Raw genomic sequence first — 72,089 nt, forward strand, 5'->3', positions numbered from 1 at the left:
GGTTGGTACAGTATCGATTATATATGAAAAAGGCTGTTACTTCTGCTGTAGTACATGCTGTATTGCAGAAAATGTCACTAAAATTTAAAAAATGTGCCAGACTGCTCGTATAAAGTGGCACGCAGAAAGCGGGCATGTTCTCTTTTTTCACTTAGGAATTAATTTATTCACCAAGTTTTTGGCTTTCCATGCCTGGAAAATGTGAATGTAAGCAGCCAGCCATGTTCCCTGAAAGAGGTAGCTGAGTTATCCATTTCATTGACCAGAAAGACTTACATGTTTTCCATGAAGATGGGGATCAGCAATAAATCACATCACTTCTCCTACTTGGGGCATTTCAGATGCAAATATTATGATGCTACTCTATTACTTAGTGTCAGAATTTTAAAATAATTTTGATATCTAGAAATTTAATCCACAGCATGAATTGTTCCAGGTCTGGCCTAATGGGTATTACTGGCAAATCACATCATTATTGCTGTTATTTCTAAGACAGATATGTGAGAAGAGGGAGTACACAGAGAAAGCATTTCCCTCCATTAGGAGTAGAGCAAGGTAACCCAAATTGTATCCTGTCTGCTGAGGGTATAGCATGAGATTTATTAGGAAAGGTTTCTCCATATTTCAAGTTTAAACAACACTATAAAAACACCATAGATTTTGTGGGAACTCACACTGAGGGGGAAAGTATATTAATGCAGTGAACATTGTTTGAAAATATTCATTTTACTGATATTACTAGGAAAGGGAAAACTGCAGTCGGAGAAAAATTGCCCCAGCATATATTAAAAAGGCACCCTGACTTTTTTAGAAATTCTTGGAACAATGTTCAAAAACAGCGTTCAAAACTGTGTTTCCAAAAAGAATCTCACTGTTTCTTGAAGTATCTTACTCTGAATTGTACCAAAAAATGCTAATTCAGCTCTTGATATTCCATTCTTATTCTATTAAGAGAGTAGGAGTTTCCAGATACGACATATGACTAGGTTCCTTTAGCACTTTTTATGGTACAAACATGCCATGGAATAGAAATGTAAAAAAAAAAAACCAAGCCATAAATCAAGATTCCTCTTTTTTGTTTGTAAATATTCCCACTAAGCCTAGGGGACAGGAAATCAATCTCAGACGCTAGGTGTTAATCAGATGAGAGTAGGTTAATGGAGTATCTCACAGCATCTTGTTATGTGTGAACTCAACATTCCTGTTACTGATACTCAGCAGCCGTTGCTCAGCGGAGTTTGAGGACAGCTGGGAAATTGTTTTTGCAGGCTCCAACTCTTCCAAGGAATTTCTGTACCTCTGTCTTGTTCTTCAGTTCCAAAGTAATAAATAGATCTAATTATTCATTTAGTTTTAGTGATTGGAAAACATTACTTAGTACATATAAAATATATTTGGTTTGGAGGTTTGTTTGTTTTTTTCAGTTTTGCCCATGTAATGCTATTGTAGATTGACACCCTGGTCATACGCCATAAATATTTATCTTTGAAGTTAAAACCTTAAGACAAAAAAAGCTTGCAGAGACATTATGCAGACATGTTGCTTACCAAATAACCTTTAAAATCAGCACACTTTCACTCTGTTTACCTGCTAAGCATGGCTAGATTTTGGGGTTTAGGGACTTCTGTTGTTGATCTGTTTTGTTACTTTTGCACTGACAAAATTTTATATTAGAGAAAAGAACTCAGTCAAAGAAATTGAAGATCTGGGGAATCTTCTGTTTGTCTTTTTTAATTTGTATTTTTTTTTTCACTAGTCCCAACCTAACTGGATTTGTCCCCAGGTGCAAAACAATGAAGTGCTGCAGTCGTAACTGAACCTGCATGTATGTGTGGTTTCCAAATTAAATGCTGGACTCTATGACTAGTGGGAGAACTGAAGAAACGGGCATCAGACAATTCCTCAGCCATCAACCACCATCTGTGTGAGCAGCAACGCTGGATCACTGTTACCCTGTGATACTTTGTGACTGTAAAATCAGTGGGTTTGCAAAGAGCTGAAAGTATGAGTAGAATCCATGCCAAAGAAAGGAAGTCGCAGAATAATTGCCAGGATGCCGAAACCATCAAGGTACCTGAGATCTGCTCCTCTTAACTACCACAAGTGACTCTTCCTTGCTATTTCAGTCCCCATAGGACTTCATCTTTGAATGACCACCGTTTCCCGGCTAAAGCCAAAATGCTGTACTGCGCAGAGATTCTTAGTGCCTCAGTGTGGGTGAAAATACCTTTTTTTGTCTCATCTGTGAAAAGAACTGGAGGCACAGCCTCTGCCTTGGCCTCCTGTGCAGACACCAGGGAAGCTGGGCACCTCCTAGGGCACAGGTAGATCATATCCCTAATGGAGGTAGCCAGGGCATAGGGGCCCCAGGCGTTTTTGTTTGATTTTTAGACATGGATGGAGTCATTCTTTCAAAAGACACTGCATTAAACCAGCTCAATGTTATTACAGGGTGTAAACATTTTTTACTCTTACTCTGCAATATATGTTGGAAGTGTGGTTGTAATATTGACCTGAAATAAGGAATCATCTTGAAAAGACTGAGGAAGACTGACCTAGAACACAAAGAGGTTATTAATGCTTCTGAAAAATATACCACCTGAGCTGCAGTCAATAGCCACTGAGGCAATTAATAAAGAGCAAGGCTAACAATATATTTGTATTCTCTTTGTGTACAAAATGTAACTGAATAGACGTAAAATCCATCCTGCCATTGTCTTTCTCTTGCTGTGGTTGTGATGGAAAGGAGATGAATGGATTTAAGAGTGGTTTCCTATACAGTGGTGGTCTTGTACAGTATCCCATTAACATTACAGAATAGGTTTGGTACTGCAATGAATTATGTAGACAAGAAGCTCTATATGTACTTCTCTATCACTCATTTAGGGTATGTGACTAGACTTCCATACAAATTCACCAACTCCCCATAGAAATTAAACAGAACATATGGCTACTTCTGTAAATTCTTTCTCTAGGAAAGCTGAAATCCTGAAGGTTTTAAAAATACCCATTTCCAGGAAAGTAAAATATTTTTTCCCTTAGGCCTTTTAAGCATTTATTTTGAATTGTTTACTTTATAATGTTACACAGCACTAAATCTCTCACTTTACATTAGATTGTCGGGATGCATGCTGACAGCTGATTTTAAATTGCTGCTGGAAAGGCAGGTTTCCCTTCTTCCCACAGCCCTGTCTGTGTGCTTCCTTCCTACCTCCATGCTGGATCATCCTTTTGAGCAGTCAGTTAGGTTCAGTTAGCAACTTATTTATTTTTCTGGCATTCCAGGTGGAAAGCGGTCTGAGCACAATTTATGTCACATAAGTAGATAGCTAGATGCGTGCAAACCAAATCTAGCTTGCTTTATTCATATTCCAAGGGAAGTTATTATCTCAGGCATATGTAGTCTCCCCATTTTGAAGCTTGAGTTGTATTCCAGGGCAAACTTATATCTCTTTATACAAACCTTGAATGGTTCACTCCCAAGCAAGTTTTAAAGTTGTTTTCCAGTAACAAAGATTAAGTCAAGGGGGGTTGCAAAAATAAACACAAAATCAAACAGCAGCAGACCTTTCTGATAGCCAATCTGTACAGTAGTGTTCAAAGAGCTGAGCACCTGTTGCTGTGGGTCCCAGTGCCAAAAGTCCAGGTGGGAAAGCGTAAATGGATTGCAATATGCATCATAAAGTAAAGTATTTCAGTTACAGGTGACAAAAAGACTTGCCACAGTTGTTCTGTGCCTCAGTATTTCAATTTTCTTACAGTTTAATTTTCTCTTTACTAAAGAGACAGCTAAAAGAAGATAAAAGCTATAGAGTGAAAAAATATTGGGATGCATAAACAAAGCTATTCTGAGTTGTTCTGAGCAGCTTTATTGAATTTGACCTGAAGCATTGAACATTCCTTTGTCTACATTGCAAGTTTATTATTTAAAAAATGTCATCAAATGCTACATTCAACAATGCATTTTTTTTGTCTGTGAAGCAACAAAAATCTCTGGGGAAAAAAAAAATAGCATAGAGAGAAATCAGGTCCTTCCCTGAACAAAAAAGATTGCCAAGAAAAAAGTGCTGTAAGTGGCCCAACCACATATTCTGAGGACTTGTTCATTGAGCGCAGTTTTCCCCATACAAATACCTGCTTGATCTTCCATCAAGCTCTTTTCTGTCTTATTTCCAATTTCTATAAACTGCATTTTGCATACTTTAAAGGTGGTGACAAAGAAAATCATATTTTAGAATCTCTAGGAGGCAGGATTAATGAGCAGCTTAACCTCAGTTCCTTTGAATGGGCATTTATCGATCCTCACAATAACATAAAGAAGTGAATGATGAAGAATTCACTTATTCACTTTGTCTAGCTCACTTTCTGGTGTGGTGGACTAAAAAGGGTTGAGGCTAATGGTTGTGAGACTGTGAAAGTAATGTATGAGACCTAAGAAACTTGTGTCGCTTAACATGCCAGGCATTCTTAGTGTCCTCTTACATTCTTACTTTTGCAGTTAGCAAATTTAGGTGCACATACACTATTTTAAAATGCAGAATTTGAATAAATTCCCACAAGAAAATTATGTGCTCACTTCACAAGGTCAAAAGCTTTTTTTTCCTTTTTCACTGACGACTCAGCTTGACTGTGTTGGACATTTAAAATTCAATTTGTGTTCTTTCTGCCAAATCTACTACATAAGCATCAGCAGTAATGATTTGGAAGCCACATATCTGTACAGGCTTAGCTGTTATTCCTAATGTGACCATAACTATAGCATCGAGGTGGAGTACTGATAGCCTTGTTAAAGATTCATGCAGTGCTTAGGACACAGCACTGTTCTACAGCTACATCAGTGCTGCTGGGCTGACAAATATAGCAGTTTTTCTCACTGTGGTGTGACTCAAAAGCACATCTCACAGTAACGAGATTATACTTTTGTAAACTAAGTTTCTGAGCACTGCAGGATGCAACAATAATTTGTGAGAAAAAAAACCCAACAAAACTGTAAATAAAAAATTAACATTTAAATAAACCATCTGCAAGTCTCATTCTTGTTTAGCTTGGCTTACTGCGGAATTAGCAGCAATTACAATATCTAAGATTAAACTGCTTTGAAAACAGGGATCCAAACTTCAGTTTATGCTGTTATGTCTTAGTGTAAATTGTGGTAATTCCAGAATTTTACAATTATTATTCACTACATGATCTTATTTGTCCTAATGTTATACAAGTCAACATCAACATTGGAAAGACTCCATTTACACAGGTATGAGAACAGCAGTGGGCCCTTCTGTGCAAATTCGCAGGTGCAAATTCTGCGCTATATCATGACCCACAGTGCCCTCTTGGCTGTGGTGTGACTACATCATGTGTGAGCTAACATTTCCAAAAGCAACCCCTGTGCCCATCAGAGATGCCTGACCCATATTCTATTTCAGCCAAGCACCCACAATCACAAGGCACCTTCACAAATGTGCCAAATGTTATGCCTCTTTCCTGACATTTCACTTGCAAGCTCCCCAAACATTTTTTCCCACTGGCCAGCTTAAAAGTCACATCTTGACCTGATGGTTTGGTGGAAAAGGTTGCACTGCAGTGCGTGTAATCTGCTATGGGAGCTTAGGAAACTAAAGAAATACATCCTGCCAAATAGATTTTAGCTTCCATGCTGCTGCTTGTTTCTCCACTACCTCTTGAGCAACTGCATGGAAAGAACTGAGCAGTACAAACTATATTTAGTCCAAACTACATGTCCTGTATGTCCAGAACTGGTTTAAATCCAGAGAGGAAGATGCTGCTACATTCACAGAGTTGTGATCTGCTCTGAGATGCCACAAGCTCTCGTTGTTCATAATGCATGAGAAGAACAAAGGAAATACACACAGATCTTTAATGTGAGCTATGCTAGGATATACACTTGAGGACAGAAGGCTGGGCTTTGGTGAGAGGAGCCATAATAATAAAGACATCAAACAGCACACTGAACTTCAGCATCTCCCAGCTGCAACCTGTGGAAGGCAGGGTCTGATGCTGTAGCACTGCTCTCCCATGCCATGCTGCTGCTGGCAGATGTATTTCCCATGACATGGACTCACATTACTCCAGCTGTGGGCTCTAGTCTGAACGACCACAATCACCACCCCACATGGCTGAACTTCACACCTACTACTGATCCTTAAGTAATGTTCCTATCGACTGCTGCTTTCCCAATGGCTGGATGTAGTCGCAAGCAGTGCCATAGGCCGTGTGCGCTGTGTGCTGGCAGGCAGCATCAGTACTGCCAGCAGCTCACTAAACACACTCAGCTGACCAAAGATGTGCTGTAGGAAAGGGTATCATGGGCCACAGAGCTGGGTCGGGCACATACCTTGACTCTGCATTCAGCGCAGCAACCACACATGGGTCTTGACTTGTTCTAACTTCATTTTTTCCTTATTTTATTCTTGCAGAAATAAGACTGTTAAATTAGCTTTATTTTGGGGCTGGTCAGGATGGTTTATGTCACACTTAGTGCCGTCTCATTTTGATTGGCAAAACTGTGGCCTTATAACAGTTAACCTGGCAACAAATTACTAACTTAAAGCATGTGTCCCAAATAAAAGAAAACCTACATTTTTTTATAGAAACAAAAATGTCTTATAACTTTACTTGCTAATTATAGCTTTATTAAAGTGCCAAATTCTTTCAAAAATCATTATGATCCAGCTAAAAGGAGACATGAAAAACAGTTTTATCATAATTATATAATTGGAAAGTTTTATAATAGAGAAGTATTTCAGAATTTCCATTTGTCTAAAGTGCCTTGTAGATTTCTTCGCAGTGTTTTAACTGCACAATCAAAACCGAACACCTGTTTGAAATTAGCATACATCCAAACAAGAAAAAAGACATGCATTTTTGACAGTGCGAATAATTAACCGCTGGAACAGGCTATGAAAGGATATAATGCATTCCCATTCCCCTTCTTTAAATCAAGAGTAGGTCTGTTTTTAAAAGACACCATCTCTCATTCTGGGATCATTTATTTGAAGTTCCACAACCTGTGCTATGCAGGAGATCATAATAATTATGGTCATTTTTTGCCCAATATGTCAAAGAATGTTTTGGCTCCTGGGACACTCAAATACCACATGCCTGAGTGCTGGCTCCTGTCAGCTGCCACCAGCCTGAAATCCCTCTTTCCTCCAGATGAAACAGCTAGCAAATTTTAGAGTTATTTGTCCCCATTTGGTCTTTATTTCTCACATTGCCCCTGGAACACCCGTTCACCTGGCTTTGAAATCTCTTTACTTGTTAGAACAACAATAAAACAGTAATTCCCCTGAAAATGTTCTACAAAAGAAAAAGCTATCCAGCATCTTTTATGAAGATATAAGAGCCAAATTAAGAGGTGTTTTAGCCATTTTTTATTGATTTCACTACCCTAAGACCTTTAAAAATACATCTATTACTTCTTAGACTTAAATATTTGGACCTTGTTGTGCCAAGAGTTGTTCAAACACTGAATTAAAGGCTGTCCTAGGCATGAATAGCTTACATATCTGCTGCAAAGCAGTGAGCCAGATTCCACTCCAACGCAGAATTTTCCCCATTTCTACTCTTAAATATTTCCCATGCCGCTGCTCTGGCTGGGGATGCGGACTAGACCTTCCTCTGACTTAAACAGCCAGAGGATCCAGGAGCCTAGGGGATGTCACTACCTGAACTAAAGGACAGAGCCAGCCACTTCAGGATCTGTCACCCAAATCCAGCCTATCTTAGTCCTATCCTCCAGCTACTTCAAGAGGACACATCCTAAGCAGGGGAGCTATTGCTGGCCTAAGCAGTACCTGCAAGTTGGGTAGGGATTTCTGTTGGGAAATACACCCAAGTACAATGGGATTTCTCTATGATGGTTTCTTTCTGTTTTTTCTCTATCCTTTCTCCTGGTTTCCTCTCATTTCATAGTTAAGTGGAGGTATCTGCAACTCCCAGGCAGCAGGCAGGATCCTCAGAGCCTGTCCTTGTATCTGTAATTTTATGCAGTGTTTTCAATATTCACTGTTTCAAGGGGTGAACATGTAGCTGCTGTCAAGTATCTACTCAGCCCAAAATACACAGTCTTCATAATACAGAGCCCAATAATAGCAAGGAGGTGCTGTTAATATGATGTAAGGAAATAGATTATCACTGTAGCATATAACAAAGACTGTAGCCAAAATTACCCCAAAATACACAATGCATCACTGTCAGGCAATACAGACCTGCTCCACAGGCTGTGCCCTAGGAATGTAGCTTTTAACTATGCATTCTTTCGTCAGTGTTGTCCAATGCTCAGACTTTTACTGGAAATATTTTCCACTAATACTTTGAGAGAATTATTTCTAAATATCACTGAAATTTTCATTCATTTCTTGAAATTGATGTCTTTATAAACTGAAATATTACATAATGAAACTTATGATTTCTACTTTTTTTTAATATGAAGTCAGTAAGATTTCATGAGCATGTGAAGAATTTATCTAAAATTCATGTATTTCAGATTAGGATTTGTGGAAGAAATTGCTTGTCATATAAGTAAATTATCTGCTGTATCTTTACATAAATATGCCTTTGTGCCAAGCAGAATGAAGAAAAGCCAAATGCAGTCCCCCTAATGTCAAACTGAATGAGAGTGCTTACAAAATACGAACACTTAAAAGGACCTAAATATTAAAGAACTGGGCACCTAAAAAGGAATTTCTCTTAATTATAGTTATGATGCCAGACAGGAGGCAAAATATTGTCAAGATAGAAACAAGGTAGGTATTGAAGAGGAACAGTAAGTATTTATTGTCAATTTAATTAAGAGTATAATGAAATTTTTTTCCAAAATACTGTATCTTCTCATGCACTGAAGCCAGATAATATTAGCCTATATTCAATAAAGGTCTCATGTGCTTAAACTTAGAATTAGGTGAAGCTGAGTTATGTAAATCTAGTGACTCTTGATGGCTTTTCGAGGCAGGGCCCACAGCGTTCCCCCAGTTATGGTCTCCTGGTCATCCCTACCTGGAGACCTGACTATACCTGGTGTCCTCTCCTCTCAGTGACCCCAGAAGAAGGAACACAGATGTGCACAAGTGTGGTAGGGCAGTCCAGTCTTCTCCTGGAGTCTGGAGTGGGAAGACCTCTGGGGTTAAGAATCTCCAGACTATTGGCACCTCTTCCCCACTGTGCACACATGCCCATGGCTTCTACCCAAGTCTGGATTTATTTTGACTCACCAGGTGTCTTTCTGTTCAAACTAGAGACGAGTCCATAGCCAGTGGGCTTCTGAGATGTCACTCTGAAATAGCGCATTTTGCACTGCATTGGACACCGAGCACAGAAACCTTACTCAGGGCTGTGGGTTGCACTTAAAGTTGGTGGACACCTGACTGTGAAGAAAGCTTGCCCACAACAGTATGACTGGCTTAAATATCCCACAGAACAGACAAACATAAAGATTGTCATGCCTAGTGCATAGCAAAAAAAAAAAAAAAATGTAGCTTTGCAGCCACAGAATAGAACATGGTTTAGCACTGGTTTATTAAAAATACAATTAATGAAGTTACACTTGTCATGAATCTAATCTATAATCAATGTCTATTGAGTGTGTAAATGCTTGACTTCTGTGGAGTTAAAGGGAGAGTACATGGCAAGTCATGCTGCTGTCTTATGAAGTATCAGACAGCACACTTTTGAAAAATCACGTTGCTTCTCGCTTGATATGTCTGTGCCAAAAGATGATGTACAGCTACAGGTGTAAGCCTGTCCAGATCAGTTAGCCTAAAAGGTCGCAGTGCACTTGCTAGTGTTGAGTTTCTTGCACTGTATATGTTCCAACGTTTGACAATTTTAAGATAATAGCTGCTTATTTAAATATTCTATACCAAATTATATATCATGTAATGAATAAAACTGTGCATTACTGTACATGCAGTTTACCATGCACACTAGCATAAGATTGAAGGCGAGTGTCCATGCTCCAGGACATAGGTGACTTCAGCCATTGATAATGGTCACATAATGGAGTGTACGTGAAATGTGGAAGCAGAGTCCTGGCAAAGTGGGCTGTTAGCACAACCCAGCCGCACCATCCCAACACTCTGTGTTTGCAGCATCCTGCTCATGTCACCTCCAAGGCAAACAGAGGCATTGCTTTTGACCACAGGAACAAAGTCTTCATTAATTGGCTTTCTACTACAGATGATTTTGTTATTGTTAGTGTATGAGGAGGAGCAATGAAGAGGCTTGTCTGAGTTCGTGCCCTTTCCTGAAGTGCGGTAGGTCTTAGAGAACAGTGTTGGTCACAAACTCAACCTGAATGTAGAAGATAATTCTCCTACTTCCGAATCTTTCATCTATTACGGAGCAATGCAGACCCATGCCTGCTTGCTTACTTGCTTTTTTTCTCTCTTTTCCAGCTCTCTCTCTCTTCCTTTCTTCCCTCTGTTTTGTAAATTTTATCAACAATTCTACCATAATTCTACAAAAATACTGCATCATATGAAAGGATTAAACACTAAAATTACACCACAAAATTGTGCAAAGTAGTTCTAGTTAGTACTTAGAAGGTCCTTTTATTAGGCAAATACTTTGCTATGGATAAACCAGTAGTTGATCAGACAGTATTTCTTTTTCACACATAACCTGTTATAAAAGACTGACTTCTGTTGCCCATAACATGAAATAATGAAGGGTTCCAGGCAAGTGCCCCTTTGACTGCTGACTCATTTCCCATATGCTTTCTTAATTCTGAGGATGGTCAAGGCATTACTTAGTGTGTCTAACTGCCCCAAGCCTTCAACAGCCTAGATCATTCAGCAAGGAAAGAAACCTACATAAGATGCCTCCTACCCTTGCTGTCTCTCAGTCATGGATCTTGGGTTTTCCATAACACAGAAGGACAGCCAGCCAGCCATGTAGCTTGTATGAAAAAATAAGGAGTTTCCAAGGAGGTTGATCAAGACTTTCCCCCAAACTGACCACTGTTGTATTTAAAGAGTTCAGGCTCCCCCTAATTGCCCCTAATTGCCCTGGGTGTCAAAAGTGTTCCTCCCTAGTAAAGGAGCCTTTATTAGAGAGCTGGGTCTTTCACTGTCTATCCCTTGGCAGTTCTCGTCCCCTTTTCAGAGATGCTGGGGACATAGAGCAGTACGGAGCAGTCATCTGTCCTCCCCTGGAGGAGGCAGTGCCAGAAGCACAAGCACTTGACACACAGCCCCAGAAAGATCGTGTGGTGGAGAGAAGAAATTCCCACGTGAATACAACCAGTACAGTGTGGCTCGTGTGAGTCTGTATGTCCTGTGCTCTCCATGCCATTACACATGCACAAGGCACAATTATGCCTTGTAGACCATGGGAATCTGAGTGTTCTCCTGCAGCCAGGTACACTAGAAAGAAATTAAAGAAGCTCCTGGGTGTCTCTGAACTGTACTGGACATAGGGATTGTGGTAGATTAACTATTTACAGACAGTTTTATATTCTACACTAATAACAACAGGCTGACAAATACCCTTGTTTTCTCCTGATGCACATAGCATCATGTTATTGGGGATTTCCTTACCTGTGTAAATAGCCACAAGGCAGGTTCGTGGCTCCAGATGGAGGCCATACCTCCTTGGAGGGCTATAGCATCCTGAGGAGAATCCTGTGTTTCTGGTCCTCAGAGCTATGCTTTAATCTTGAATCACTGAATATTTAGGTCAAGGGCAAGACAATATCCTCTATAATTCCATTAATGGGTAATTGATAAGTTACAAAAAGAAGCTAGCATATACTTTAATTTTTGCTACTTTATATATCTAATACCATATTTGTGTTAACTGTCCAACCTACTCAGAACTTATTAAACTTCCACATCTCTAGAGAAGGCTGTTCAGAAACTTTGCAATTAGCCTTTTTGTTTATTATTTCTTCCCCATTCACCCATGAAATCTAGTTCTCACCTTTCCACCCACTTGTCTTAGTGCCACCCACACATATATGCATACACATATCTCATATGTACCACTAAGTCACACATACCTCAGTAGTTAAATGACTCAGCTCACCTAGCTCATGCCTGCTCAGAATGCAGAAATTAAGTTTCCTTCCATATACACATCCTGTTTCACAAATTCAGTTCTCACTCAGGTGTATGTAGTTTTGGTTAAAAAATCTTCCCAGGTACTCAAAGAAGACTTGAGCTCTGGATTACTACCTCAACTCTGAGTGCTGAGAAGCATCAAGACATCTTAGAATAGCAAAGCACCCTGAATCCTGTCATTATCCATATACTTCCATGATCTCCTTTGCAGACAGTGCTCTCATAAGACCTTCAAGTCGTACAAAATTTAGCTGAGATTCAGAAAATGACATGGTTTTCTGAAGTGGGACTGTGCTGGGATTTAAGCACCTTTGCAGGTCTAAAAGAAATCCACGAATTCCAGCTGTCTTTAGATATTTACACAGTTTACTAGTCCAGTTCCTTGTTCCAGACGATGTAACTGAGCAGAGCAAAGTTGACTGTGCTGGAAAAGGAGGGACCTTACCTTACAGTACAGCTACAAGATCAATCTCTTCAAAAAAGCACAGTGCCTCAGCCACTGGAGATGTTACCCCTTTCCCTGTGATTTCTTCATGGCTAGAACAATTGTCCAGTCCCAGTTCTTGAGGCACTGGTGTAGGCCTGGAAGAGTGACTTTATAGACTAAGGAAGAAGTCGACTTCACTTAGGAGACATGAAGGTCTCAGTGTCAAGTTTGTATTTTATCTAACTAGAATTTCACATAAAATGCACAAGTTTTCCTTGGAACAGCAATTATATGCAAGTATGTCCTCTTAGATGAATGTCCCGGTCTATGCTTTAAGGGCTTCAACTTTTCCCTTCTTCAGTCCCAGAACTCTGGGATTGTTTTCTACCAAGTCCTGTTTCTGAAAGCAGCAGCTTAGGTACTTCACTGAACAGGAGGGCTGCAGGATATGAAACCTGATAGGAATAAAAAACATTTCCCTGCGACCCAGCATTAAGTACCTAATCCCTCTGACAAGGGCAAGGGTATAAGACTCAACTCTGCCATCAGGGTTTCCTATCAGATAACTGTGGCAGCTCCCTATTTAACACATTGTCTATTTTGATTCTCATTCATAGGTTCAATGAATAGAGAGCTTAGGCTTTTTATTCTGGGGTGTAAATACCACTAAGCACCTAAAATTTAGTATTGTGGCTCTGAACATTACCTCTTACATTATCATTAACTAATAAAATATTAACTTTCCTTTAGGGATCTAGTTCATACTCTGTCCTCTTTGTTTTTCATTTCCAGTATTAAATAGGCCTTTAAAGGCTGTAGCTTTTTTCTGTATCTTATTTACCGTTGAGCCAAAAGTCACTGACAGATACAAAGCAGCAAGAAGTTAGCAGCAACAAATATTTTGGGCATTAGTGATGTAGCTTGCTTTCACTATCCCCTACCAAGGTATCTGGATACAGAACTTCCTTTGAGTCCTCTCCCTGCTACCCTGAATATAGTTTTAAGTAAATTCAACAGATTTAGACGCCTCAATATGAAAATTAATTTATTTGTTATGCTTACAGTTGAGATAACAGCCATGGAAAAACCTCCTACAGTATAGGATGTCTGTAGCAGTGCAAGCAATCATTTACCCATTATATTATTTTTAATCTATGGTTTCTATCAGAGTTCATGGCCTTTCATGACCAACGGCCAGCCACATAGGATTATGCCTTCTTTCTGTTGCACAGCCTGAAGAAATAATTGGAAGCTACTAGAATTCAAAGTGTTAACTAGAAATATGTTATTGAGGCCTAGTAGGCAAGCTAAATATGAATCATTGCAAAACCACAACATAGCACTTACTCCCTGAAATAACTAAAAGCCGAATATTTTGCCAATGTTATAAAGGTGTTGCTTCCATTCTATAAACAAAAGTAAGAGGACTTTTAAAAGATAACTTATCAAATGACAAATAAAAAAGATAAAATTACTTGCTTTGTTGTTTTAAGTACATAAGTACTTAAAAGTTCAGGCACCTGTGTTCACAGATCAGTCTGGAGTCCTGTTTTGCAATCATAAGATGTGATATGATGACTAAATATCTTAAATATAGAACATAAAATCCCATTCCAAATCTGAGAAATGCTAACAGTATTCCACTTGTATGTAGATGAAATATGCTTATTCTAACATTCAAATATTTACCTTAAATTCCAATTCTAATTCTGAATGACCGTATGTGTTAAAGTGGGAGACCCAGATGTTTAACCTGTTGGACACAGAAATACAGCTGTTTGAAGCTAACTTTCTGTAGAGATTGAAGTGATTTAGCAGAATTTTAGCTGATATTTAGCAACCTGTTCAAGTATATTAAGGCATACACTAAAAGCCCACTAACTTTTAATGAATGTCTGTATTAATAGATCCTCTCTATTTATCGCCTGCATTCTTTTTGCAGGTCATATTGACTCTCCTGGGCTCTCTGTAACATTTTTTGCTACTCTCCAGAGACGGATTCAATCCAAGGATTTATTTCCATCCATAGTGCTGGGCCCATCAATTATGCCTGACCCCTTTTCTTGCTGTCCAGTCAGCTGAGCTGAATCTTTTGCAACAGACCAAATATTTTGGGTTGAAATAAATGAAAGAAACAACTTTCAACTTGCACATTACATACAGAGGACCACCACATAATGGTTCCCATGTCAAGGCTCCCAGGTAAAAGAACAAAGATTCCTCAGAGTGCACACTCCTCGGAGTCCCCATGATTAAATAGAATACAGCCTCTTTCACTTCCATAGTGTCTGAGCTGCTCAGCTCTGCTTGCAATAAGGCCTGTGTCCAAGATGTTTAAGGTTCCTTAGCTATTTCAGATGCGTAAGTATTTGGACTATATCTGATCTATATTTCTGTAACAAACAGGCATTACTTGTCCCTTTCAAGACCAAATCTCTGGGAGAAGGAAACTCCCCTGTGATGTGAGCAGCAAATGAAAGTGTCTACTCTCAAATTGGAGGAAAAGTAGCTATTACTTCATTCAGAGAACCACTTTCAGCTTAACTCAGTTCAGAATGTAGGAACCCACCTACACACAGAGGTATTTCCAAACCCTAGGGACCGGAATCCTCCTGAAAACAATAGTGGTCCAATGGCTGAAAGTATATCCTGCTGGATGGAAGGCCCAGGTTTGGTAAAGCTGAAGATATTCAAATAAGGATTTGAATCCTGTGGTTTAGTGAATACACCATTTACCTAACAAGACAGGAACCTGGGGTTTGGTCCTTACTCCTAATTTTCTGAATTTTGCTTTAGAGCGTTATGGGGTACATAGATTGAAGAATGTTTTGACTTGAGGACCAAATCTAAAGATTCTTATTTCTGTCATGGTGGTTTGAGCTATTAGGCTAAAATGCATCTTACGTGCTTGTTCACTCTTCCCAAGAATCTGGTACTTGACTGCATGCTGGCACTTCAGCAGGACAGAGGCAGGGTGCTTATTCACTTTTTTAACCCTCTAACTGAAAATCTTGATCCTGTCAGAATATATTAGACACTATTTGAGAGCTTCCATTGTACTGGGAAGCAAAGCAATACCTGACATCTCTATCCCAGTGAGGCTGAAATTCAGAAACACTTAGACCAGGGACTTGTCACACTACAGAAAGTGAACCACCAAAGGTAAGGGAATGTCATGCTTTTTAAAATAAAAAGTACCTGTAAACATCATGAAAAGGCTAGGTTCTTTAAACATTTATAAAGAAGTGTTTGCTATCATTATTTTGGACTTAACACAGGTGCAACCTCAATCCTCCTTTAAGTCTAAGCCTAAGCTTTTTATTGGATCTAGTTCCTAATGCCTACTGAATTAGTTTCTTTATCTCAATGAACATTTTGCTCCTATATACTGTTGAACCTCTGGACACAGCCTTCCATGTCACTCTTGAATTCCTTTAGCCCACCACTGTAACTCATGCACGGGCTTCTGTCAAAAGTTGTCAAAGTATCCAGCCATCAGCAATAGGTCACCCACACACATGCTCCAAAGTTTTGTCCCTCTGGAGAACAAGAATGCCAAGGTGCCTCCTGTAGCATCCTTAACATCCTGAAACATCTGAATAAGTTTTAAGTAGACTTTAAAAGATTTATTTGGTTGCTAAACAACTAAATAACTTCAGCTGTATATTGAAACCATGCCTTTTACAGTTGGTGTGGTATTTCACAGTGGCAGGAAGGACAGACAAGAGCAGCTTAAAACCAGGTCTTTTTCCTTCATAGTTTCTAGGGCTCTAGCAACATTATGTAGACTTGGTGCATCTTTTAACATACTACGTATGATGGCACTTGCGACCATAACCTGGGAAATGGCTGAAGCTCAACATAATCTATCTGTCCTTTTCTTTCTGGGCATTACTCTATGTGGGAGACACTCAGTGTTGGAAGAGTGGAGCCACCAGTGTGCCTGCCCTGTAGGCCTCCTACTGCACAGGATCAACCTGGGCTTTCCCTAGGGCAGATAGCAGGCTTCTGCACCTCACCCAAACCACAGGAAGTAACCTCACTGAAAGCCAGGGTTATTCCCTGTGCTTTCACTTGGTGTTTGATAAAATCTAGGTAACAAGCCATAGAAAAAAAGCAGTAAACTGAATTCAGCCATGGTCAACACTGTCATAGCACTCCTTTGTAAAATTTATTTAATGCTTTGTAGATATGCTCAAGCAACACTGATGAAAAATGTTATCCAAAAGGGTTTGTCTGGAATAACAGATCAGTGAAATTCTCCGTCATGTTACACAGTCCTCATTTACAAAACATGAAAACATTCCTGCACATGAGTGAATAGTAAAATGCCTGGGCCTTTAATCTCCTCAGGGTGGAAACAGCACATCTGTTCTGCTATGCAGCTACATCCTGAAAGTTACACGATGTTACTGAAGTGAAAGCCTTACGTTCTTCCAGCAGGGGTACCACTGGAGCTTTAAGTCAAAACGGTGAAATAAAAATTTGGAAAAAAACCATTTAACCTATCAACAGATGTCATATTTCTTAGAGCGCTGACTAATTACGCTAGCAGATTATCAACTGCAGTGTCAGTACCAAAACACTGAGCTAGTTTTTATATCGTTCCTTGTGTTGTTATGTACTACACAAAGTCTTGAAAAAAAAACCTTCCAGAAATACATGAAGCTTTACTGCAAAAGAAATTAATGCAAGAAAACAGTGGTTTTAAGTACTGAAGAGATATGAAGCATTATTTCTCCATAACCTGCTAAGGAGCAACAACTGTACTTCATTTTAACTTGATGTGCTTCAGAACTCATATTCATATAGGTATTTAGTGATCCAAATATAGTGGTCCTATAGAGTATAATTACTTATATGAAGACTCAACTTCATATGTAATCTTTTAAAAAAGATGCTTTGGTGGAAAACTTGTTTTGGTTTTAACAATGAATAAGCTGTGAAAATGCTTTGGAGGCTGTTGACCATAAATCTTGAGTACAGTTGACAGTCAATGCTATTCCTTCTTGACAGACTCTTTGCTTCTTCCTTCTTTGCAGTATAGCCAACACAAGGAGAACAGGTAGAGTGCAAGACAAACCATCAAATCATAGTGATAAAGTGCTGCAGCAAAAAGAAGAAAGAAGAAGAAATAAAAGATTTTGAAAGCAACATGTTTTAAACCTGAAGACTCACTAGGTAACTCAGACACTTCACTCTTCTGGTTAGAAATACCTGCAGAATCAGAAATGTGCAGGTTTTCCTTCTGTGAGTCATCAAGCCAATTTGGTGCTTTCCCCTCTGTTATTAAATGGACAGATTGAAAGCCTGCTCCTTCAGCTTCTTTTGTAGGCTTACTAACTAAAACCTGCGGACTCCATGACTTCTCTTGTTTCAACTCTGCTTGATGGAAATATTGACCCATACTTCTTCCTCTTCCTTCTCTAGAAATTGCTATGTCTGAAGTGGAAGTTACATCTTTTTTCTCAGCTTCAGGATATAGGTTTTTATTAATACATGTCATTTCATTTGCTAGATTTAAATCATGGCCTGACTCAGCAGCAACCTTATCAAAGTGTCTATAGTGATGCTCCATGTCTCCTGCCACAGTGGACATTTCAGAAGATGCCAGTGAAGAGCTTATATAATGGTAGCTGGGCACAGTATTTGCACCAGAAGGTGGCATTTTTGTTTCAGCTTTAACATTTAAATGGGAAAGTACATCAACGTGTCTTTCTTCCCTATAGAGCTCTTCTGCTTTCTCACTGTACAGGTGCTTCTGGGTGTTCAGGGGACACTGAGATACTTCTCCTCCAGGTAGAATATTGCCCATGTCTGGTTGTGCTTTGGCACGCTTTTCCCTGCTGTTACATACAGACATCGTTTCTCCTTGCCGTGTTTCATGTACGCATGCATTATAAATACCTAAAACTGATTCCTTTTCAAATTCAGTGTCATATAATACACCCACTGTGTTGAGTTGACAAAGAGCATAATGTGAACCATCATTTCTCCCTTCATGTGTATCAAACGCTGTTTCCTTTTCCTCTGTGGGCCTGTCACTTAGTGCAGTCTCTTGAGGTAGCTTAGCAATTACTGCTTTTTCACTGGCAGACATTTTTTCTGGAGCACTTTCTGATGTTGTTTTAATTATATAAGCTGTACCTGCCTCTGCTTCTGCTGTAATACCCTGCTCAGAGACAGAAGACTTTTCACAACTCTCTGCCTCCTGGCAGGTAAACAACTCCCTTGTGGAAGCTGTACTCCAAGGCTCTGTGCTCCCCCTTGCTCCCCACCGAACCTCACCACCCGTTTCTTGCCAACTCCACTCTGCGGGGTTTGCTTCACTTTCCTTTCCTACCAGTCTTCCTTTACTTGTGTGTTCTGAGTTCCCTCTGTCTTTTAACCTCCTGAATCCTCTGTGCTCCCGCGTGTCTTCAGCTCTTCTTTCATCCTCCGGAAGAGATGCTGGGGAATCTGCAGACCTGTGTGGCTGTTTGTTGTCTTCAGCTGACAGAGGCGTTGTGTTCAACACTTTGGTAGCATGTTTTCTATGTGACTTGAAAGGCTTGGGTGCTTCCTCCTCACCGATTATTGTTAAGTCCGCTACTTCGATGACTTTCTTCTCATTCCCTGCATCAGTGTTATAGTTCTTTCCTGACATTTCACCATCTCCTTTTTTTTGTGTATATTGGCTTTGTGTGGAATCTATTGAGACATCAGCACGTGCAAAAGTGTCGGCATATAAATCTCCTCTTAAGTGTACCTGAACTTTGCTTTCAATCATCTTGATTTTTCCTTCATTTTTGTCAGAGCCTGACAACAATGAATCCAGAGTTTGGTGAGGCATTTCCAGCGCCTGGTGCTCCGGTGCTGGATTAGCATTGCCATCCAGCGTCCCTGCTACGCATACATTTAATTGCATGGATTCATCATGCTCTGGAGAAATGGTTTCTGGCCTCGTTTCACAGGCCCCTTTGGAGGTATCAGCATCATCCTCACTGATGAATAACCTCTCCATCATCTTACTTCCTGAGGCACTATCTCCTTCATCTTTTGAAATATCTGTGTGGCTCTCTCCTTGTCTGCTTGAGAAAGTAGCTGTAATATCGATAGCCTCATTCTGCTTTGTCCCAGGAAAATATTTTGCTGATAAAAGGCTTTCACTGGTACCAATACATTCCAAAGACCGCTCACCACTGTTTACTGAGCCAGCAGCAGCTTCTTTCCCTGGCGGCTGACTATCATAACCTCTTAGGGAATACTTAACTTTATCTTTTAATTCTCTCATCCCTTCTGAAGTGTTTTCAGATGAGGAACTGGTAGGCACAGGGTCCAAGTGACTGCTTCTTTCTGTCCAGGTTAGCTTTTCCTCCAATCTTTCAGTTTCACTTGGAAAATTAACTGGTTCTATTGTGTGTAAGTTTCTTTCATCTCTGGAAAAGGTACCTTTAGCTCTTGTGAAGTGCTGATTTAGCTGAAACAATAGAACATAAAAGAATGATCAAAAAGTGCTTTTGCAAAAAGATTCCTAATGAAGGAGGCAGGATTTTGTTATGGAAAGTTTTGTTTTCAATAACAAAGCTTTCATGGAAACGTGTTCCAAACCATTTGCAAAATTTGCATTGTATGTATTTTTTAACATAGGTAATGAGCTTTATGGTGGTGTTGAAAGGAGCGGGAAATAAAATAGCATTCAGAACCCTCTCTTTATTCATGAGTTCAGTAAGCTGCTAGTGCATTTTATACAAATTAAATCTGAAGAGAATATTTCCTTAAAGGGAGGCTAATTCAGTCTATAAATTTGGTTCTAGGTTTGGAGGGAGGGAGGTGTGGGGTGAGGGGGGAGGATTGGTGCTTAAATAAGGGCATTGATATAGTACATCAAAGCCTGGTAATGTACAGTATTGTCCAGTAAAACAAAGACACATTTCACACTGACAAATACTGTAAGGATTATCTGTGCTTCATTTCTCTCAGGGACCATTTTACAGGCTTCAAACCCGACTGTTTTTAGACAGTCTGGTAAGACACGAGTTGGAAATGAGATTAGCAAAGTAAAAGGCCAGAAACTAATCACTCTTCCCCCTAGCTCCCAAATATCATATTGTATTATTCAGCTATGCCTGCTTGTCATTGCACTCTCTTTTCACTTTAGCATAGTCACACTGATAGCACCAGCTAATCAATTAGAGGCTAGCTTCTTGGGCACCCCTTTATGCATTTGCACTTGCTGTAGATACCCCCATTACAGTTTCTCTTATTAATATGTTTTCTGCAAAGCCTCTGCAAACTATTAATAGCAAAACGTCACTCAAAGAAAAGTGAGGGAGCTAATGTCTCTGCAAATTCTGTTTTAATGACCCTCTGCCAACCAGTGCTCAAGTGTATTTGAGTTCTTCGGTGATGCCAACTGTCAGGATTTAACAGTGAGATGCCTGTGTTTTTTTCCCCTCCTCATAACTGACATTTGCATGATCTCAATAATTATATGCAAATCTTACGATTTCCCCTTCTTCTCACATAAGGCTCATGTTACTTGTCAACTGCACAGCTGTCTTGTGAGCCAATGCCTGTGCATTTCAAAGATTTGGTTGTATTTCCATCTATTATAAGCCTTCATTGTTTAATTCATTAAAGAGCGTATAGTGCAAATTAACATCTAAATTATAGTTCCCCCTTCATTTATTGTATGGACAATCCTGGCAATCGATAAACAAATGGTTATATTTGATCTTGCTTTTTTGTGACAGGGTGGACTGAGAACAACAAGGGATTTTAGAGGTCCTCCTTTATATGTTTCACCATTAAAAAAAAAAAAAGTTCCAAAATAGGCAACAATTTTCAACTTTTTTAAGGTAAAAGATACGAAAAAATTATATTCAAATAAGAGGAATTTATTCTCTATCAATAAAAAAAAAAAATAGAATGGTTCTCACCTTCCTTCCCTGTCTGATTCAGCATTCATATTTTCACAGGTGATAGCTATTATAATCTATGATTATGAATCTATGCACCCAAATGATATGAGCTGAGAACAGACGCTGAGAATAATAGATTGCTGTATGCGTCTCATTTATTGCCTTTTTTACTTTCATACTGAAAAATGCAAGCCAAACCACACACACACAAATCCAAATAGACTGAATGTTCACTGAGTGTGAAATCTATTTTAAAAAATCTAATGTCGAATACAGATATAGAAAAATCTGCTAATATGAATATATATATATTTATTTTGCTCATATAGCATGTTACATAGTTATCCTTTGAAAAACCCCAAAAGCAAACAGTACCATAAATATAGGAGTTTTACCAAATATAAAGCATTTATTTAAGAATATTCCTATCCTACTTTCTAGGAAGGCAGGTTTTTTAAATATTACTCTTCTAATTCCTTCAAACTGTCATTTAGAGGCTCTGGCAAAGAAGTAAAATGGAGAAGTCATTAATTTAAGACCAGAAAAAGTTGATGCACTATGCTGAAATCAAAGCACCTTCTATTGTTGAATCAGTTAGAGACTCAATGAAAGTACAGACCAGGGCTTTACATTTGTAAATTAGTACATCAGTCAGCTCTGTTAAAAGGGGGCATTTCACCAGCTTTGAAGCGTAAATGGATTCAAATCATTTAATACTGTAGATATAATTGTATAACACTTACCAGCAACTCTAATTCTTTTTCATCTTCTTCATGATTACCCTGGTTGTATTCTGCATTTTTATCTCTTCTGTTTTCTTTATCTGGTTTGGTGTCTTTGTCTTCTGCTTGTGAATAAACAATTGCTGGGATGTTTGTGCCTGAAGGGTTAACAAAACATACTTGAATAATTTCCATGAGGTTGTTTGTTACACTATTTTTTAATTAACGTGCAGTAAGGAAGAACTAATTAAACAGAATGTTGTACCTGAAGTCCTTGAATTATTCCGTGTGTCATTGTCAGATGTTGTCACTATTTCTTCTTTGCTGTTGAAGAAAAAGAAACTTGCTGGGTTATTCTGCAAAAATTATTGTTCCAATGCCTCTTAGAGTCGGATATAAAGACCGTTAGTTGATTACACAGTATTTTGAATGCTGTTTGAAATACTGAAAGTAACAGCTTTATAAAATATAGGGTTTTTTTTTTGAATGACCTGATATTAAGCCTTGGTCAAAGAAAATTGGCCAAGAAAATGAAAATGTGTTGACCTTCAGATTACATGGCAAAGCTGATGGGTTTTCCCAGGCCTTTCTTGAGAAAGCAGCACAAAAGTGATTAGATGGGTCAGTGACAGGAGAGCACAACTTTGGGGTCAAGAAAGGGTCTGGAAGGATATATGTGTTCCAGAGACTGCGCCTCTCTCTTGCTTGTATTTTTCAATACATATTTTAATATTTGTACATATGTGAAGATCACTGGAAAAAGACGTCTTTGTTACCTGAAATAAATTAAAAGCTTCTCCCTATGTGCATACAGTATAAATCCTGTTGCTAAGCTGTGCCTGGCCAGCAGGAATGAATTCTACTTCCCTGCAGCCAGTGCAATTTTTACTGTTGCTTTGCTGGCTGTGAAAACAAAGGCCAGGTCCAACATGACAAACACCTACAGAGAGATGCTGAGCACCTGCAGTCCTCGTCAATATCAATGCAAAGTGATAGCAGTTTGAATTGTGTGCTTATAGGGATTAACCTTTAGTTGAAAAGGGAAAAAATGTAAAAAGAATGTCACTTATGTAAAATGTAAATTATTGGATCACTGCTAATGACTTCTCTATGAGGAGCCATTTTTTTCTGTAGGTCTTAATTTATGCGTTTGTCAACCAGCCGTCCACCTCTGTTACTGAAAATTACTTTCTAATTTTCAAATATTAATCTTTTCCCCTTCTATTTTCTCACAGCATTTTTCATTTGAATTGGTATAGCATTAACTCTGCCACCTAAATGCTTCATTCAGAAGGAGGATGCTAAATTTATACTCTGTTAAAATAATCTAGACATCGACTGTCACCAACTTCTTAAAATCCATCCTTTACAGGGATTGCCAGGCTAAAGCAAACGGAAGATCCTGCAAGCCTAGCATCTGATCTCTGACACTGGCCACCATCAGATACCTCAGGAGAAGATGTAAAGCTCTTATATGAGGATACTTGGAGTAATTTGCACTGCCCTATTAAATTTCCTCTTGGCCTTTTGTTGTTCAAAGCTGTGCTTGGAGCACCAGATTTAAAGCTCTCTCAACAGCTCTTTTTCATCATTAATTGCAGTAATGCTGAATATTCTTTTTATCCATATGAATGTCATGTCACTCCTGAATTCTGGTACATGCATAGCCTCCGCGTATGTCTCACTCTCCTACTCACACCAAGTTGTACTTTCCCCTGCTAGCAGTTGCTATAATCTGCATTTCATCCTGAAAAGTCTGGCAGTCCCAGACCCTTCTTTTCAGTAGATCTGTGGGGAGTTTAAAGTAAATCATTATTGTCTAATATTTATATAATTTATTTATTTATTTATTTATTTATTTATTTATTTATTTATTTATTATTATTATTTTAATGCTTGTCTTACTGTGACATCTTGTTCCTAATTTTCTTTTCTCTTTTGCACCTTTTTCATCCACCTGCTCCCTTCTTCCATAAGCCTAGGCACTGTGTATCTTGGGGCTTAACCATGAGACAGATGCATTGAAGTATTTAGGTGCCAGTAGGGTGTATGCAAAAGCCCTGAATTAGGAGCCAAGACAGGTATAAAGCATAAGTGAGTTAGTCATCCAAAATGATACCAAAACCGCATGAGTGCAGCAGCACCTCCTAATACTATCCAGTGGGGTCAAATAAAAGGAGCATCTCAAAGCTTTTTTTTCAGTGCAATTGGCTACCTGCAGCACTCAGACATGTGCAACAGGGTTGGAACTAGATGATCTTGAGATCCTTTCCATCCCGAACCATTCTATGATTCTGTGTGGATGCAACTCTTGGGGAGCAGGGATTTCATCATTTGCTGCTAGAAGGGGCCCTCATCTATTTCTTAAAGGAATGGATTTTGACATGTTGTTTTCTTTTAAGAACCATTCCCAGGAGGGGAGAGGTTAATGCACATATCTGACATTATAGTCTACTGGCAGCCAGAACTTGCACCCAAGATGCAGAGACACTGTTAGCTTCTATTACAGCCTGATGTGATTAAAAATTCCACTGCACACACATCCAAAGAATGACCAAATTACCAGGATGTAGACAATTTAGGGAGAAACTGGAAGGCAGATTTGCTTACTGCTCTTGAAGTTGGATATACAAGAAGGATCCTTAGTCTTTAGCTGTTTTTTATTCCTTGGAGAAAAAAACAACCCTGGATTCTGTCCCCTGTTCCCTGTATTACCTATGCAGTGATTATTTGAGGGGTTTTATTCACAACTTTTCAGTGTAAAATATAAACACAGTGTTTGAATTAGGATGCTAAGAAGGAATACCTATTTTCTAAACCTTTAAATGAACAGGTATAAAGCTGCTTAGAGCTGGATGCTGGCATGTGCTGGCATGGGGTTAACCTTATCTAGCTGTGCTCAGGCAGCAGCGTACATCACCCCTACCACCACTAGAGAGATTAAAACTTCCAGAGGGAGAACACAACTTCTTGCACGTTGCACTGAATTTTAGAAAGATTGCTGGTTTATAGCTCATTTTCTGTGCACACCTATCCTGCAAATACATCACTACAGTGAAAGTCAGTGTAACAGCTATTTTCCTTATTTTACTTGTACATCAGAATGTCTGTCCTCATATAAGTATTCTAGTGGGAAATCTAAAATTAACCTAAATTGAGGGTACTAATACCGAAGTCTTTGAGAATCCTTTGAGTCATTTAACAGCACTTCTTCAACCTAAGAAGTGAAATGAAGATGCTGAGACTATGAGTGCATACAAATACAGAACAACCTCAAACATATATGTACACCCTAAAGAATGAAATACTTTCCCAAACCTAATAAAAATTAGCCCCTTCATCAAACAATGGCAATTAGAAAGTGTTTCTCTAGTTAGTATGATTTTTGACTGACTTTTTTGTCCATATATCTCTGGAAAGTTCCTAGCTCACGATCAGAATTCCATGAGTAGATTTTTAAATTATAATATTAATTAAGCATTTGGTTTATAAATTAATTATCTTGCCGTGTTATGGAAAGTGGTCTAAAAGTGCCTACATTTTATAGCGAGAGGCACAAAAATTGTGTTCTTTCAAAAATGTTTACTTTTATCTTTAAGGGTTCCAGCCATTCTAACAACAATGAAAGTCAGAAAAATCCATGTTATCAGCTAACGCAGTTCCTTTCCAGCATAAGTATCTGTACACTTGCAGAAGTTCGGTTGCTTTTTCTCCTTCAGCTGAGACACATCCTCATAAAGTACATCAGGAACTAAAGAATTTCTAACAGCTTCAAAAAAAATCTCCTTATGCTCATATGGCTCCTTCTTGATGGAATTACCGTTCACTTGAACTGAGTGATAAAAAGAAATCAAGTATGGAAACAGATCATCGCTATAATTTTTCATTTAGAAAGAACAAAATGGAAGTTTAGGGGCCAGTTAGTAGAACTGAGAGGACTGAAAAGTTGGTGGACATTATGCAGAGGAAGTCCTAAAGTTATGTTGAGTTGGCATCCCAGAGAATGTTAAACTTGCAACCTAAAGACGTGAGGAGTAGATAGCATCTAAGTGATAGGGAAAAATATTATTTAGCCAATAAACAGTACTTCTTTGACTTCAGAAAGGGTTTGGATAAAAAAAGACATTTCAAGCCTCTGGAATTAGTCTTTTTAAGGTAAATAGGATTTTTTTTAGAAGTTTAGGTGTTTGATGAAGATTTCAGGTAATCTATGTATAACTCCACAACCAAATACTTCTCCTAAGCTTTTGTTAACACAGTGCGAGCAATGGGCAGAATCTTGTAGGAACAGGGCACAACTGATAGGAACAGAGATTTAGAAAATTATATTTCACCCAGTCTGGGAGCAGAACTTGGTGTTTAAATATGGTCCAATTAAGAGGAGCAGATAATCTCCAACCCAAAATACCGAGGGACCCAAAAGAGGGAATCACACATTGATTTAAACTATTTGCTATTCAAACCTATCAAATTAGTCTTGATACTACTGTACCAGCCTCAGAAGACTAGGAAAAGTAGGAGCTGTTTTTAGGGAAAAAAAGAAAAGTAGTGTCAGGGCAACTACAGACCTAGGTGTCATCGAAAAGTTTTTACAAAAGTTTTAGAACAAAACTTAATGAGAGAATAAATAGAGATAAATGAAAAATGACATAAAAATGCCAGACTCACCTGATAATATCTGTCTTTGGTAAGATTGCTACATTTCCCTTGTCTAAAAATCAGTTATCTAATCTATCTGGACTTCATTAAAGCATTTCTTGTGTAGCCACATGGGAAATTTACTAATTAAACTGAAGAAGAGGGAGATGAGTACAAGAGCTGGGTGGTGGGAGAGAGGCTTGGTGCCAAGTGAGGTCCCACGAGCTGGGCTGTGTGGAGCTTGCAGACATCACTGGGGAATTGGAGAGGACCGGTCGTGTAATCAGACTTACTCAGTCACGTTATTACAGACCAAGGCACAAAAAGTCAAAGTTAAATTAAATCTGTGGTAGATAGGAAGTTGGGAGGCATCATCAACACAGAGGAGGATTGAAAGAAATAGGTGGCCTGGAGGATCAAAATAATAGATCTGGGACGAAAAAACAAAATTATAAAGTGCCAGGTTATACATTTAGGGACTAGAGTTTCTGGCACAAAATGAGGGCTCTGAAATTGGAAGAAACGCTGAAACAAGAAAAATCTGAGTTTGTTCTTGGCAGAAAACATTTCCAAGCCACTGGTGTGAGATGGCCATGGCAACAAGCTCTCCAGTAATGTGTCAGAATAAAATGTGTAATAAAAGATTTACAGGAAATATTCGTGTCGCAGTACCAGGCACTAGTAAGAACTCCTCTGAAACATTTGTATACAATGTTCAAGAGAGATTAGTTCAAACTGGAACAGGTGCAGAAGATGACTACAAGAAGACTGGCAGGATGAAAAATCTATATTAAGCAAGGAGGCAAATTGAGTATTTCTATTTTCAGCCTAGCAAGAGGAGAAATAAACGCCTTCTATTCTTACAGCAAAGGGGTAAATACTGAGAAGGCAGAAAAAATATTAGGCAGCAAGACTCTGTTAATGTACTAATAGAATGAGTTCACAAAAACATTTGTTGTGGAATCTTGAAAGAAGATCTGTAAGCACTGGAAAAGTATACCTTGCTATTTTTCAGTGCAAGTACCAGGCACAAGAAATTGAGAAGGTCTTGGTGTGGAAACATGGATACAGTTTTGTGAATGGGATTATGCAACACATTTTCCACAGGTTAAGACATCATGGTCCCATAGTCCCAGTCCAGCCCTATTTCAAATGCTCCTATGCAGATACATGCCCTCAGAGTTATGCTTTCAGGAGCATATATTTCACTGTGAACAGCAGGTGCTTTGGTCTGGTCTGAAATAGGTTTGGGAATATAGCCAGGAGCTACCAATCTCTTCATAACTGGTGAAGTTGTTGTAACTTGCCATACTTTCAATTCACACACCAATATTTGGCAAAAGTTGTGTTTAACCATTAGCACCATTCACACTGTTCTGTGTTATATCCACTTATGCTAGATCATAATACCTAAATCACAAGATATTTCTTTTACAGAGTGCGGGAAAAGGCTAAAATTGTTGGAATGCAGAACATGGAAAGATGAAAATATAGCTGTAAAACTCTTAATGCAACTTGAACAATTTCATACTAACTCAAATTTAAAAGAAAATGTGGGAAGATATTATTTAGCCTGAAATTTAAAGAGGTAAGGAGACACTAAAATATTTAAAGAATACATTTCTCAAATATTTAGTTAAAAACACTTGAGAGGAAAAAAGTTTTCAGTATAGTTTGATTTTTAAATCCAGATAGGCCTAGGGTCTCACAGAATCTTTCGTGCTTCTGTTTTTTACTTCAAAGTGGATTCAAAATCAAAGCAATCCTTTTCTACCCTGAAGTTGAGGTGAAGCTGAAATGCCCTCATGAAAAGATCTGGCAACATATAAGTTGCCAACCAAACAGTAATTCTATTTTAATTTCAGGTCAGATTTCTAAATTTAAGAGGAGCCCAATACAGCAGCAACCTTCAATATTGCTTTTGGATCTCGTGCTGAAAATAGCCTGCCTTGCTGAAGAATGATGCCACTGGGATGTAAACAATGTAAGAGATCCTTGAAAAGAAGTAGTTAAATGTGTCAGCAATGTTTCACTGAGAAAAAGAAGAACAAAAGTAAATTAGTGCACGTAAGTGTCTAGATTTGAGGTGTCGCTGGAGCCAAACAAGCATCCTGCACAAAACTGTAACCCCAAAAGAGCTGGGGAGAGGAGGGACACATGGAGTAGAAAGGGCTGGCAGTTTGGTTTGGTTATTCTTGTATCATTAGCAACAGACGTCATGTCAAAAGGAAGCATAGAACAAAATAGCTTTATTTATTAAAAATGAAACAAAACAAAACAAAATAGACCCAAAACAAACAAAATCAAAACCAAGCAACAACAAAAAATATTTTTAATTGGATGTGCACATTAGAAGCAGAAAGTTTGTAACAGATTTGGACCTTTTGGGTTAAAAGAACATTGATAAGAAGGTAAATTAAGAACTTTTCACATGTAATTCTGAACTTCTGCACTATTGTATGCGATGCCATTCAAAACCCACAAACTTGCAGCAAAAATAAGTTTTCAAGGAAGAAGGAATTTTGGAAAGCAGTATGAAAGATTGTGTATGTGTAAAGTTCTAAACAGTGCTTTAAGGTTCTATTAAATTGCTTCTAAGACTCGGTAGACTTTTTCAATTTTTTTGCTAACATAACCCTCTCCCCCAGTAGCTGGTTTACTGGAAAATTAACATAATAAATAGTGGTCCATTTTTACTGGACTTAAAATACCAGTGGAACAGAGGAGAGAATATTAGAAAAAACAATTCATGGAGAGAAGAAAATGCAAGATGAGAAAAACAATTGGCACTATGGGGAAAAAATGGTACTTGAAAAAAAGAAATTAAAAACATAACCTCGATTCTGGTCTCATTCCCATAGTGAGACCACCACTGAAGATACATCCCATCACCCTCCAGGATCTAGATGCAAATCACATTCTGACCTCTCTGTCTTCATATGACAACCCATGAACACCCGTTGGGAGCCACCCAGGATCCTGGTGTGACTCTCCAAACTGCAAATTTTTACTTCTCTTGTGATGGTGTCTCCATAGTTAATTCTATTACATCTCCCTCACTGAATATATTAACTGAATATTTAACAAGCAAAGATAAACTCATTCCTTGCCAGCATAAAGCTCAGTCCAAAACTCACTACAGGGACAAGTTTCCTACTGATTTAAATTGACAACCATCTTATCTGCTGTTAAGTTGTAGTCTTGTAGTACAACCACTGCACAATTTCTTATCGCACGTGGTTTTTAGTCTCAAGCCCTACTGCTGCCAGAGAATTCACAGCCCAGCTCAAGAAGGGGAGGTACAGCCTTGGCTTGAAGCCACCTTTGTGCTTCCTGGGGCCTCGCCTCATTGTACCTCAGCACAAGACATGGTCTGTAAGGTAGTGTGGAGATGACAAGGAGGCTGACAGCCTGCGCACTGGCATAAAGGAACACATACCTTATTTCTCCTCTGGAGAATGGATGTGGGAGACTGCCTGCTGGCGGTGTGTCAAACAGCCTCCCCGCTGAGCGGCACTTGACCTCTTATTTCTGGACACCTGAAAAATGTGCCCCAGAATGCCTGCAGCAGAGCCGCATGCGGTGGGACACATTTATGTGCAACCACCTATGTGTTCTGGAGAGAAGTCATTAAGTGTGTGCTCAGCTTCCCAGGAGCAGACCAGCTCCAGGCACGGAGGCTCCAGTGCCCAGTAGGGCCGGCAGTGCTGGCCATGCTGGAGCCAGCCTGGCTGGTACGCAGCTGGGTCTGGCCTCTCCCACAGGTCTACCTGCAAGTTGTACTATGCAGGCTTTGATCTCCCTGTGGCTAAAGAAGAGAAAGAGACTTGATAAAGCTAAGGAGCAAAATCATTGTTATTGCAGGAACTGCTGCTTATTTCTGATTTGTTTACCTGCACGTTTTGTCTAAACAAAGGCAGAATATTATTTTTATGAACGGTATGCTCTCATTTGGAATTGACACTAATGAATGCAAGGCCCTTTCCCCCTCTTGTTTGTACCATCAAATTAATTAGCTCTATTGTGACATCAGTATTTTTCTCAAGCAGTTCAAGGCCTGAGCATTTTCCTTTCTTTTCCTAAAGGGCATCTTCAGTGCCCTTTGTCTACCATAAGAATCATGCATCGCTTGTATTTTTCACAACTAATGCTGTTTATTATAAAAACTGATTGTGATGTGAAGATTGCTATACTGTGTGGCAAATTGCCCAAACAATTACTGTAAATGCATGAGCCATAAACTGTACTGCCAAGGACACTGGTAGGTTAGCTCCTATAAAAGAAACAATTAGAGTCTGAGGTGAAAATAATAGAGATGAGATGACAGTTATTGAAAAGGCAGAACATCCAGTTTAATGTTGTAAATATAGGTTTGTGGATTACACTGATGGTTTTAAAGTGTTCATGTCTTATTGAATGGAATAGAATATTACATACTTTAGAATGGGGCCATAATTATTATTCCTTTTTAATTGTGATGTCTGATGCATTTGTGAGCAGTTGTTGAGAACATCCTCACATTATACTGATTCTAGTTCTAAATTATCATCTTGCTCTAAGAGTGTCTTTTCTTTTCTTTTCTTTTTTTTTTTATTTAACTTTTTTAGCATTTTGTTGTTCAGGGTCTGTTCTGAGCGAAGTATTTTCTCTTGAGGAACTTAGAGTGCTTAGAGGGTTACAGCAATAATTATTTCAGTTTCAGCCTACACACTTCACTGCTTTAAATCATCATTAGAAGTTTCATCCCTCAGCAACTCCTGCTGAGACAGTCTTAAACTCCTAGAAACAATTAGATAAGAATAGCTTATCTTTATAGCAATTTGCATATAAAGGTATTGATAAGAATTTGCTAGAAATTAAGGAAATACATTCTTTTCTTAGGAATCATCTAAATGCACAATAAGGCTTTTTATGATCACTAAAGGATTTCAAGCATTCGAATCAGGTGTGCAGCATATGAAGATTAGGGTGCATAAGAAAATATGTGCACCCTACAAGAAGTGCTGTGATAGGCTATGGTACCTATGAAGAAAATACAAGAAAAGTGACATTACTTCATGAGCAAATTAAATAGCTCTCTGCTCTTTAAAGAAAGGACACAGGGATAAAGCCCAATGAAATAAAATTCAAACATTAGACCCTGTGGAAAGCACCAAACAACTGGACACAGAATTATGACAGGACAGAAGGCAGAAGTGCTGGGCACGTAAAATCAGAACTGAGGAGAGTCTGCCCAGTGTTTGGAGGACAGGACAAAGTGAGCACAGTGCAAAGATGGTAACCAGCAAAGGGCAGTCAGTGTCAACACTGCAACGTGTGAGCTCTGAAGTACAAAATGCGTTAGTGGGGAGGGGAAGCAGTAAAATGGCTCTGAAAGAAAGTTGCAAGGAAACTATGTACTCAGCTATACCACCTTGTAGGGAAACGCTCTAAGTCATTTTCAACCTTTTACATACTGTTAAGGGAAGCTGATCTTAATGCTGGGTAGGGAATCACAGCCCCGCTGGAAACTGATGGTGGTGGGCAGAAGTGCAGGGAGGGGTTGGGGAGCAGAGCTGGGGAGGTGGCTGGGCTGTGGGCCTGGGCAGCTGGCTGTGTCCTCAGGCTGAAATATCTGGATCCTACAAGAACTCAAGGTAGAGTCCTGGGAACTAGACTGTAGGTACAGCACAAACCAACAGCTGCACAAGTTACAGGCAGACGGAGACTGCAAATCACAGTGTGAGCATGGCATGGAGCACTGATGTCCGTGCTGCCAGCAAAGCAGAGAGTGACTGAAGCTCAGTGAGCACCATTCCTCAGTTCTGGGCCCCTAATGTACACATCTGAATTTCTACCTGCCAGGTGACTTTAACCTGAAAATAGCCAATTCCTACCTAAAAGCATTTTGGCTTCAAATGACCTCTCCTTGTGGAGATGTTGTATTATGTCCACCTGAACCATGACGTTGCTGTTACATGTCATGCGTGGCAGTATCATTGCCTTCTGTTTATATGGGGTTCTTTTTTTCAGGAGCTATTTAACAAATATAATCACAAGAGTAAAATAATTTCATTTAAACAATGCAGAAAATAATAATTTAAATTACATTGCTACATTCCAAACTGCCTGAGACCACACAGGAAAAGATTCAGAAATTAAAACAAAAACTGTGAAGAAAATCAGCAGCCATAAATGAATAGCTGAGTGAACATTAAATAGAAATCACTGAAAAATATTTTAAAATATTATGTCATTACAAGCAATCCTATTAGACTGAAGCTGTACGTAAAATCAGAGCCCTTATTACAAATCTAGACAAGAGTGATTTCCTTACATGACCTTCAGCTACCAGCAGTGTTAGGGAAGGCTCAATCTAGTTCTTAATAAATAGGTGTCACCAAACAAACAGGACTGACACTAATTAGCCCTCTTGTTGATAGTCAGGACATAAAGGAAAGAGGCAGGGACACAGAGTGACCCGCTCATCATTAGAGCATAGGTGAGGATATTTGCACGCTGGCATGGTAATGGAGGCCTGAACTGCTGCTACCATTTTGAAACTACACTGTGAATAGAAGATTGCATCATCAGGAGAGTCAGTCCAGCAACCTTCACAGGTATCTTGCATGAAAACAGTAGAACGTCTACTTTAATGTTTGAAATCTGAGGAAGAGAATATTGATTCATAGTATTTATCCACCTTGAGGAAATAAATAACCCTTAGTTTTGGTCACCTCGTCTAAAGGGCTGACACCAGAAGAGAAGGTAGGTCTGCAACAGTATAGTAAAGGACTGCTAGTAACTTCAAAAGAAGGAGAAATTGGAATGGAAGTTTGGAAAGAAAAGTGGAAAAAATAATCAGAATAAGTGGTATATAGTATGATGATTAATAGCATCGAGAGGGACAATTGATCAAGAGAGCAGCTGTAAGGGAATTCGAGTATTTTTCTGAAAAGATAATTCCCAGTTGGGTTCAGGCAATGTTTGCAATAAACCTATTTTTATTAAGATTATTGGATTGGTGCTATCCAGGGGATTATATTTTCCAATTACTAATATTTTCATTTTTCAGTCTTAGTTTATGATTGAAGCGGGGACGTAAGTGGCACAGAACAAAACGCATTGGCCTGGTTTGGGATGAGAATAATCATAGCCTCAAAGCAAACAGAGTCCCAAGAAATTAGTCTTTATTTTCTAGCTCATTAAAAAAGACCTTGAGTTTTAATGGCAAAACAATCGTACATTATTTTTTTTTAACATAGATTTATATCTGTCCGTTTGAAGCTTTTAGTGCCATACAGTCTGAACAGGGGCTCAACACCAGTTTCATGCCAGGCTTGAAACTTTAATATAGCCCTGTTGATCTGCAAACCTCATGGCTATAGGTATGAAGACTGCAGAAACCCCCATGCCTAGTAAGTCAGTTATACCTCAACTATAACTGAATTGTTACAGCAATTATGAACAGTAAGATCATATTTTTTTTCAGATTCTTTTATAGCTCTGTCATGATTCTTTGTAGCTTATTACAATATCCAAATAACAATGTTGAAAAGAAGCCAGTTCAGAAGTAGTGTTCCGCAGCTGTTTTATACATGGATTGATCAGAAAATTGTTTAAGCCCTTTGATGAATGGGTTAACTACTTCAAAAATCAAGAATTTCTTTAGGAAAGATTCCCCTGGACAACATTAGAAGATCTATTGACAGCTCCATTGATAATTAGTGATGCAGCCCTTAGTATTGAGATGCATATCTCCAGAGCCAAGCTGTTGAAAAAGAGGAAAAAGTGAGTCAGGACTCGAGTTTGGCCTAAGGTCAGAGAATATGCTTCTTAGGTTGCTATTTTGCCTGCAAGTGGCATGATCAAATATCAAAAAGGTGTTGCAGAAAGGAGCTGGGAGTAAAACCTCTCTGTTCTCTTGCTACTTTCTCCCCCTGTTTTAAAAGACAGGAGAGTAAAGTAAATGGGTCTTGAACTTCTTTCAAGTTTTTGGATACATCCAAGAAGAAAAAGACATTACCCTGTGTCACATCTGATCTTTCCCTCACATGGAAAAAATAGAGAAGGAGCAGTTCCCTACTGGCATGCCAGAAAAGAGTCATTTCCTAGAAGCTGACTGCAGTATGCTGAGACACCTATGCAAAAAGGTGACAGATGCCTTAGAGAGACATCTAGATAGATGGCACTCAGGTGAGACTAAGACACAGGTACCACCCCTGAAGAGGAGAACAGAATGGGTGACCACAAAAAAGTCTTAGCCAGTCATTCTTGAGAAAGGACAACTATAATCTAAATCTTGGAAAGCGTTGTAAATTCAGTGAGTATTTCAGTAAGATAAAATTCCCAGGTGTTACCATGACAAAAGACTTCTATAACCTTTATTTTTATTTTCACATGTTATCTTACTACCACACAGGAAGAAGGCAGCTGTGTAATAGGTATCAATATTTTTAGCAGGAAGATGTAATATAACCTAGGAGACACTGTTGCACATTTACTAGGGCAGCTGGGGAGAGAGGAAGACTGACAAACTCCCCAGCCCTCTACCTCAACATGAAGCGACCCGGGCTTGAACATCTTATGTGTATCATCCAGCAACCATAAACATTATTTCAGGGTCAATTATTATGCATCAAAGCAAAATGTAAATTCAAAGCCACTTGGTGCACCTAAGTGTAAGGTAGAGAAAAACCTATCAGCTCACCCAGTTCACATTCATTTGCATAGGTCAGTGCTCTCCAGTGTTCTTTAGGACTATTAGTAACCAGCAGCAATAAATCTTTGGGTTTAGTGTCAGAGTATCACCTGATTCCACAGATCAGGAGGATGGTGGAGAGACACTTAGAAAACCAAGCCCCCCATTATGCTTTGGCATATCAACTACTGCTTTCTTGTGTGTCAACTGAAGGCCTAGGGATCAAATAGCCACTTCTAAAATGCTCACATGGTGTTTAAAAGGTCTTTCTCTTCCTTTGCCTTAAGGCAGGGACTGCATTTAACTTGCAAAGTATTTGTTTGGACTGTTTTTTCCACTTTTCCTAACTGAGAAGATATTCCACATTTTATCTCAAAAAATATGGACGACTGGTTCTCTAGACTTACAGTATAGCTGAATCAATTGCTTCAATTTCAGAGCTGCAGCACTGTGGCTGGCTCACAGCTTAAAGTTCATAATCAGAATAAACAGCTCAAATGACACTGGTAGTGAATGCATTGATTAAATATGACTCCAGTGCTCTCAGTTAATGTTTCACTGACTTTAAACACCTTTTCAAGACTAACATTTAGCCAAGTCAAGGTGAATGTAATGGAACACTTTTTTCCCAATTGAACATTTATGAACTGCAATACCTGAACAGTAGACAGGAGACAGATTATTGAAATGGTCATTACCAGAGTGGTTCAATCTGTAAAACAGATATGTCCCTCAACAAAAGAGTCATTAAACAAAGGAATATAGGGATTCATTTAGCAATAAATTCTATTTGTCTGAAGGTTCTTAATCAGTGATCTGAAAGAGCGTAGAACTAAGCTCTAGTCCTGTAAATATCAACATTCAAGGATAATTTTACACATGCAGAATTCTACAAAGTCCAGTGAAACTCCTGATGGTCATTAAATTATTTATTGTGCCTATTGCAGGATCAAGACAGTTGCTGCATTAAAGAGCTTTAAGGGTCAGTTGTAATAGTGTTACAGTACTGGCATATTTAAATAAGCTGATGAAATAGTAGCAATTGCAAAAAAAGAAAAACCTTACAAGTGTAAAGCCAAGCAATGCATCTATAATTACAAGTACTTACCATGTGGTTGAGAAATGATACAAAGCATTAGTTTTATATAGTTCTATGCAAACAAGTGAAAAAGTTTTATAGCACAAATTTCTGTTCTGTAACATTGGTGAGAGCAATTTTGAAAGCAGGTCATGGAAGTGAATGAGAAACCACTGATACTAAGATCCAGAGTAAATACTGCACCAAGACTGCCAGTAAAGCAACATGATATTTTCATATGTTGATACTTAAAAATTTAGAAACTTCTTTTAATATTTCTAGTGCAATAAATGGATAATGTGCTCAAACATGACTAGCACAGTTCACAAACAGCAAAAGGGAAAATTAGACAGTTTTTCCATCTTCAGGTACTCTCTAATTAGGAGGCTGCAGATATGGCTAGCAGGTGTCTGTTTGCTTGTGCATGCCATTCCCGCCCATAACTTCCACCTCTTTCTCCAGCATTTCTGTGATAGCATTCAAAGCCTTATGCCATTAACTTAGATACCTATCTTTAGGGTCTTTAGTATATTTTGTACTTCAAATAGAAAGTATGCCCGGATTTTGAAATATTATGATTGAACAGATAGAAAAAAAGGACCATTGAGCATAGTTCCCGGCCAAGTAGGTTTGTTCCCAGTAGAACATTTTTCAAGTGGTTTATCTTAGCTTATTTTAAATTACTTTGGAGAGTTATGCTGCAGCAATTTCCTAAAAGATAACTCTAGAGTCCCTACTAAGAAGCATTCCTAATACTTAGCCTCAGTTCCACAGCTTGCTTTTACCCCTCTTGTTTGAATAGTATATTTTTGATCACCTTAAATAATTATCCTGTGTCCCTGATAATCAAGTCTTCAGGTAACTGAAGAAGTCTTATTTTGGTGCCAGTGCTACTTGCTTCTACAAGACAAAGACTTCTACATGGCAAAACTAACAATGACCAGGAGGCAAGAGAAGGGCTGGGAATACTAGATCGTATTGAACAGCAGAGGAGTGCCGCTTTTAGCTGGCTCCCTGTGAATGGATAGCTTCTCAAGCAGCTGCTCTCCTGGCAAAAACAGTGAGTGCGGTCACTTCCTAATAATAGTAATAAACTTTAGTCAAATCCCATATCTGTATGCTGATCAAGGTGTAACTTGTGACTTGAGATGTCAGAAACAACACTGAGATTAAATAGCAGTACACAAAGAAGATGTGTTTTTAACACATTTTCTGCTCTCCCTTCCTCTTTCTGATTATGATGTGCAGTAATCAAAGGAACAACGATTAAAGAGGAACATAATTTAAATGCATACTTTAGATGGACCAGCTGGGAATAATACAGTTGTAGCAAAGTACATGCGAAACTATTTCCAAACATCTAACTCAGAAGTCTTGGATTTTTTTAATTACATCATGGGGTTGTGAGAAAGGCCAAGAAGAGCCGATGCAGAACTGCTTTTCTTGGGACAACCTAGGCACTGCTCTGCCATCTGCCTGGGGAAAACTGGCTGAGCACAGGGCAGTCCTGCCAGGCTGGGTCTTCAGCAACTTACTTCCTTTGCCTTCCCTCAGAAAGAGGTGAGACAGCAATTGAAGATGGGAGAGTATTCATGCATGGAAGTTTTTTCGCTGTCTATTGCTCTAAGACCATTCAGTATTCGTGCTCCAGAAGTTAGCATTGGCAGCCCACAGATGCGGGGTTTTTAACTCTTCCTTCTCATCACACATTGTGCATAGAGCAGCTCTAGTACAAGACACTGCCTTATTTTGTGTTCTGTTTTAAAGTGGCATCATGAAGAGAACTGATGCACTACCATTCGAAGAAAGGTACAGTCTAGCAATTACAAAAAAAAGAAGCACAGGACCAACATCAGTTCAGGGTGACACACTTGTGGACTCAGACTGCTAAGAAGAGGATAACTCTAACAGTTCTGGTAAAACCAGTAGCTTCTCCTTTCCTTGTCAGAGGACAGGAGTCCAAATGCAAATTTTACCCTTTTGTGAAACAAGTCTCATGCTTATCAGCCATTTTCCTTGTGCTCTTGCTCCCGCTGCTCTCTTGACAGATGGCAAACCAGGACCAAGCACAGTAATGGGGTGCAGCCTCACCAGTGACGGGGCAAATGGTTTGCAGGTCGTTATCACTGCGCCGTGCAGCATGATCTACAGGAGTTTGCCTCATGCAACACACAACCAGTCCCTGTCTGATCAGAGCGATGCAGGAGCCTGGGGTCCACATCAAAATCATGTGGTCCAAACCTGACGACCAGGAGAAATTTGTGTTCAGAATCATTATCCATGTCCCAAAAGCACGAGAATCAAACAAAAAGAGATAAGAGTGAAGCTGATACAATTAATTTACATTTTTCTGAATGTAATATACAATAGAACTCAGGGCTGTTGACTGACAGAAGCACTTTCTTCTCGAGTGACAGCCTTAAGTTTTTTTTCCCCAAAGTATATTTATGAATGTGTGTAAGTTAAATGCACAATTTTGCATAGACTGAGACATAAATTAATTAATTCAAATGTTATCTTTTCCAACTTTATTTTGTGCCTATGAATCGTTTTTTGAAGACTACAGGAACTACTAACATTGAGGTTGGAAAGAATTTTAGCTTGGAAAAATGCATTTACAAGCAAATATTTTCTGAAATTTTAAGAGACGACTATTTGTTCATGCCTAGACAGAGAAGCAAAACCAAATGAAACATGGAATGAACAGGCAGGGGTTTAAGTCATGGGCTTCTGAATATCTAAACCTAGACAACTTTCAGTATTAATTACTCCATGCAGTTTTGCTTTTCACTATCATCTTTTTCAGTGCAACTTTTTAGGGTTAAGTCCATTTTTATTTTAGTTCTTAATAATGATGTCAGAAACCATCCCATTGCCCTCATTCACACAACTTTGTCCTGGCTCATATTCTTGAGGGTAACGTGATATGGTCATATTGTGTTTCCTCAATAACTTCCTCTGAAAGTGCATATTATTCTTTTCACTTAACTAATGCAACTAATCCTCCCTAATGACATTTCATAAGACACACAAGTATGCCCTGGAGTGTATCAAACTGGCTGCTTAAAAAACATAATTCTTTAACAATCCTGTTTTTCAAGTGAAGTGGTAAATTGCACATTTTAAGAGCAAGTATAAATATCTCAGCGCTAAGATTAAATTAAGAAAAATAAAGTGATAACAGGTTTCTAAATCTTAAACAGGGGCCTAAATAAGTGTCCTGTTAAAATATCCTTCTATTCAGATTGCTATAAAGGAATCTTTAATTTTAGATGTGCAGCTCATAGGCATGGATAAGAATAGTCCTTGTCTGTGTATTTATTGTGTGAACTATAGGTAAAATTGTTATGACTTCAGTGTGTATGTTTGCATTGGTGCAGCTCCTAAGACAAGCTAGTTACAGTCCAGGACTCCCACTTTGCCAAGTGTTCTATAAACATCCAGCACAGCATATATAAATGCTGCAGAGCTTATTATCTGAACATAACACATGAGGTGAGAGGGAGTTGGGCTGCTGGAGCAGAGCTGCGAAAGAGGCAGCACTGTTCAACATGATATGAAGGAGTCATAGCACATCAGGAGCCTCACTTTGCCAGTTTTGGGGGTTTGTTTTGCTTGCGCTTTTTCCTAGGCATCAAAGCAAAGGAGTTTTAATGAGGGTCTGAAGGAGAATAATGAGGTACTTTTGCAGATGTCTGCAGGGTGTTCCTCCTCACTCAAAGGGGCAACATGTACAAAGACACTTTGAAAAACAAGTGAGCAATGGAGGTTGTATCTTAGTTCTTTTGAAATGAAAGGCCCTGATGCTGACCTCATTTACACTGGTGAAAGCTCTAACTCCTGTGAAGTCAATGAAGTCCCCGTAGCATAAAACTGGTCCTGGATTACAATCTGTCAGAACAGTCTATCAGAAGCCTTGGCAACCACCGAAACCATATTCCAAAAATACCTTCAACTCATGTTTGCATTTACTGTAAGGACTCTTTACATCCATCTACCACTATAGAGGGCCTTGAAACAGTTAAGTATTTGCCAAAAATGTGTAACAGATCTTAATGTAAACAAGAATCTGACCGCTTTAGCTTTAATGTCACAAATATACATGTGTATATACGAGCAAATATGCACGTATATAAATATATACGTGTAAATATATATATATAAATATATACGTATATACACAGACACATATATATATTCCTCTGCAGGCTGATATGGAAGGAGAAAACTTTGCACTCTGATTATACAAAAGGTAATTTCATGTTAAAGAGTAGATGTATCATTTCTCGTTTTTTAAAAAAACTCTGACCTGAATATAATGCATTTAGCATATACATGTAAAAGAGGATGCCCCAAAAGAAATGCTTCTACAACTTGTGCTAGCATTAGGCATGTCACAGGAGGCATCAGGGACTTAAACTTTTAGGAGTCATTTGACCTTAGAAGTCAAACTGTACCTACATTTGTAGGTGAGTCCTGAAAGACCCTGGAAGCCCAGGGCTCACATAAGTTAAGACTCTCCATGTCCATCATCTCCTCTATGTGGGCTACCTGAACTCAGGCTGAAGTCACACTGCCTGCATATGCTATGGTATTTGATATGGCCCTTCTGCAGGGAATCTCAGGCTATGTTATTTACCCAGAATGGGTCATGTGACATTTCTTGAAGGACACAAATGATGTACAGAACAAGGCACAAATGTCAGGATCTACCCGCATGGCAGGTAAAGGCTTCGTTTCCTCTGCTCTGATGTACTGGGATGTTCCCGCATGGAAGCACCACCATGGTGACCCCAGAGCTGGACCAAGTGGCACTTATCAGGATAGCGTTGTGAGCTGGCTATGAAACTGGCCTCACGTTAGCCCCAGAGCTGCTCTCACACCATAGTGTTAATGCAGGCACTAAGCCATACTGCGCACCTCTCCTCACAGGGCTGATGTGTGGCATTAGGACTGGCAGAGGCTCTCGGCACCCTGAGTCTGCATTTTGGGAAGGCAGTTTCTGCACAGGGGAAGCCCTGGCTGTCTCCCTTCTCCTTAAGCTCCCACCACTGCTGCAGTTTTGTTCCCACATCCCCACCAGCTCAGTCCGGTAGAAGATCACCAGGGAAATCAAACAGCACCGCCTTACTTGGAAAGAGTATAGGAACTAAAACCTATACATGGATGCAGTTCTAGGATCTAAGTATTGCAAAGGCCACTGCAGAGAACATAAAGATTAGGTTCTGCAGAACTCCAACTGATTTGTAGCAAATTTGGTGAGCAAAAAATTGAGACTAAAGTTTTTGCAGAGACAACATTTTTTTGCTTACAGAAATAAATAAAAATCTAAGAAGCCAAAAGTTATTATTCCTGAGTGTTTCTGTTTATGTGTGGTTAAGTTATAAAAAGTTAACCACTGCCACTTCATAATTAACGTAGTACTTGCCCATATTTAATTAGAATAATTTAAATGAGAGAAATTTTATATATTTTTTCTTTAATAGATTACCAATTCTGCCTTATAAATCATTATTCATTTCACTATTCGTGAAACAGAAACATCAACCGGTGGCAGGAAAAAGGAATTATTACCATAATATACAACTTCCAGAATAGCCCAACCACTTGCATGAAAGTTTGTACCAGCTATTCTAATTACAACATGATCTTTCTCGAAGTTATCAGCTTCCTGAACCACCAGTGTAATTTCTGCTTCAATAATTGCATGTACAAAATGAACCGTGAAATAAATCATGTGAAAAACCTTTTAAACTTTTGTTGCCTTACTAAGGAAGTGGATGTAAACTGTTTTAACTGCACAGCTACCTCAGTCTGGAGCAAAGCTCTCGCTCATGTCAGCTCAACTTATACCCTACAGAGATCAAAATCAGTACACAGCCCATAATTTATACTTTTCGATTGAGAGGCATGCATGCCATATATTAAACCTATGAACCCAACCAATCTGTCTGCAGAAAACTTCTGGCTGATATACACAAGAGTTTTACCAAAAAAAGTCTTGGTCTATTTTATCATTAGAAAAAAAATGTCAGAAGAAACCAGCATGGGCAGTCTTAGCTCCAGCAAGCACGCTTAGAAAGTTAGAATTAGGCAGCTCTACTATGAACTAACAAAACTTAAGGTGTAACCTCACCTGCTTTGTGTTGTCTTTAAGCAGCCTTTAAGTTGTCTATCAGTAATCTCTTTGTGTGGTTTATTATCCACCTTGGACACAGTTTCCTTCTTGTGACAAATCAGTGTGTAATTTTTGTCGTTGTTGTTTGCCCAGAAGGTACCAACCGATGTCTCGTAGCGTATACAGAACTCCACCTTAGCTCCATCTTTCTGGTAGGGAGGCACCAAAGAGATCTTAAAGCAGAACTGATCAGTTTCACTGCCACAAGAATTAGGCATGAACTCTGCGAGGATATCATAATAACTGAGCCAGTTATTCAGTGTCATTCGAACATACACTTGTTTTTCAAAGGATACATTGAGGACTCGTATAATGCCGTTCATACAGGTAATCCCAGGCAGGAACACGACTGACTCCAACAGTACTTTCTGCTCTCTCACTTTTTGTAAAAGTTCTTCTTGTGAAGCAGGCAACATAAACTGTTGAGAGAAAAAATATTCCTCCTGAGGGAAAACTTCATCTTCTATGCTGTCGTTTAGACTTGTGTTTGGAACTTCCCAGGTATCGAACTCTTTAACAGACACGAGATCAAACCCAAATGCATCAGCAAATGAAACTTTTCTTGAGATGGTGGTGGGGGTATCTGCCTCCTCCTCTGAAGAAGAAGCAGAATTCCGCCTTCGGGGAAGTGGAGAGAAACGATGTTTAATATCAGGTTTAACATCTTCGTCCTCTGAAGAGAAATCATTTATTGTGGGGACTTCTAAGAAGTTAGCCCTGCTAACCTGACTAGGTCCTCCAAAAGACTCCATTGGGCTCTCTGATATAAACTGAAAGAGAACTGTACAACTAGTAGCAGCTGATATTTGAGACACTGTGATTTAAAACAAGGATTAATGTTACAGTTGACATTGCAAAAGGGAGTCAGGCCTATTAATAGATGCTGTGGTGTGTGAGCTATGTTGGCCTGTTCACCATATGACAGTATTAGGTGTTACAATTTCAATGGTACATTTAAAATTTTGCATTCCCTATTTTTAAGTGTCTTTAAGAGTCAAGAAGAAAAATAGCGTTTAAAAGCTAACTTTGCATTGTTAAATTGCACATAGGGAACTATTTTTAGATTATCAACTTATGTTGCACAACAGATTTATCATATTACATAAATAAATCTCTAATTAGGATGTATACTCATCAGGTAAATACTTTCTGTATTGTAAACCATTCCTACACATCTTTTTAAGGCCATGTTTTTACTGTATTTTCAGGTATAAAAAGGCAATGCCACATTCTGCCCTGGCTTCGTACCATGTTAACTCAGTGGGCCAGATCCTAGGACTGCTAGCTTTTTCTAGCTATGGACTAACCATCATAACTTAAATGAACCAGGAATGCTACGAAACCTTAAAGTGAGTACACTGGAGATGAACATGAAATGCTCCATTGTAAATATGACTGAATTCACCACTAGTTAGATTATGAAATCATCTAGTGCTTGACTGCATTTAGCATCATCCAGCCAAATGGAGAGAAAACCAACTCACAGAATTAACTTGTGCAGCCGGCTGTGAAACACAAACCCTGTGCCACACAGCTATAAACAAGAGGAAGAAACACAGTGCACTGCTTAAAGGGTTTTCAACCTCAGTGCAGGACATCATCCCATGACACGAAATAAAACTATGGCTTCTCAATTGTCCTCAATAATCAGTTAGCATTTGGCTTTTACTTTTATGGCATCCCCTGCATGGAAAGATGCAGTCTTTACGGTACAAAGTTCGTGAACTCAAATGTCACAATTTCCCTTCATATTATTTAACCTCTCCTATTTCCCCCGTATCTGTCTCAAATGGTAAGCCTAGATTATAGTGTAATGGCACAGCATGAGCTAATAAATATAACAAGCCACATCAGAGACTGACAGCATTAGTGGCCTCATCAAAGATCTCAGCACAGGCTAGAAACCTAGTTCTTCACTCACATTTTCAAATGGCTCAGGTCTTGCAGGCCATTTTGGGTCCTTCCCATAATCACCACTTCTGCCTGCTCCCACTTACTGCTCTGCACATAACTGCAAAGATGATTTGCCACACGCATGTTTTGGCTTTCTACTCTATGAATTAGGTACAGTTTGGAAAACGAGGCTTCTTGCTCTAGAGGCAACTCAACTTCTTCTGTCAACACAAAATCTAAGAAAATATCACTGTAGCAATCCTGCAAACAAGGAGAACTTATTTATGACACTGTTACCCTAATGGTCACACCTGTTTCTGTGAAGAACCATTTCTACTTTCTCATTCTGCACGTTTCTTTAGAAAAAGCTGCATAGACAAATGTAAATGGGAAGGTAACTCCCCAATGGACTCTGGTGGATCTCAGAGGTAAGAGGTGCAAGCAGGAGGAGGGCTGCCCAGCGCATGTGCTCAGGGAGAAGAAAGGCATACCTCAGACCAAGACATGCTTTGAGAATGAGTTCATTTCTAGTTGAAAATCAAAGAAGTATTGCTTCTAGACTGTAGGAAAACAGGTTAAAGTTTGGTTAAGGAGGGGTTTGATCCATTGGTTTGTTGTTGTTGTCATTATTGCTGTTGTTGTAATTTTTGTTTTCTTAATGCTTGCTGAAACCAAACAGTGATTTGTCTTGGCCCAGTCGAGCACTAGCTCAGTTAAGGAGACCCTTTCTATTGGCTTCAGTGAGTAGTAGGATAGACATTCTGTCTAAGCCATCAAACAAATCACTTCATGCGATGCCAGGGCTGCTTAGGAAGGAAGGATGGGCAGCAGGGTTTCTGAAAACAAAGATGTATACAAACACATTTTTTTCTTTTTTTTTTTTTAGTTGAGTAATATTAGCAACATTAATTAACTCAGATTATTCTGTGCACCTGTAACTGTCTTTTCATTCATTGAGTTAAAATCCTTTACTTCTGGGTGTAAGGAAACATTGGTATCGAGAACCAATATGGTTAATAGTTTAGTCTAAGAGGTACAACTGCGCAGCGTTATCTAGTGAGAGAAGCAGCATCTACTTAGTGAGGTCAGTTAAAATAGGAAATAGAAAAATGTTGTAGAAGAAATAAATAATATAGGGAAAAGATTCTGCCTTTATACAGGAAAGAAATGCTAGCATTTATAAAGGTGGAGACCAACAAGCATAGCTGAGAACAGAGGAAGGCCACACGCTTGCAGAAAGCAATTGTCGTGGTTTAAACCCAAGCACAAACCTTGTTCACTCACTCCCCCCCTTCTTGACCTCCCCCTGCTCCTGGAGGGATGGAGAGGAGAATTGAAAAGAATGCAACTCCCATGGGTTGAGATAAGAACAGTTTAGTAACTAAGGTATCACACAAATCATTGCTGCTGCCACCAATAATAATAATGATAAAGGAAATAACAAGGGAAGAGAATACAACACCTCAGCACCAGCCAACAGATAACTCGCCCCACTTCCCCCAGCCGAGTACCGACCAATACCTTGTCCAACCCTGCAGTTCCAGCCCTTGCGGGGTAACTCTCGGTTACATCCTGGGCATGACGTGCTGTGGTATGGAATACCTCTTTGGTCAGTTTGGGTCAGGTGTCCTGTCTCTGCTTCCTCCCAGCCTCCCCTCCTCCCTGGCAGATCATGAGACTCAGAAAGTCCTTGGCCAGACCAAACATTCGAGCAGCAACTGAAAACATCGGCATTATCAGCACTGTTCCGAGGCCAAAAGATCAAAGCACAGAATCACAGAATCACAGAATCCCAAGGGTTGGAAGGGACCTCAAAAGATCATCTAGTCCAACCCCCCTGCAAGAGCAGGGTAACCTACAGTACATCACACAGGAACTTGTCCAGGCGGGCCTTGAATATCTCCAGCGTAGGAGACTCCACAACCCCCCTGGGCAACCTGTTCCAGTGCTCTGTCACTCTTACAGTAAAGAAGTTCTTCCTGATGTTAACGTGGAACTTCCTATGCTCCAGTTTACACCCATTGCCCCTTGTCCTATCACTGGATATCACTGAAAAAAGCCTAGCTCCATCATCCTGACACCTACCCTTCACATATTTGTAAACATTGATGAGGTCACCCCTCAGTCTCCTCTTTTGCAAGCTAAAGAGACCCAACTCCCTCAGCCTCTCCTCATAAGGGAGATGTTCCACTCCCTTAATCATCTTTGTGGCTCTGCGCTGGACTCCTTCAAGCAATTCCCTGTCCTTCTTGAACAGAGGGGCCCAGAACTGGACGCAATATTCCAGATGCGGCCTCACCAAGGCTGAGTAGAGGGGGAGGAGAACCTCTCTTGACCTACTAACCACTCCCTTTCTAATGCACCCTAAGATGCCATTTGCCTTCTTGGCCACAAGAGCACATTGCTGGCTCATGGTCATCCTCCTATCCACCAGGACCCCCAGGTCCCTTTCCCCTTCACTACTTTCCAGCAGGTCAACCCCCAACCTGTACTGGTACATGGGGTTGTTCTTCCCCAGATGCAAGACTCTACACTTGCCCTTGTTAAATTTCATCAAGTTTCTCCCCGCCCAACTCTCCAGCCTGTCCAGGTCTCGCTGAATGGCAGCACAGTCCTCTGGTGTGTCAGCCACTCCTCCCAGTTTTGTGTCATCAGCAAACTTGCTGAGGGTGCACTCAGTTCCCTCATCCAGGTCATTGATGAAAATATTAAACAGCACCGGTCCCAGCACCGACCCCTGAGGAACTTCACTAGTCACAGACCTCCAGCTAGATTCTGCGCCATTGACCACAACTCTCTGCCTTCTTCCTTTCAACCAGTTCTCGATCCACCTCACTACTTGATCGTCAAGCCCACACTTCCTTAGCTTATCTATGAGGATGCTGTGGGAGACAGTATCAAATGCCTTACTGAAATCAAGAAAAACTACATCTACCGCTCTACCATCATCCCTCCACCTAGTCACTTCCTCATAGAAGGCTATAAGGTTGGTCATACATGACTTCCCCCTCATAAAACCATGTTGGCTGTTCTTAATGACCCCCTCATCCTTGATATGCCTAGTGATGGAGTCAAGAATAAGTTGTTCCATCACCTTTCCAGGGATGGAGGTAAGGCTGACCGGTCTATAATTACCCGGGTCCTCCTTCTTGCCCTTCTTATAGATTGGTGTGACCTTTGCCATCCGCCAATCCTCAGGCACCTCGCCCGTTTCCCACGACTTACCAAAGATGATGGAGTGTGGCCTAGCAATGACCTCCGCCAGCTCCCTCAGCACCCGTGGGTGCATTCCATCCGGACCCATCAATTTACAGATGTCCAGTTTGCATAGCTGATCCCTAACCCAATCCTCATCTACCAGCACTGCACTAGCTCCTAAGAAGGAGAAAAATGACTGCTACTGCTGAACCCAGGACAGATTTCCAATCCACCTATTTCAGTGCAGAGGGGTAGAGGTTTGTCTCTGTTCTTCACCTGAGTTAGGTCTGGACAATTTGTACTGGGTCAAACTTTTCATGATGATGCAAATATATTATCAAAAGCTTATATAGAGTCACACCACAGCAAGCATTGTTATACGTACAAGAACTGCACTAACTGTTTCTATGTGTGAAAATATTTTAATGGAAAATAATGGAAAATAATATTGTTTTACCTCTACATCTTGCAAAACGGTGCCCAAAAATACCTAGGGGCAGACAACAGACGATTTTCTTTCAGACTGTAATAGCAACAGGTCATTTTAGAACATTTTAATGGAATAACTTCTCTATTCACTCCTTCTCTAAAGCCTCGTCTTCAATTCAAATGTTGAGTTAAGACTAATGGTTTCCAGGTGTCCTTAAACACCAAGTAACAGGGGAAAAAACAGGTAGAACTGAGGAAGAATGTGTAGAGAATAAGACAGATCTGCATGGGGTAGCTTCTCTGTTGAACAGCATAGTAAAAACATCACAGAGTTAGCAGGCTTGGGACTTAATTAAAACACACAGCAGAGCAACAAAACCAATAACCAAACAGACCTTTAATTAAAAAATACTTGCACCTGCCTATGTTTTTGGCATATCTATTATTAGTACAGGCCAGCTGATCTTTCTTGGTCTTAACTGGAAGGATAGAGAATATACCTTTCTGTGTCAACTGAGAAACAATTATGTCTTAAGCACGGGCTAAAGATGAGCAGTATAAAATCTGGTTCCACTTGGCTTCCTAACAGTGTATTCCCTAGTGTCCTAGAAAACTGCACTTCTTCAGCAGAGACTGTGAGATGTATTACTTTGCTGCTATTAAATAAATCTATTATTATAAGGCATAAAAACATTCTCTCCTTGCAGAGAATACTATTCTAGCTGATTGTTGAATGGTCAAAAGTGCTGAACAAGAGGTAGAAGAAAGATTTTAAAGGTTATATTCTTCAGAATAAAACATTGCTGCATATTGTGGGACATATTTTGAAAGAGCAATTCATTCTCAAAGCATGTAGAGGTAGTGAAAAAAAGTGCAGCATTTCACTTAAGCAAGAGTTTCTCTCTAAATTCAATATGATTGAAGTTAAATATCAGTAATAAAGGCTGAGTGAGGACAAAGGCTGCCCTCAGTTGTTTTCTGCTCTTAGTTATAGCTTGTATGCACTGTCAGAATTTTTTAATGAAACTTTGTCCAATGACTGCAACTGGTCTCTGTGACCCACAGTAAAATCCAGATCATTGTTTAAAATTTGTTCTGTTTTCATAATGCCAAGTAGAAAAAAAAAATGCAGTTCTGATATATATATATATATGCATATAAAAACCCATTAGTATTATTATAAGGGGATAACCTGCATTCACACAATCACTAAGTCACTGTCAATACTCTCTTTAACCTAAATTGAGGACAGAAAATCAAACACTGACAGAGAAAAATGCAATCTTTGCAAAGTTAAAAGTCAGAACAGATTATATTACTGCAAAAGAGTTTCCAAATACTATGGGTTCCCTATTCATCTTTTCAAGGCAAAACAATAAACAATTTAACTAGTTGGCTGATAACGCTAGCACGTTATATGCTATGGTCTTTTTGTGAGAAATCTCAGATTTCTAACCATCCAATTGGCAGCACTGTAGAGACTGCAGTAACAAAAATGGGGATATTTGTAAAATAATCTGCTTCCCCTGGTTGGAAAAAGTCTATATAGTAAGAGTAGACAGTAAGCTTTCCCTGCCTCAGATTCTTTTTTCAGATAAAACCAGACATTGAACTCTTGAAGTTAGCTCTCCCTCTAATGTGATATCTTTGCAGACATTTCAGGCAGTGACAAGAAATTTCCCACAAAGAGTAAGGATAAACCAGGAATTTGCCTTATATTTTTAGAAGTAACCTTGACTTGGGGAAAGAGAGAGAGATTTTCACACTTTCATCTTTAAAGATAGGACTCCGAAGAAAATAAAAGTTAATTCTAGAAATAATGAGGAGAAAAGAGGAAAAAGCAAGATACCTGGAAGTATGGGATTAGTATTTTCCTTGAGGTCATATCTGGGAAAAAATACAATCTTTATCTTGGAGATTGGAGTTTTCAGCCCTTCCAAATGTAGCTCTTCTCGCTCACACTTTTATCTTTCATTCCCTGTAGAATCTTCCTTTACTTATTGAAAGGATCGTTCATCTGTTCAAGTGTGGAGCCCTTTCCTACACAGTTTTTTCTTTCTGCTTAGGGTTTGAGTTCAAGTTTCATGTTGTCAACTTTTGGGCATTTACTACATTTAAATTTCTAAACTCTTTGGTCTGGTTTCCTTTAATAACATCAGTTCCTCAGTTTCTGAAAACCTGTCCTTAAACTTGAAAACTGTAATAACATGGTTTTGCTTGTTTTGATATAATTTGGCTATTTGTAAACAGTCAAAGTGTAGTCTCAGTGCCCAGTCCTTCTCTAAAATCCTCTACATTTTCGAAGTCACTACTAAAATAGCAGAAACACGTGATTGATTCTGTGTCTATTTCTTGAAGACAGGGGATAAGGAAATTGATGATCCTTGCTCCAGTGAGTTCCATAAAAACACAAATCTCAGTAGAAATAACCTAATAATCTAAAGTGGATCCAGTATTTTGAATCGAAATCAAACATTTGATGTTATTATTATAGGAAACCCTTTAGGCATGATCTACTTACAGTCGCAGCAACAGAAAAAGGATGATTTGTAATAAATAAAGTGCCAGATCACACATTTCAGAGTTAATCTCAGAAATTTCTGCTGTGATCCGGCAACCATTCTGCTGCAAATAAGACGAGAACAAACTGGGTAAATTAGTCATCAGACAGCTATGAAAAGCCACCAGTAATGGAAAGATGATGGCAACTTTGGGATGTGCCAAGCAGGGAATTTCTGGTGGGGACAGAGCAGGTGAAAAGAACGCCTTCAAAATAAATTATTGTTGAGACTTTGGACCCAGGAAAAATAATTAGTATCTCATCATGTCATCATTAGGATTTTGAAACAGCCAAGGTTGTTCATCCCATTCATCCCATTCACAGAAATGCTGGACAACCCATGTGAACTATAGCATTGCACTGAGTCTTTTTCCTGATCTAAAAACGTTGTGGCTGCCAACTGAAACATAGGCTGGTGGATGTGAAAGCCTGAGAAAAGACTTACAAGTGTCCAGTCAAGATGATCAGCCAGAATGAGAACTTCTGCCTCAGGGTGAAAGGGATCAGTTTAATGGATGCCTTTGCCAGAATTAGCATCTATAGGAAGCAACCACAAATTATTTTCAGAACCCATCAGAGCCTGAACAACATCAACTTCAGCCTCATAAGTTTAAATCTTTGAGGCTGCTGATGCCTCAAAACACAGATCTCATTTGAGACTACGTATTTTGATCATCAAAAGTTACCCAAAAGAAGATAATACATGTTCTCCCAAAGCTTCTACCATTTTATTTTGTTTTGTTTTAGAACCTATTTCAACATACTTAATTACCTTCTTTGACTAACCACAGGATGAGCCTCTTGTCCTTAACAGTGTCGGACCTCAGGAGGCTGAGGGCAGTGGGAAAGTTCAAGGGGCAGCTCATGCTTTGAGGGTCCCAGAGCACAGTGCTTGCTTGCTCTGAGTGGTACTTGCTCTCTCAAGTGGTTTTCTGGGTCAGCAGGACTGGTCACATGCATACTCGTCATGAAAACTAGTTGCACAATTGGGATCAGAGAGTTAATAAGAAAAATGGGGAGTAATCTATGGGGGTTCTGTTCTATAATTCCATTTCACCAAATGTATGTCCCCTGCAGCTACAAAATTTGATAGCAAGTTACATTTCATATGCTACTTTCTTTTAGTGCATAAAACAAATGTTTATTGTACTAAATACAACATGTTTGACTAAGTGTAAAACACAGGAACCAACATGTTGGTTTCAATTTGTTCTGCATATCACTGGAGGGTCTAATCCTTTCACAACTCTATCTAGCCACCATCACTTTCTCATTAATCATTATGTTTCAATGGGGAACACTGAAGGGTGTTTTCACAGATTATAATGAAGTGAGAGGCTAACGTCATGGTCTGTTTATCTTCATACTTAACATAGTATAATTATTTTGTATTTTTTTTCATTCAGCTAGGACTTGCACCTTGACTTTTGTAAACATAGGCAGTTCAGCTTTCATTGTTAAGGATGTTGACTTAACAGAGTATAAAATAGGAATCTGGGAACGTGAGAGCACCACATTTAAAGTCCAACTTTCATTTCTCCTGCCAGCTATATTCAGTGGACCAATTATTCAACTGATTATTTGCAACAAAATATCTGAACACATAAACTAAATGCTAGATTTCAGGCTGCCATAATGAGTGAAGACTCTTCTGAAAACAATGAAGGAAGTCTAGACATCTGTACAGCAGCAGAAGAAGGAAAACTCATTCACAGGATTCCTTCTCGAATTCCCAGTTCCCTCGTACATGCCAAAAAGGGTCTTTCTATGACCGTGGATGAAGCAAGATTTCTGGAAAAACCGCCCCTATCTTACATAGCCTTAATTGCAAAGGCAATTCTTTCTTCGCCTACAAATAAATTGAATTTAGCTGCTATCTACAAATATATCGAAGACAACTTTCCTTTCTACAGGAACAAAGGTCGAGGCTGGAGGAACAGTGTAAGGCACAACCTTTCACTAAATGACTGTTTCATCAAGGTGGGAAGATGTGAGGATGGCAAAGGAAACTACTGGACTATTCACCCATCAAACTTAAATGACTTTGTTCATGGGGACTTCAGGCAACATCGAAGGTCACGAAAGCGAGGGCGTTTAAAGGAGCTGGAGCATTGCCTTGCTATGAATTATTTCATGCCATGGGGACACTATCCTTCCTACCCAGCACCACGTTGGCTTTACCAAACACATTATTTTCTGAATCCTCTGTGGAAAATGCTGAATGCTGACAGGCTGCATTTTGTGCATGAATATCAAAAGTGGAATGTAAACAGTGATTCAATCATGGGGAATTTTTCACCTCCACTGCAGACTGAAAAAACACATGGCATTTCTGTGGACTGGTTTTATGGATCTCCTGCTACTTCAGTCATGCAGCAGAACATTTTCCTAAATATTCAACAGGGTTTTCCTAATTCCCTTTTCTTTTCCACTCAAAAGCAGCAGCAAAGTGAAGCATTCAGACACATCTGTAAGTACTAGAAAGTATTTGAAGTGCAGTAACTTTGCAGGCAGGCTGGGAGTCTGTCAAAATAACAATGTATTAATATATCTTGCACATTTTTGAACACTTCTATACGTTTAAGGACAGCAAAAGAACTTATTTATGCAAGCCAGTGATTATGAATGAGTGTATTAACTTTGAACTTATAACAATGAATAGTGTTTTTAAATTTCTACTCATCAATGGCCTGCGTAGGTTATTTTGTATGAGTAAATCCATTAGCACTAACCAATAAAATTACTTTTAAGTTGTTCTGTATTAATCATATTACTGTATGCTACTCTGTTAGATTCAAATTAATGCACATATGTGTATCTATATTTTCAAACATTTACACCCATATATTTACTTTTATACCTAGTAGAAAGCATTAATTCTTCTTTTCTCAGTTGTGAATTTCTTTGAAATGCTATTTGTCACTTCCCACACTGCTGGAAATACCATATGAGTTATTCTTCTACTCATTTAATTGTATATCTTGGTTAAGACTCACCTAGCACTATTGATTCTGATGTCTTGTACTGATCAAAAAAGATCACTGCACATTTATGTATCTTTAGCAGTTCAGTGGATACTGCTTCTGTTTAAATAAATGTTCAGATGAATAAATATCCCAAGTGAAACAGGACTGCAATATTATCTGTAATATGTTTTTGAGTTCAAATCTGGTTCTTAAATGCATGGCCAATACTAATAAACCTACTTAAATGATTACTTAACAACAGCATGACTAATTACAAGTTTATCCCTTTAACAAATTTCAGTTTTTCAGATAACTTCACTTACACAAAATTTCTTGAGCTTACATCTACATTTTCAGTTTACACAGTAATATGTATGTACATGGTTGTTTTCATAGCCATAGAGTACATTGTGATAAAAAGCACTCACTTAAATATGCTTATTAGACGTATTACGTATCCAGCAAGATCACTGTAACAGGCAATTTAGCAGGAAAGTGTAGCAAGATTGCAGTGAAAACACCCAGCTTTTGCTAAGTCATGAACTTCCAGAAAAAACTTGCTTTGAAATACTTGCTTACTTAAGATACAGATTTGAGTAGTAAAGCCCCAAAGACCCTGCTGTGCCTTAGTCATGAAGAGCCCTAATGTGTGGACAAAACTTGAGACTTGGACAAAGATGGGGAACATGGGGTTCAGGTTTGGCCTGATGACGAGACTTGGGTTGAGGAAATGATGGAAATTAACAGAGCTGGGACAAGGAGCCCATACGTGCTAAGCAATGAGCTATGAGAAGCTTGAGGAATACAAGCTGTGAATGCCAGGCAGTTACAATCAGACAAAAAATAAAGCTAAGGATAAGAAGAGCCTGGGCAGGTTTGAAGAGTAGCGGGTGAGAACAGTCATTGCTTGCCGCAGTTTATGTATTGGAATGCCTGGGATAGAATTTCATACAGCTCTTCAGCTGCCAGCAAATTACTTTAAAATTACACAAAACAAGAAGTAACTCCTGTTTGATCTCACTGGCTCCATTAGCTTCCTTGGCAAAAGCTTGTGAAGTGTACCTGAGGACATTCCTAGAAGGACACAATGCTATTTGACTTCATCTTCCCTGCAAAGTGTCAGAGGAGGGGAGTAAAGGGAGTAGGTGTTAACACGGCACTTTTGTGACTTATCACCTAACAGGACATCCTTTAAGCCTGGAGTAACCATTTCACTTTGCTCTGGAAAAAGAATTGCATTTTAACAGATTAGCAATGGTGGAAACATGGCATGTACTAAACCACGCACATGCTTTCAGATCTTCGCCTCAGTTTCCTGTGGGAATGCAATAAGAGCAACTCACACGCAGGAGGAGACATTCTTCTTCTCAGATTTTATTTGAAGACCACTTCGAAATAGTTTTCATACCATTAGTGGTACACGTATCATAGCTTGAGAACTCCCATCTTAGGTATTTCCAGTTTGATCATGTAGCTGTCAGTATGGTTTTTTATGCCTTTTTCTTAATGTGTTTCAACTTTTTGTTTGTGTGCATAGCACCTGAATGCTGCAGTGGAGGAGGATTCTCTTTATGTAATTAGCAACTCTTTATTTTGTCTTCATCATTCAGTGGGTATCTGTAGCTTTCTTACTTTGCATAGTTTAAACACTGTTGCGAAGACAAAATTACCCAATCCCTATTTTATTACAATCCTTCAAATCCATAATATAATTTACTTTCAAAATAACCTGAGAGATGAGGAACATCTTGAAACATACACATAAAAGACTGAGGTCAAATGTACACGTTCAGTTTGGACATCACATTTGTGAAAACACTGTATGGCATTTTGTGTGCTCAAAGCCCAGCTCCCACTGCCCTGGCTTTCAGCTCTGAATGTTCAGAACATTTCCAGTGATCTTAAGCAACAAGGAAACCAGTGACCATTGTCACCAGTCCTGAAATACTGAAGCAGATGAAAGAGAGCAATCCATCTCTGGAAGGCAAACTGCCGCTGCCATAATACAGACACCACTTTTTCCACTGGTAATCCCTACCTGAGTTTGCTAAATACCTTCCAATTTCTGCAACAAAAGCTGCTTCATGTAATTAGAATCATTTAACGAAACATTTCTTCATCACACGATTCTAACCAATCTACAAAACACTCCTACTTTGGATTTTAAAAGTGGCAAGAGAAAAAATAGACTTTTTCATATCATTAAAGGCAATATTGTAATGTCTTCAACTGAGGTAAGGGCCAAGTTAGGAATGCGCTATTTAGACAAGATGCCATCTTTTTTCCCTAGCTTCTGAAAGCTTGACATTGCAATCTTAATAATGTTTTTCATCACAGCTGAAGGGGTAGGGTTAGTATGTCATTTGTGATGAAAATGTCAAAGTACTAATTTGCAAACAAGTTGAAGTAAAAATTTAAAAGCAATAAGAAACAAATCAAGTTGTGTATTATATCTGAATTCCAAACCCAAAATCCACTTGGCATATGAAAATAAATAATTTTCTGATCTTGAAATATCATCCTACAATTAGAAGGCATTAAATTTCTGATACAGGAAATTACCATGTAATGAGAAGACAGAAAGGTTCTTGAGAATTAAGTGGATGAATTACATACTTGTACGGGAATGTCTGAGGCAGTACATGTGGTGCAAGGGTCTCCTTGAGAAGCAAAAACAGCAGTTACAAATGCTGAATTACTGAACATTTGACAGGAACACAATATCCAAAAGCTGCGTTGTGACAACTTCAGCATTGTCCAGCTGAAATGCGTTACTGGGGTTGATAAAAATGTCAGGCAGTCCAAATCTCAGCACTTTGACCATTGTCACCTCTGTTCTGCCCATAAGTAAGACAGAGGTCATCTTTTTAGAGCAGATCTACTTTTGGAGTACACAGATAAAATGCCAGCATATGACATAAAGCTGGAATGGAGGTCACGTACTCTCTCATAAATAAATACTGCCAGTTGCTCTCCTCTTCTTTTTGCACTAAAGAAAATGACTTCTGCATGATGAAATTATGTTTGAACCACACATTTGCTAACACTTTCAATAAACTGTCTTAATGATAAGCAGTAAGAGAACTAGGCCTGAACATGAGAACCTTTTATTAAGGTTATTACACTTTACAGGTAATAATTTTAAGCCAGATAATAACATTGCCTTTGCAGTTGACCTTCACCAGTTTATACAAATATTTATTCTAAAAGTGCAATAAAATGTCTCAGCCTATAAGGCCCAGAAAGTTAGTATACAGTTTAATTTCTGATACATTTTCTTCCCGGCACAACTGCTGAGTCTGAGACTTGTCTTCTTTCATATTGAAAATAACCACTGTCCAGGAGCGCAAATCATAGAATCATAGAATAGTTAGGGTTGGAAAGGACCTCAAGATCATCTAGTTCCAACCCCCCTGCCACAGGCAGGGACACCTCTCACTAAACCATCCCACCCAAGGCTTCATCCAACCTGGCCTTGAACACTCCAAGGGATGGAGCACTCACAACCTCCCTGGGCAACCCATTCCAGTGCCTCACCACCCTCACAGGAAAGAATTTCCTCCTTATATCCAATCTAAACTTCCCCCGTTTAAGTTTTACTCCGTTACCCCTTGTCCTGTCACTACAGTCCCTGAAGAAGAGTCCCTCCCCAGCATCCCTATAGGCCCCCTTCAGGTACTGGAAGGCTGCTATGAGGTCCCCACGCAGCCTTCTCTTCTCCAGGCTGAACAGCCCCAACTTCCTCAGCCTGTCTTCATACGGGAGGTGCTCCAGTCCCCTGATCATCCTCGTGGCACTTCTCTGGACTTGTTCCAGCAGTTCCATGTCCTTTTTATGTTGAGGACACCAGAACTGCACACAATACTCCAGGTGAGGTCTCACGAGAGCAGAGTAGAGGGGCAGGATCACCTCCTTCGACCTGCTGGTCACGCTCCTTTTGATGCAGCCCAGGATACGGTTGGCTTTCTGGGCTGCGAGCGCACACTGAAGCTGGCCCATGTTCATTTTCTCATCGACCAGCACCCCCAAGTTCTTCTCTGCAGGGCTGCTCTGAATCTCTTCTCTGCCCGGTCTGTAGCTGTGCCTGGGATTGCTCCGACCCAGGTGTAGGACCTTGCACTTGGCATGGTTGAACTTCATAAGGTTGGCATCGGCCCACCTCACAAGCATGTCAAGGTCCCTCTGGATGGCATCCCTTCCCTCCAGCATATCAACCGGACCACACAGCTTGGTGTCATCGGCAAACTTGCTGAGGGCGCACTCAATCCCACTGTCCATGTCAGCGACAAAGATGCTGAACAAGACCAGTCCCGACACCGATCCCTGAGGGACACCACTCGTTATTGGTCTCCAGCCGGACATTGAGCCATTGACCACAACTCTTTGTGTGCAGCCATCCAGCCAGTTCTTTATCCACTGAGTGGTCCATCCATCAAATTGACATATCTCCAATTTAGAGACAAGGATGTTGTGTGGGACAGTGTCAAACGCTTTGCACAAGCCCAGGCAGATGACATCAACTGCTTTACCCTTGTCCATCAGTTCTGTAGCCCCATCAGAGAAAGCCACCAGATTGGTCAGGCAGGATTTCCCCTTAGTGAAGCCATGCTGGCTGTCACCAAGCACCTTGTTGTTTTTTATGTGCCTTAGCATGCCTTCCAGGAGAATGTGCTCCAAGATTTTGCCAGGCACAGAGGTGAGACTGACTGGTCTGTAATTCCCCGGGTCTTCCATTTTCCCCTTCTTGAAAATGGGGGTTATATTTCCCTTTTTCCAGTTGTCGGGAACTTCACCTGACTGCCATGATTTTTCAAATATGATGGCCACTGGCTCAGCAACTTCATTCGCCAGCTCCTTCAGGACAGGCGGATGGATTCCATCAGGTCCCATGGACTTGTGCGCATTCAGATTTTTAAGATGGTCTCGAACCAGATCCTCTCCTACAGTGGGCCCAAGGTCTTCATTCTCACAGTCCCTGCATCTGCCTTCTAAGACTTGGGTGGTGCTTTGTAGAAAAAAGAAGCCTCCAAGCTGTATAGCCACTCAAACTTATGTATAATAATTTATGCCTACCCAATAGTTATCCATTTCTTGTACTCTTGTCATGGAAGACAACTCTCCCCTTTGGAGTTAGCAGAGCACAAATACCTCTTCCACTCTGGTGAGGCTTGTGTACAGGGATGCATGAGGGTAAGTCAGGTTTGGCCTGTAGTGACACCATGAGGGAAAAAAAAAGAGAAAAAGAAAACACTCAAGGCCTCTGACAGTTGTTCTGGTGTCCTCAGAAATGAGATTATGAATATGAAAATGCCCCAATTGTACAGCAACAACACAGCATCACTGTACGACACAGCAAGGGTTGATTGATGTATATGTGCCCTCCTGAACCTAAACCTTTGAATTTTTCTGAAGTGTAATTTTAACCAGGACTTTCCCAGGTTTGTGTTATCTGGCCTGTGCATGTTAAAATAATTAAACATTTGTAACATCCTTAATCTAAATGATATGCCAAATAGTGGTAATAACTTACAAATCAAATGTTGTGACAAACTGATCATGCAGACCTGGGTCAAAAATCACAATTTTTGTACTAGAAACCAAGTGTTTAATCTTTTTAGCCAACACAGACTCCTGATCAGGTGCCTCCAAGCACCAGAGAAATGCCCTGGAAGGCCCAGTTCAAATGGCTGAAAGCCACCATGGCACACCGTGTGCTACCTTGTCTCAATGTTGCTTTGGCACAGAGGGTATGGCTGAAAGCTGGAGGCCAGATCTTCTGTGATTTTTGCAGCTCTGTGCATCTATATTTACACTCTGTTTAGGTAGGAAGTTGGATATAAAGTCCATGAAATGGTTCCTCTGCACCTTACCTGTTCCCAGTACAACTGAGGACCTGAGCAGCTGCATTAACTATTTCATTCTCTTTTCCTCCTTCTCCAGTGTTTACTGTCCTTATGTGTCTGTGTTCACTTTGCTGCCTTCCAGTTCCAATCTGAATTTCTCATTTCAGATTTCCTGTGGCCTAGCCCTATTACCTTCTTATGTAATCCTCAGCCAACACTGTCAAAGCAGAACCCTACATCCCAATATTCCTAGTTCATCAGAGACAGAACAAAGCTTACGTCAACACACAGGAATTAGACTTGAACAATTATTCTAAGAACAATGTAGAAAGATTATTATAGAGCCTGATTCCAATCTTACCAACAACCATGGAAACAAGAACTAGTTTAATTAGAAGCACAGAGCACAGGGTTAGTAAGACTCAGGCTTGTGGACTTTGTTTCAACCATAAGACCATACTGTACTAATTTTGCTGTCCCCCCGACAGATTTCTCAGCACAATGTGTAGCAAACTTGAGTCAACCTGATAGCTCAGCAAGCCAAGTCTCAGTTGAAGCACTTTCTCCTGGGAAGTTCTTGTCTCCAGCTAGAGCTGTCAGCCATTCAAAAACTCTCTGGAGCTTTAAACACTTAGCATTTTTATTCAACTGGTTTAACATTCATTTTAGTACTGCACTTTCTTCACACAGAGTTTACCTATTTGTGCCGTTTGAAGACAGTGCATGGTTTACACTATACACTTGTGACATGTTAGTACAGCTAAGGTCAAGAAGAAACAAGACAAAGAGCCAGGCATGCTGTATTTTTAAATGGCTGCTTCTCTCCAAGTGAAGGAGTAGAAAAATAATGGGGGAATCCTCTACACATGGAAGAAACATCAGACAAATCTGAACTTGCAGTGAAAAATAGCTTGAGAAAAACAGCCTAAGAATAGGCTTCTATTTCAGAATATTGGTTTATTTTGGAGAAGGCAACATTTGCCTTTCGAAGCAGTGAGTTGCAACAGAAAAGCTCCCCCACTTTAATTAGTAAAAAAAACCCACTAATCTGCCTGCTGGAAAAATATTTTCATGTTTCCATGCTGTCCAAATGGGTGTAAGAGGAAGCTTTAATAAATATATGATATTTAACAAAGCCAGAATGGGGGGATGGAGGGGAAGGAAAGCCCTATGTATAAGTTAGCATATACCTGATTTTCCACCTTGCAAGAAGGAAGAGAATAGAGCCACCTAACTTGTAACAGAAGCTGAAGCTCTTGAATGTCATGCAGGACTATAAAATTGAAGACTCCTGATCCCCAGTGCTCTCTCCTGTGCTGGCCTTCTCTAGGAGAGCCAAGCTCTCCATGCTCAAGAGAGACCAGTTCCTCTTCTAAACAGTTATACATCAGAATTTTGGACATGAGAAGCAGCGATGTAATAGTAAGTGAATATCATCCTGAATAAACTGATTTAACACGCAATTAAAGCATTTTGCTGCTGTAGAATACAATTCCACTGCAAGTCTAAAAAAGAAATAATTACTGTTGCAGCACTCTACTCCAAGTAATCCAAATGCTCCACTCCACAAAGCACCTATTGGTGATGTTGACACATACATACAAATTTCTGTAATATAAACAGATTAGACTTAAGTGTATGTGCTCAGACCTGATTTTTAAATAATAGAATATGCAACTTAATTTTTAAAATAAGCATATTAAAAATCAAAGTACGTATCTGGAGTACTGTGCTGTGTAAAAAAAAAAAAAAAACGATAATTATAAAAATGTTAGATACCAATTGAAAAAAAAAAAAAAAAAAAGCAGCATCTCTATAGCCTGGGATATACAGCTCCTCTATAGGAGAAATTTTTACTATCCTTCTTTGCTCCTCTTCCATAAAAATTCTGAAGCTGTGGATCACAATCCAGTTTGTTCAAGGGTTTCAGAATTACTTAGTCTTTCTAAAACACATGCAACATGCTCAGTTCCTGCTATGATAGTTATACATGCAAATACTAAGGACAGTAAAATTATCTAAATAAGCAAATAAAGCAGCCATTAAATGCAACTGAATCATCATGTATTCCACTCTTCCCAATCTACATATGAATTACACAATTTTATTTCTAACTTTCAACTTTCTATTAGTATTTTCATGGCTATCATTATTTGTAAAGCCAGTAAGTAAAATTACTGAAATAAAAAGAAGTTGTAAAGGAAAACTATTGTAATCAGAGGTGGCTCTGAATCTGGAGGCTGTAGAAGGAGTTTGAGAGAAGCCTGCAGACACTCCGAAATAGATTTCTCTGATAATAGCTTCTAAGAAAGGTTATGAAAGTATTTTTATAGAAAACAGACATAAGATGAACTTCACAATCCAGATGAGTTTATAGTGTTGAGAAAACAATATTGCACATCAATTGAACTATTCATACATTTTCTATATGACACACTGTAAACAGATCATCAGTAAGTTATTTCCAGTAAGTCACTGAAATTGTTTATCTATCTAATATAGCAATGTTCACAGACATTTGCAGAATCTGTGTGTGTCTGGGTGTGCATGTGTGCATATTTATGAATTTTAAAAATCTCAACCTTTAATTCTTTATAATTTCACAACAAGTTGGACAACTTTATATAAGAAGTACAGCTGGTATAAAAAACAAATCAATGATGCTCCAGTGTAAATAGCTAGTATATTTCCTGCCTTCAATGCTCCTCATATTAATGAAAGAGAAGCTAGACATGTGGAGAAAATTACCCCATTATGTTAGTAGCACCATCTTAAAGATGAGATTAAAAACTGTAATTCTACTTAATCCCTGTAGCCTGTGAAACAATCAAAGAAAAAAGGTAATGAGAATACAACTCACAAAGAAGAAGTAAAAATAATGTCACAAAGAATGCTCCATCGGTTAAAACCTCTAGATGTACATCTGATTGCTGCAGACGAAGAAATCATTGTATGAAACATCAAGCACTGGGTTCGCAGAACAATTCTGAAATGCAAAGCAACAAATTAAACAGCACACAGTAAGAGTCAGAATCAATCAGGACAAAATTTATGTCATGCTTGAAAGCCTTACTAGAATTCATACAGCAATGCTTCAGTTAGTAGATCTTTTGTTAATTGAGATACAACAATGCGTACCAAAATTTAGTAAGAAATGGCAGATGTGCTACTAGCTGATAATTACTTTGCAAATCTGAATCAAATAATAGCTTTCTAACAATTAGAGTAATCATAGTAATTTTAAGGGTGGAGAGAACAAGGATGATATCAAGTTTGTGATATAAAAAACTGGAATTAATACTTGAATAATCTCCATCATTAATCAAGAAATAAATCCATCTTGCGAGTGGATTTCTTGAGAGCAGTTAATAACTGCCATCACACTTTCCTGAGCCTGCAATCCAAATATAGCTAGAAGAATGACTGATATTAGTTGTCTGAAAGTGACAATTCCCTTCTGAATATCACCAGAACATGTGACCTGTATAATACGAAGTTTTGAAGTTAAGTGATCTTATAAGGAAATAATTCAGCAGCCAGCTTGATGACTACTGTGCACCACAAGCATAGAGACTTAGGTAAACCTGCTGTAGCTTAAAGCTGAAAATATAGTGTTTATTTGGTGTGTATTTATTTAAATTAAAAAAATAAAAAATTGGTTTCTACCAATTTCAAGGCATTGAACTGTATTCCTAGTATCTGAAGATGATTTGAACCTCAGTTTAGAGGAAGATGCACCATCCAACGGGTCATGGGATATTTCTCAGGCATGCTGATCTTCATGGTGAGGCTGTTCCCCTTGGCATTGGAAAGCTACACAACATGCAGTCAGTAAGAGCTTAACTAGATATTGTATGTTCCTACAGCCCACTGGCATGGGGCAGCTTCCTGCAAGAAGGGTAGTCTGAAATGCAGTCCCTGCTGCAGCACAGGCTTCACTATTTACTCCAAATACATGGCAGATCAAGGGCTGTGGAAGAGATCTTCCTCTGCCTCTCAAAAGAGTTTCATAAACATACTCACAAAGCTAGGTTCTCACTTGGTTTTGTTCTTTCTCCAATTCTCTTTCCTCTTTGATTGTTTCAGACTGCAGTAAATACAGAGCATATTAAAGACAATCTTCTGGTATTTTGGGGATCTGACTTGTGAATGTTTGAGTTTGCCAGTAGCACTGTAGCTTGTTAAGAAAAGAAACTAAGCAATAGAAAATTAAAAGAAAAAAACAACCCACCACAGAAAACCAATCATGATAATTCTTAGAATACAAACTGGAATTCTATCTGTCAAATATGTATTATGATTTTTTTTTTTTTTCTGATCCTTGACTCATGGAAATCAGCTCATTCACATTTGTGCCAATGTGAATGACTGTGGGGGGCAGTAGATAACAGGTCCAGTGTACTACAGTGAATACATTGGTTTACAGATTCAAACCGTGTCTAGATGTGTTCTTTAAATCCTTCACCAATGTGCAGCCTGACAAACTCCACACAGGCCAATGACTGTTCCTCTGGGGTATCAAACATTTCAAACAATTAACCAGGGGAAAAATGTATGAGTGTGACTAGGAGATACCTATTCATACAGAACAAGAACAGGGAAATGAAACTGCTACAAAAAATGAGGTGGCTTGAGGTAACAAAGTAATCTGTTTGGGAACAAAAGCAAAGACAAGTTTCCAGGATCCAACATGCCAGGCCAAAAATGTGTTCCCTGAGAATGGCAGTTTGATGTATGCATGCAAAAAGCAACTGGAAGGGCTAATTTTTCTAACTGTACATCAATAGAATAGTCTCACTTGAAAGACCAAAGAAGAAATACGGCCTAACATGGCCAGTGGATGTTGCTGTGAATTTATGCTGCGATTTAAAGATTACCTTACAAGACACAAATACTAAAAGAAGAAACGAAATTTTAATTCTGCTTCAAAACAGAACTTTGTTTTTTATAAGCATTCTTTTTTTCTCTGAAAACTATTACAGCAGCTACTCTAAAAATCATAATTACCCTTTTGTCTGCAGGATGGCAAGCTTCTCTATAGTATCTTCACAAAATACCTGAGACTTGACTACATCTTAGCAGAGGACTGAATGTTTATATTCAGATTAAAATGAGATATTTTCAGAGGCAGAAGGCTGTTTGGCAATGGGTCTGAATGGAGGGTCCGAGGTCAATCTTGCTGAGGTCCTGTTTGGATCTGGGTAAATCACTAGCATCCTGGTATCCAAAGTTATGTCTGGCATCAGTCTTTTTCATGAAGGCAAGTAAGACAAGAATGACAGAAGAGGCTGAGACAAGAGACACAAACCTTTTGTGCATTGACTGTGTCTGAAATGACACATAGCCTGATGCTGGCAATCTATGTCAAAAATAGTCTAGCTACCTGCTCAAACATGATGAGTCCTTAGCTTTCTCTGAGAACATTTTCATACCCTTCATTTCAGCAGAGCTCCCTATGATATTTCAGGGAAGACTTTACTCTGCCATTTTCTTAGCAACTTCCTCCAAAATGTTTGCATGACTCCTTCTGAACTCCATTAATTTCTTGTCTCTACTTTTACAAAGAAATTGAGGATCTTCAAGATGCTCACGGAGCTCTCACTGGAAGAACAGGTATAGATACGGCATATACATGAGCCAGCACATAATGAGATGTAACTTCTAGCCATCATAATTAGCAGTAAAGATCATTCAGGTAAACAGACCAGCTGGTAAGTCAGGACAAGGTTTACAGTGAAAACCAGCTTCCCAAATCATCAGTACTAGCTAGCTTACTGTAAGATGAAATCCCTGATGACTCCAGTGGAGTAAAACCACCAGAGTAATCTGCCAGCTACATCACTGCAGTTTACTGCATGGATGCAAGTCTGCTTAAGCACATGCAATTCACACTGCCTGAGTGATCTACTCCTGTAGATAACCTCCTTCTTTCCCCTAGACTTTTGTAGTGTCAGTGTTCCCATTCCTTCAAATGTTGGTGACTTGGTTAGATCTGCCAGCAAGGGTTATCACCATTGCATAACGCAGTGGTGGTTTTCTTCAGTGACATACTGAGCTTTCGAAAGAACTGCAATTCCAATGTCACTGCAAGTTAGAATCATAGAATGGTTAGGGTTGGAAAGGACCTCAAGATCATCTAGTTCCAACCCCCCTGCCATGGACAGGGACACCTCTCACTAAAACAGGGACACCTCTCACTAAAAGTTCACAAAAGGGGTACCAAGTTGTGATTCTAATCCACAGATGAGGGGCACCGTGTTCCATTATCACCATGAAAACATGCAGCCCCTGGATTTGGCTTTTTTTTTTTTTTTTTTTTTTTTCCATATATTTATGTGAGAATTAGCTGGTCCAAAAAAAAAAAAAAAAAAGTGCTTATCAGTCTTACATTAAAGGCTACCACTGTTGTGAGGGAATTTAGGAAGAGCATTATCAACACCTTTATCAAAACCTATACATCTTCCTGCAAAACGTAGTATGTCCTGCAGTGCTTTCCTGATGCTCCTGTTTGTCAATGAGTTAAGTACTTGCTGATTTAGGGATACATTTTCTACATATTTACCTCCTATTTCTGTCATTTGCATGTCTAATCTAACCGCAGTGCACTGTTAATTTACCCTGTAGTGTTCCTGTGGAATATAATCTGTATGCACATAAAAAGTCAATGCAATATCTAGAGATGAAATCCAATGGAAACAGTTTACTGTGAAATCCAGTCTTCGTTCTCTCATTTTTCCACTTCACTGACTGTTGCTCTTTCAAAGTACTCCTAGAGCTCTCTTGCACAACCCTTCATTGTGCTGCATTATTTCTTTATTTGGGAAATAAAACTAAAATATATTTTTATACAACCTAATTTCCCATAATTGTTGGAATGATATTAAGACAGTTTTTCAGGAGAGAAAATGCTAATCGATTTTATTTCAAGACCGCATTGAAATTCCACATAAATTGATGCCAGAGTGCAAATGCTACTCAGCTGGGAATGGAGAGGGAGGGAAGAGAAATATATGCCAACTCTCACTTTAATAGAAAGGATGTGAGATACATTTTATTTGAATCAAATGCTATTTGGCAACTTAAGCATCTGGAGCACATGTGATAACTTGGGCAAAATGTATTGATTTGTCTATTGATTTTTCTAATATACCTTCTCTATGAGGGAGCTAAAACTTAAAGTAGCAAGTGACTCAGCTAGTGCCAACTCTAAGTAGTGTGGAGATGTTCAGATATGCAAGATGGGTCATCAGTGAATTGCAGAATATGATGGATCCTTGCCTTCAGGCAATACATGGCATTGGCATGTTCCTCTCTCTCAGCTTGCAGGGTTCAAATTTTTTTTCAATATTAATCTTTTCATACAATTTTTCCATTGTTACAAGCAAGTGGTTTTGTTCATAAACTAGATGTACACATGGATTGAGAAAGCAGATAACTCTTACACTACTATACCTTAACTTTAATTTTAGGATTGGGCATATAGAGCCTTTCTCTTCAGTCCCCAAACCAATTCATATGTGAAAGAAACACACAGGAGTATAGATAACACCTGTGAATTTTTGGTCAGCTTATTTCCAGGAATAACTCTGAAACCCTGCAGTGTTTGTCACTCTCTTTGGGTGGTTTTACATAAACAAAGGATAGCAGGTAATTCTTGCGCTCTTGAAAATACAAGCACTTCTGCCATTGCCTTCGACGGGACCAGAAATTCCTGGGCACAAACAGAACTCACCGCTGCACTCACAGTGAGTTTTACTTTGTGCTGCAGGATTTAGCCTTACAGTCTGTTTTCTGAAATTTAGATCAGTCACAAAACATGGCTCAGAAGCGATGGATTTAAAAAAAAAAAAGGGGGGGGCAGGGGGAGGGGAGACACACATAAAGAATTCAGTAAAGGCAGGTTCGAGTTACACTGTTACACTTCGTATTCTAAATGTTTGCACATGCCAAGCAACACTTGAAACACACTTGTAACAGTAGGCACCCAGACTGTAAGTTTCAACTCTAAAGGTCCGAGAATGGAGTTTGTAAAAAAAGAGTATTCAGATCACGAGATTTTCTGCATGCACTAATTGTGAAGAGAAGGCTGATACTGCTCCTCAGATGCTAGTGTCATGATGGAAGGGGAAGAGCTGGAACAGGTAGGCAAATGGCTCCACCATGAGAAATCTTTGCTACTCTTGGTACAGACACATCACAGAATTAGTGGTCACTCTTCTTTCCCTAGCAAGCATTACTCTTACTCCTAATTTCGCTGTTGGCCTTTATTGAGACATTGTTCATTGTTAAATGGAGTGGAGAGAAACAACTCAAATTACACCACCTTTAACACCCTATCCCAATTAGGCTCAGGGCTTCTGGATGAAGCACTGATGAGGTGGCACACACCTGATTTACTTTAAGACTTCCAATTCCAGAAGTCAAAATTAACCCTGAGATTTCCACTTTTATCACATTTTTAAAGTGATTTCTGACCTCTGTCACAATGTCAGAACATCGCGCCCAGCAAACCTAAAAGATGCCCCTGAGATACATTGTCTGTAAAAACATGAGAATATGCATTTTGCAAAAAGAAAAGTAGACAGAGAAGACATCTTCACTCTACCACACTTCAGGCACCACAAACCACCCCGAAACCTCCACTGACACTGCAACTGCTGATAGTGGGTCGCCTGCGTGCAGAACCCATTAGCAAGCAAAGTTTTATGTAATTCTACACAAAAAAAAAAAAAAAACCCACAACAACCAACAAAACCCAACCAACCAAGCAAAACACACACAAAAAGACCTAAGAAAACAAAACCACAAAAAACCCCAAACAAAAAAAAACCAAAAAACCAACATTAACAAAAATAAACTCTCCAAACCCTCAAGAATTTTCTTGTTAAGTGCTACAGAACCCTGGGATCTTTCCCTGCGCATCTCGCACAATCTCCTAGAAACACCGCATCCTTACCCCAACGCGTTAGTTCTGCAAGGAGTAATCAAACAACGGGAATGGGGCACGGCGGCCCCCGCCCCCCTGCGCCGCCGTACGCCACGCGGTGGCGCCAAAGCGCCGCTCTTCTCCCTGCCACCTCACCGCACCTCGCACTGCACAGCACTTGCGCTGCGCTGCACCGCACGTCACACCGCACCGCGCCTCACACCGCACCTCACACCGCACCGCACCGCGCCTCACACCGCACCGCACCGCGCCTCACACCGCACCTCACACCGCGCCTCACACCGCACCGCACCTCACACCGCACCTCACACCACACCGCACCGCACCTCACACCACGCTTCACACCGCACCTCACCTCACACCGCACCTCACACCGCACCGCACCGCACCGCACCGCGCCTCACACCGCACCTCACACCGCGCCTCACACCGCACCGCACCTCACACCGCACCTCACACCGCGCTTCACACCGCACCTCACCTCACACCGCGCATCACACCGCACCGTACCGCACCGCGCCTCACACCGCACCTCACACCGCACCACACCGCACCGAACCGCACCTCACACCGCACCTCACACCGCACCGCACCGCGCCTCACACCGCACCGCACCGCGCCTCACACCGCGCCTCACACCGCACCTCACACCGCACGGCATGGCACCGCACCGCACCGCACCTCACACCGCACCTCACACCGCACTGCACCGCGCCTCACACCGCACCTCACACTGCACCTCACACCGCACGGCACGGCACGGCACCGCACTGCACTTCACACCGCACCGCGCCTCACACCGCACCTCACACCGCACCGCACGGCACCGCACCGCACCGCACCTCACACTGCACCGCGCCTCATGCCGCACCGCGCCTCACACCGCACCTCACACCGCACTGCGCCACGCTCATCCGCACCTCACACTGCGCTGCGCTCCCAGCTCCGAGGCCCAGGATTCTCTGCGTGGGGGTTTCGGGGGGCGTTTGAGCCGGGAAGCCCCCTCGGCTGGGCCGTGCACGGTGTGGTGCCGCGGGCCAGGCCGCGGTATGGGCAGACACAGCGATGGCCCATCAGAGCGGAACCTACGCGTCTGTGACTGAAGAAAAGAGCCATCTGAAGGGTGCCGTGGCCGAGGTGCATTTACTGCCCTTTAGGTCAAGTGTGAGTGCAGTGTTCACAAGTGTCAGTGTTCAGAGGATTTCTCTCACACCTTTTTAGCTCTTCCGTGCCCTTGTAATCCTTGTTATTCCGGGCACATAGGACAGCAAGTCATCTGTGTACACCGGAAGAGACATAGGCCCCCTCCTTCTCTGAATCTGGCTCTTCCCACTAGAGCAGTGGTGCCAGCAGAGCTCGTGCTGCCACGAGAGTGAAAATAAGCAGACATGCTTTTAAGGACTGCTTTTAAACTGCCTTGTCATCTGCCCCAGCTTTTTACTCTACATTCACCAATCATAATGGTGTCTAAGGCCCCAGAACTCTGTCTTGCTCTATGTGGATGCAACTTCATGGCTGTGCAGAGCCCCAGTGTGAGTAAAAACATTCAAGCAGGGCCAGCATCTCACATCTCAGTGACTATATGTGATATTTTGCTGTTATTACATCTATAACTTACAAGTCTCAATCAGGCTCTGGCTCTTCTGAGCCAAATGCTGGACAAAGCCTCACCCAGTGCCAACTGAAGGCAGCAGAGGTTGGATGGGCCCCATGGGGAGTGTTCCTAGCCCGAAGAGCTTACAAGTCCAAAAAGACAAAACAAACAATGACAGACATAACAGGCATGCAGGCAGCTGCCTTGGCCCTGACCCTGCAATTTTTTCTGGTCTGGTTTAACCCTGTCTGAGAGGGTGCACGATCTGGACTTTTATTTTAAATGCAAATCTTGCCTGCTTTCTAATCCAAGAAAGCTGAATATACTTTCTTTAATGTATTCTAAGTTAAGCCTTTAAGAGCAGTATCAGTATTAAATATGTTTTCATATATTTAAAGCATCAACAGAAAATAATCAATGAAGTACCATTTTTTTCTGCATCTAATTTGCTTCCTTTAAAAATTATATTGGCCCTTCTCTTTTCTCTCTCCATTTTTCATTATTTTTCAGCCCTTCCTATTCCTTATTAATTATTTTTGTTTTTATGCACCATTTCCTATTTCAGGTTTCTGTTTTGTGTGTTTATCTTTACCCATGTGTATCCCCACTAGGTATCAATGAAACTGTTCACATGCTTAATTAAGTAGAGACAAAATTTTGTAATATGGTTATTTTGCTTTTTATGCAACTATTAATCCCTGGGTATTCTTTTCCTCGGCTCTTTCCATCTTACCTATCTTCCGATTTAGGCTCTAAGGCAGTGGTTCCCATGTCACTTCAGTACAACTCTTTCCCTTTTCTGTGGGCTTTTAGGTCCCCAACCTTCAGCCACACTGGTCACTCTGGAGTACAGAAGTCTGACTCCACCTGCCTCCAGAGCTTTACAGCATCCCCAAAGACTGATCTTCCCCCTGCACAACCAACCACACTCTCTGCCGAGGAAGTATCTCATTGCTGGACAGAAGTTTGCTATGCAATCTCCATGTAAACACCACTTTGCCTCCCTGTCCACATTGATTCATACCAACAGTTACAGACTTATGAGAAAGAGAGGATGAGAGGAGAGCAAAGCAGGAAAGGGAGGTAGAGGCAGAAAAGAAATGGAATTGATGGAAAGGAATTGGATGGAAAATTCCTGAGTGTTTTGAACCTCCCTCAGCTCCCCTTCCTGTGGCAGTGTTCCCTGCCAGCTTGAGATCTGAACTGAGCTGAATTTATTTGATTGTAAAGACATAAACCATGGGAGTGCCATACCTTTCCCCCTCTTTATGCAGCCAAATTCTAAATTTCAATAATTAGCTGAGCCTGATTTCAGAAAATTGTTCAGGTTAGCCTCTATCCGTGTTCAAAACTTCTGTCTGCAGTCCTCTGTCCTCAGAGTAATGAGACCATCACAGGAAAGAAGCCTTTGGGTTAGTCTTCACATTTTGAGCACCCGAGGACTTTTTTCTTTTTACCTCCTTGATCAGACTGTCCCCAGGAGGAGCTTTAGTTGCTCCTGTTGGAAGTAACTTTGTGTGGATCAACAGTAGGTATCATATACATCTGAGCTCAGCAAAATAACCCCTGATTTTGAGAAAATGTAAGACAGACAATAGGACTCCTTTTGTGCTTTCATATTTGCCTCTTTTTTTGAGCATGTTGCTAAACTGAAAGTATCAACATGGCTTGGAAGGGATATTTGGTATACCTGTGTGCTTCTTATTAAAGCTCTACCAGCACCTTAGAAAGGCTTCATATGAACATACTGTTGCTTACAATGAAGCTGCCTTTGTCTGGATCTTGGTAATTTCACTGCAGATGGCACGACAGTGGGACTTACAAACTCTCCCCACCCCCTTTCCTCAAGCACATTCTTTACTTTACAGAACACCAGGTTGTTTTTTTCAAATGTTCCTTGGGAGGTATTTAGGATCCCCACCTCCAAACTTGAACTTCAAAGTCGAGCAGTATGTC

The 72,089-nt window shown here is 39.8% G+C and overlaps 1 protein-coding gene across 1 annotated transcript; it reads right to left on the reverse strand.

Annotated features, from left to right (window-relative positions):
- Positions 1 to 17,503: 17,503 nt before the first annotated feature.
- PPP1R3A (protein phosphatase 1 regulatory subunit 3A) lies at positions 17,504 to 43,455 on the reverse strand. The gene is made up of 4 exons (XM_065664969.1): positions 42,662 to 43,455; positions 22,395 to 22,453; positions 22,151 to 22,287; positions 17,504 to 19,963 (listed from the first exon to the last, which is right to left on the reverse strand). Exons 1-4 carry the CDS (start codon positions 43,453 to 43,455, stop codon positions 17,504 to 17,506), a joined length of 3,450 nt encoding a protein of 1,149 aa, XP_065521041.1.
- Positions 43,456 to 72,089: the final 28,634 nt, after the last annotated feature.

This window comes from Lathamus discolor, chromosome 1 (assembly GCF_037157495.1).
Source record: "Lathamus discolor isolate bLatDis1 chromosome 1, bLatDis1.hap1, whole genome shotgun sequence".
Classification (NCBI taxonomy): Eukaryota; Metazoa; Chordata; class Aves; order Psittaciformes; family Psittacidae; genus Lathamus; species Lathamus discolor.

Coding starts and splice junctions, on each gene's coding strand:
- PPP1R3A (XM_065664969.1), bottom strand. CDS start 43,455: ATGGAGTCTTTTGGAGGACCTAGTCAGGTTAGCAGGGCTAACTTCTTA. Junction 22,454..42,661: donor TTAAAGACAACACAAAGCAG/GTGAGGTTACAC, acceptor TTTCTTCAACAG/CAAAGAAGAAATAGTGACAA. Junction 19,964..22,150: donor AAAAAGAATTAGAGTTGCTG/GTAAGTGTTATA, acceptor CTATTGTTTCAG/CTAAATCAGCACTTCACAAG.